The sequence below is a fragment of the Eptatretus burgeri genome, chromosome 6 (genome assembly GCF_056783735.1).
Source record: "Eptatretus burgeri isolate ZD-2024b chromosome 6, Ebu_testis_v1, whole genome shotgun sequence".
In the NCBI taxonomy this organism is placed as follows: domain Eukaryota; kingdom Metazoa; phylum Chordata; class Myxini; order Myxiniformes; family Myxinidae; genus Eptatretus; species Eptatretus burgeri.
In genome coordinates this window covers 55,402,438-55,474,526 of record NC_140966.1, presented here as the reverse complement: position 1 = coordinate 55,474,526, position 72,089 = coordinate 55,402,438, and the positions used below count along the sequence as shown (strand labels likewise).

Here is a 72,089-nt window from a genome sequence, read left to right as displayed (position 1 = left end):
TATATATATATAGCCTGGTGTGTTGGCGCAGTGGTTTGGGACCCAAGAGGTCCTGAGTTCAAGCCCCGTTGGGACACTGAATTAACATATATATATATATATATATATATATATATATATATATATATATATATATATATATATATATATATATATATATATATATATATATATATATATATATATATATTGTTGTGGTTGACCAAATTCGCAAACCACCATTCAGGTCCCTTAGGTGAGATATCTCGGTAAGTATATGTGTAGTTAGGCCCAAACCCGTTGTCTAGAGGGAATAAATGTCATTCAGTCGGGCTGCGACTCTTCAGGATAGCCGTTTTTCTTTTACTATCTTTATTTTGGACCAGCCGCCATTATTACCACCACCAACCACGTCTAAACAGCCATCACAACAACAACCACCAACCACAACGCCGCTTCACAACAACAACCACCAACCACAACGCCGCTTCACCACAACTGCCACGACCTTTACCGCCACCATCGCATCACCGACATCTCGCGCCACTCGTGGGCACCGATGCTGGACTCGTGCGGGGCACGCACCGAGCAGCGTGTTCAAAAACATCACGGAATTTCCGCAGAAAAACGGATCAAAAACGACTCACGCCCACTTTTGTTCCGTCCAATCGGTGAGCGAGGGGCGATTTGGCCCAATGCGAGGGCGTTGAAGGGCGGTCGCTATATGCAAATTCATGGATCAAAAAGCATTCACGCCCACTTTTCCTCGGGCCAATGGGGAGCCAGCAAGAGAGGTGAAGGGTCGGAGGCAGAGGGTCAAGGATGAAAGAGCGAAGCCACGGGGCTTATAAAAACGACTGCGTTCGTCAGACGAGGGGAGTAAGAGGGGAGAAAGAGTTCAGTTGGAAGTGGAGGAAGAGTTCAGTTGGAAGTTGAGGGGAGTGTGCGGAATTCAAGAGAGTCGTCGGTGGAGCTGGAAAGAAGTGGTACTAGTCGGAGTGAAGAGGACGGAACTGTGGAGAGGTGACGGCGGCGAAGGCGGACGAGGGGGTGCTCGCGTCGGTGCCGGGAGCGGCACAGGGAGAGGCCAGCAACGCGACCGAGGTGGAGGAGGAGACGCTCGCCGCGGGACCCGAGACAGGGTTATATCCTCCTTTCCCCGAGCATCAGCAACCCCCTCCTGTTTCCCCCCCGCGCTGAGATAGTGCGACAAAGGGGGCCCCCTTCCCACCCCCTACCAGACACTGTCCACGAGGCCCGCGGAGTTGAGGCACCACCGCCGCTCCGCGTCTCATCATCAGACGGGTAGGCCCGACATGGTCTCGGCCCCAGGCCCGCCTACCCCCCTCATCCTGGAGGGTGGTTCTCTTTTCTTTTGCTTTGGGAATATGTGTTGTCGGCGCCGTCTGTGAAGTAAAATTGTATAAGTGTTGCCGTGTGCCCGGTAGTCGGATAGATCTGCATTGTTGCATTTGCTTTTTGTGTAATATTGCATTGTCTTCTTCTTTTACATGTGCTTTTGGTGGAATTGTATATGTGTGCTTTCCGTTCATCGCGAAATAAATGTGCTTATTGTTGAACTGTTTTCCCGCTTCGCTTCGTCATTTCTTTCATTGAATCCCCATCTTGCTTCACGTAAAGGGTTGGTCGTGGGCTAAAACGCCCGATAATTAATCGAACCGTCGAGGCCGACGAATAACACCGCTCGGTTATCCCGATAGTACGGAACGGGTCGCTTAAGTGGCCCGTGTCCGAAGTCGACCTGCGGCGAGGTGCGATCGCCCGGTCTACCCTCCGTGTGGGTACTTAGGTAGGTCGAATTTGGCGAGCAACCCCTATCCCACGCGGGGGCCGATTGGCACGATCGCGGTGAGACCGAAAGGTCCACCCGTGACTGGTTCCCGGCGTTAGTCCGAGAGGGTCACGACTGGATTGTCCGTCCGGTGGGCGACGTGCCAGGATTCGAGTTACGTGGCCGTCAGCACGCCGGCGGGCGCGAATCCGCAACAATATATATATATAAAAACCAAGTCGAAAACACCAGGGGGTTGACTCAGCCTGCCATCCTTCCGAGGTCGGCGAAACGAGCACCAGTTGTACTGAGCCCGGTGTATGCCCCGCTTAGTATAGGTGTACCATTTCCCTGTGTGTCGTAAGAGGCGACCAGGGTTGTGTCAGGAAGGGCATCCGGCGTAAAAAAAAAAAAACCTATGCCAAATCATTATGTGGACAACAAAACGAATTTCCATACCGGATCGGTCGAGGCCCGGGTTACCAACGACCGCCACCGGTACCGGTGGTCAGCAGGGTACCAGTGGAAATTGTGCTACTGCTGGGCGAAGGAGGAGAAGGAGACGGGGAAGGCGAGTCCGGAGGCAGTGGGAGAGGGGGAAGGGTAGAAGTGTGGAGGTGAGAGTTGGAACTCTGAATGTTGGGACGATGACTGGCAAAGGGCGAGAGTTGGCTGATATGATGGAGAGAAGAAAGGTGGACATACTGTTTGTACAAGAGACCAAGTGGATGGGGAGTAAGGCGAGGAGCATTGGAGGTGGTTTCAAACTGTTCTACCATGGTGTGGATGGGAGGAGAAATGGTGTCGGGATAATCCTGAAGGAAGATTATGTCAAGAGGGTATTGGAGGTGAGGAGAGTGTCTGACCGAGTGATGAGTGTGAAGTTGGAAATTGAAGGGGTGATGATGAATGTCATCAGTGCATATGCCCCACATATGGGGTGTGAGATGGAATATAAAGAAGATTTCTGGAGTGAGTTAGATGAAGTGGTGGAGAGTGTATCCAAGGATGAAAGAGTGGTGATTGGAGCAGATTTCAATGGACATGTTGGGGAAGGGAATAAAGAGGATGTGGAGGTGATGGGGAGGTACGGTCTCAACAAGAGAAATGTGGAAGGGCAAATGGTGGTAGAGTTTGCAAAAAGAATGGAAATGGCAGTGGTAAATACGTATTTCAAGAAGAAGGAGGAACACAGGGTGACATACAAGAGTGGAGGAAAGTGCACACAGGTGGATTACATCTTAAGTAGGAGATGCAACCTGAAAGAGATTAGTGACTGTAAGGTTGTGGCAGGGGAGAGTGTAGCTCGACAGCATCGATTGGTGGTCTGTAGGATGACTTTAGAGGTGAGGTTGAGGAAGAGAGTGAGGGCTGAACCAAGGACCAGATGGTGGAAGCTGAAGGAGGAAGACTATTGCGTGAAATTTAGGGAGGAGGTGAGACAGACGTTGGATGGTGGTAAAGATGGGTGGGATGATTGGGCAATGACAGCAGAAGTTGTGAGGGAGATAGCTAGGAAGGTACTTGGTGTGACATCTGGACAGAAGAAGGAAGATAAGGAGATTGGTGGTGGAATGAGGAAGTACAGGAAAGTATAAGGAAGAAGGGGTTGGCGAAAAAGAAGTGGGATAGTCAGAGAGATGAAGAAAGTCGGCAGGAGTACAAGGAGTGGCGTCGAAAAGCAAAAAGAGAGGTGGCAAAGGCCAAGGAAAAGGCATATGACGAGCTGTATGAGAAGTTGGATACAAAAGAAGGAGAAAAGGATTTATACCGATTGTCAAGACAGAGGGACCGAGCTGGGAAGGATGTGCTGCAGGTTCGGGTGATAAAGGACGCAAATCGGAATGTGCTGACGAGCGAGGAGAGTGTGTTGAGAAGGTGGATGGAGTACTTTGAGGAGCTGATGAATGAAGAAAATGAGAGAGAGAGAAGGTTGGAAGAGGTGGAGATCGTGAATCTGGAAGTGGGGTGGATCAGTAAGGATGAAGAAGATGAAAAGTGGAAAGGCGGTTGGCCCAGATGACATACCAGTGGAGGCATGGAAGTGCTTAGGAGAGATGGCAGTGGGGTTGTTAACCAGATTGTTTAATAAAGTCTTGGAAAGTGAGAGGATGCCGGAGGAGTGGAGATTAAGTGTACTGGTTCCGATTTTCAAGAATAAGGGTGATGTGCAGAGCTGTGGAAATTACAGAGGGATAAAGTTGTTAAGCCACACCATGAAGTTGTGGGAAAGAGTAGTGGAAGCTCGGTTGAGAGGAGAGGTGACGATCTGTGAGCAGCAATATGGGTTTATGCCAGGAAAGAGCACCACTGATGCAATGTTTGCTTTGAGAATGTTGATGGAGAAGTACAGGGAAGGCCAGAAGGAGTTACATTGTGTGTTTGTGGATTTAGAGAAAGCTTATGATAGGGTGCCAAGAGAGGAGTTGTGGCATTGTATGAGGAAGTCGGGAGTGGTGGAGAAGTATGTGAGGATCGTGCAGGATATGTATGAGGACAGTGTGACAGCGGTGAGGTGTGCGGTAGGAATGACGGACCGGTTTAAGGTTAAAGTGGGATTGAACAAAGAATCGACTCTGAGCCCTTTCCTGTTTGCAATGGTGATGGACAGGTTGACGGACGAGATCAGACTGGAGTCTCCATGGACTATGATGTTCGCGGATGACATCATGATCTGTAGGGAGAGTAGGGAGCAGGCTGAATCGAGCCTTGAGAGGTGGAGGTACGCACTGGAGAGAAGGGGAATGTTAGTCAGTCGGAGTAAGACGGAGTACATGTGCGTAAATGAGAGGGAGGGTGGTGGTATGGTGCAGTTGCAAGGAGTTGAGGTGGGGAAGGTGGATTGGTTTAAATACTTGGGATCAACTGTCCAAAGTAACGGAGAGTGTGGGAGAGAAGTGAAAAAGAGAGTGCAGGCAGGATGGAGTGGGTGGAGAAGAGTTGCAGGAGTGATTTGTGACAGAAGGGTAGCTGCAAGAGTGAAGGGGAAAGTATACAAGACGGTAGTGAGACCAGCTATGTTGTATGGTTTGGAGGCGGTGGCTCTAACAAAAAGACAGGAAGCGGAGCTGGAGGTGGCAGAGTTAAAGATGCTGCGATTCTCGTTGGGAGTGACGAGGATGGATAGGATAAGAAATGAGTATATTAGAGGGACAGCGCAGGTAGGACGGTTTGGAGACAAAGTGAGAGAGGCGAGATTGAGATGGTTTGGACATGTGCACAGGAGGGAAACGGAGTATATCGGGAGAAGGATGTTGAAGATGGAGCCGCCAGGCAGGAGGAGAAGAGGAAGGCCAAAGAAGAGGTTCATGGATGTGGTGAGGGCGGACATGCGGGTGGTTGGAGTGTCAATGGAAGATGTGGAGGATAGAGCGAAATGGAGACGGTTGGTCCGCTGTGGCGACCCCTAACGGGAGCAAGCCGAAAGAGGAAGAAGAAGATGTGTGTATATATATATATATATATATATATATATATATATATATATATATATATATATATATATATATATATATATATATATATATATATATATATATATATATATATATATATATATATATATATATATATATATATATATATATATATATATATATATATGTTGGCTCCTGTGGCGAGAACGACCACGAGTTGGGGGAAGTTACGTCGTCTCCCACCAGACTCCCGGAATTGTAGGCCGTCGCTCACGGATAATTCCGTGAGGTGGTGGGTCGCTTTCCCGACCGTGGACGCCAATACCTCCACCGCGTAGCGTCGGGTCTTTTTGTCTTCAACCAATTTACCGAATTAACCATGCGGTGTCATCTTCCGGGCAACCACACCCTCGGTACGCCTTGCCCGATCCGGATCGCCCTGCCAACTACCAACGACCAACCACCTTTCCGGATCAGATGCAGCCGAGCAGAACTACCATGGACGTACTGACTCGAATGAACAGAATATCGGGAATAAAGACCCGGCTAAAACTCAGATCCAAACCATGCTGGACCAATGATGGAAAAGACAAAAACAAACTGGGAACATTTCTACAATAATTTATTTACAATAAACGAGGAAATTTATGTGGCACAGGAACAGGTTCATTGGGGGTGTTATGCAGGGGAAGATGAGAGAAAGATGTAGAGCGACAATTTTACAGCAACTTACGAAGGAGACACAGAGCAGACTTGTCGCGAGAATAAAACAGGCAAGATTTATAATGACCAAATAAAAACACTTCTGCAATTCTGCTCAAAGACGGCGCCACACACTCAGACGAAAATAAACCCAGATATATGGCAAAGGACCTTTTGCAGCCAGAGAGGGAGGTGAGCTGAGATCACAGTTCTTTCGGGGACCTGAACGTTGGAGGAATGGGATGCTCCATGGTGCGGCACCTGTAATTGGTCGTGCGGCTCGGGTTCACGGCCGCTCACATGGAGGCCGTGTCTGCGAAGGAGCCCGGGTCGAGTAGAGCGGAGTCCGAAGCGGGGATCAGGGCTGCAGACAGGACCCTATGAGTGACCCGGTCAAGGTCAGGTCCTTTCTTGGCAGGGTTTCGGCCATACCGGGAAGCCCGCCCACTCCGCGCATGTTCGGACTCGCCAAGAAGGTACGACACAAACATTCTACCTCGGAAGTGAGTCGCCGTTCAGGCGAGTAGGCGAACACGCGCTTGTTCAGTCCATGCGAGAGTAGCAAGCGAGATGAAAGTGCGAGCAGGTAGAGGGTACCGTGACTCATCGTGGATGGGATATTATGATTTATTGGTCTAACTAAAAAAACATCACAACGCACCCCAGTGTCTTCCCACGACACACAAGGAGGGGTTCTATCTGCAAATATACTTCATGGAATAACTGACTTCGGGACAACTGTATGTTAGGATGCATACGGTTCCTATAACATATATACACGTATATATATATATATATATATATATATATATATATATATATATATATATATATATATATATATATATATAATTCCAGCAATCTCTGTGTGTCTGTCTGTATGTGTGTCTGTATATGTGTCTACGTGTGTCTGCGACCACCGTTTCTCGAGAACCACTGGTCCAATCTAATTGAAACTTGCCACGTATATTGCCGGGGACCTGAGGATGTGCCTTTTCAAGGTTTGATATTAATCGGACAAGCGGTTCCCAAGTTACGGCAATTTATCTGTCAACCAATGACAGGACACGGTTCTATAACATCACGAATGACGTCACAATGCTTCCTCTTTTTTATTTTTTTATATGATGTCACAATTGACGCTGGGACCTGAGTATGTGCCTTTTCAAAGTTTGATATCGTTCTTCTTCATCCGTTTCAGCTGCTTCCCGAGTGTTTCCCAAGTTATGGCCATTTATGATACGCTTGGTCCGATATAATTTAAACAATGCCCCAATCCAGTTTTTTGTTTATTTGCACGTATGGCCACGCACGTACGGCCACGCACCTACGAGCACGCACTGTCGGGTCCGTAGGCGCGTGCCCGTAAATACCTTAAATAGCTCCAAATAAGCGATTTTACTGTGTGGTATTATACCTTCACTGTCTCCAAATAAGCGATTTTACTGTGTGGTATTATACCTTAACTAACACCAAATATGCGATTTTACTGTGTGGTATTATACCTTAACTATCTTCAAATAAGCGATTTTACTGTGTGGTATTATACCTCAACTATCTCCAAATAAGCGATTTCACTGTGTGGTATTATACCTTAACTATCTCTAAATAAGCTATTTTACTGTGTGGAACTCTGAATGTTGGGACGATGACTGGCAAAGGGCGAGAGTTGGCTGATATGATGGAGAGAAGAAACATCTGGACCTTAACTCTCCCCAAATAAGCGTCTCCAAATAAGCGATTTTATTGTGTGGTATTATACCTTAACTATCTCCAAATAAGAGATTTTACTGTGTGGTATTATACCTGAACTATCTCCAAATAAGCGATTTTACTGTGTGGTATTATACCTGAACTATCTCCAAATAAGCGATTTTACTGTGTGGTATTGTACCTGAACTGTCTCTAAATAAGCGATTTTACAGTGTGGTATTACACCTTAACTATCTCCAAATATGCGATTTCACTGTGTGGTATTTTACCTTAACTATCTCCAAATAAGCGATTTCACTGTGTGGTATTATACCTTAACTATCTCCAAATAAGCGATTTTACTCTGTGGTATTATACCTTAACTATCTCCAAATAAGCGATTTTACTCTGTGGTATTATACCTTAACTATCTCCAAATTAGCGATTTTACTGTGTGGTATTACACCTTAACTATCTCCAAATATGCGATTTCACTGTGTGGTATTATACCTTAACTATCTCCAAATAAGCAATTTCACTGTGTGGTATTATACCTTAACTATCTCCAAATAAGCGCTTTACTGTATGGTATTATACCTTAACTGTCTCTAAATAAGCGATTTTACTGTGTGGTATTATACGTTAACTATCTCCAAATAAGCGATTTCACTGTGTGGTATGATCCCTTAACTCGCCTGGTGTTGGCGCAGTGGTTAGGGCAGCGGCTTGGGATCCAAAAGGTCCCGAGTTCAAGCCCCGTTGGGCCACTGAATTAATACACCAGGGGGTTGACTCAGCCTGTCATCCTTCCGAGGTCTGCGAAATGAGAACCAGTGTACTGGGCCGGTGTATACCCCGGTTAAAATAGGTGTACCATATCCCTGTGTCGTAATAAGCGACCAGGGTTGCGTCAGGAAGGGCATCCGGCGTAAAACATGTGCCAATCACTTTGCGGATCATACGGATTATCCACTGTGGCGAACCCGAACGGGAGCAGCCGAAAGAAGAAGAAGTATTATCCCTTAACTATCACCAAATCAGCGATTTCACTTTGTGGTATTATACCTTAACTATCTCCAAATCAGCGATTTTACTGTATGGTATTATACCTTAACCATCTCCAAGTATGCGATTTTACTGTGTGGTATTACACCTTAACTATCTCCAAATAAGCGATTTTACTGTGTGGTATTACACCTTAACTATCTCCAAATATGCGATTTTACTGTGTGGTATAACACCTTAACTACCTCTAAATAAGCGATTTTACTGTGTGGTATTATACCTTAACTATCTCCAAATCAGCGATTTTACTGTGTGGTATTATACCTTAACTATCTCCAAATAAGCTATTTCACTGTATGGTATTATACCTTAACTATCTCCAAATAAGCGATTTTACTGTGTGGTATTACACCTTAACTTTCTCCAAATATGCGATTTTACTGTGTGGTATTACACCTTAACTATCTCTAAATAAGCGATTTTACTGTGTGGTATTATACCTTAACCAACACCAAATATGCGATTTTACTGTGTGGTATTATACCTTAACTATCTCTAAATAAGCGATTTTACAGTGTGGTATTATACCTCAACTATGTCCAAATAAGCGATTTTACTGTATGGTATTATACCTTAACTATCTCCAAATAAGCTATTTCACTGTGTGGTATTATACCTTAACTATCTTCAAATAAGCGATTTTACTGTGTGGTATTACACCTCAACTATCTCCAAATAAGCGATTTCACTGTGTGGTATTATACCTTAACTATCTCTAAATAAGCTATTTTACTGTGTGGAACTCTGAATGTTGGGACGATGACTGGCTATTTCACTGTGTGGTATTATAAGCTATTTCACTGTGTGGTATTATACCTTAACTATCTTCAAATAAGCGATTTTACTGTGTGTTATTACACCTTAATTCTCTCCAAATATGCGATTTTACTGTGTGGTATTATACCTTAACTATCTCCAAATAAGACATTTTACTGTGTGGTATTACACCTTAACTATCTCCAAATAAGCGATTTCACTGTGTGGTATTACACCTTAACTATCTCCAAATAAGCGATTTTACAGTGTGGTATTATACCTCAACTATGTCCAAATAAGCGATTTTACTGTGTGGTATTATACCTTCACTGTCTCCAAATAAGCGATTTTACTGTGTGGTATTATACCTTAACCATCTCCAAATAAGCCATTTTACTGTGTGGTATTACACCTTAACTATCTCCAAATAAGCGATTTCACTGTGTGGTATTACACCTTAACTATCTCCAAATAAGCGATTTTACAGTGTGGTATTATACCTCAACTATGTCCAAATAAGCGATTTTACTGTGTGGTATTATACCTTAACTATCTCCAAATAAGCTATTTCACTGTGTGGTATTATACCTTAACTATCTTCAAATAAGCGATTTTACTGTGTGGTATTACACCTCAACTATCTCCAAATAAGCGATTTCACTGTGTGGTATTATACCTTAACTATCTCTAAATAAGCTATTTTACTGTGTGGAACTCTGAATGTTGGGACGATGACTGGCTATTTCACTGTGTGGTATTATAAGCTATTTCACTGTGTGGTATTATACCTTAACTATCTTCAAATAAGCGATTTTACTGTGTGGTATTACACCTTAACTCTCTCCAAATAATCGATTTTACTGTGTGGTATTATACCTTAACTATCTCCAAATATGCGATTTTACTGTGTGGTATTATACCTTAACTATCTCCAAAGAAGCCATTTTACTGTGTGGTATTACACCTTAACTATCTCCAAATAAGCGATTTCACTGTGTGGTATTACACCTTAACTAACTCCAAATATGCGATTTTACTGTGTGGTATTATACCTTAACTATCTCCAAATAATCGATTTCACTGTGTGGTATTATACCTAAACTATCTCTAAATATGCGATTTTACTGTGTGGTATTATACCTTAACTATCTCCAAATATGCGATTTTACTGTGTGGTATTATACCTTAACTATCTCCAAATAATCGATTTCACTGTGTGGTATTATACCTAAACTATCTCTAAATGAGCGATTTTACTGTGTGGTATTATACCTTAACTATCTCCAAATATGCGATTTTACTGTGTGGTATTATACCTTAACTATCTCCAAATAAGCGATTTTACTGTGTGGTATTACACCTTAACTATCTCCAAATAAGCGATTTCACTGTGTGGTATTACACCTTAACTATCTCCAAATAAGCGATTTCACTGTGTGGTATTACAGCTTAACTATCTCCAAATAATCGATTTTACTGTGTGGTGTTATACCTTAACTATCTCCAAATATGCGATTTTACTGTGTGGTATTACATCTAAACTATCTCTAAATATGCGATTTTACTGTGTGGTATTACATCTAAACTATCTCTAAATAAGCGATTTTACTGTGTGGTATTATACCTTAACTATCTCCAAATAAGCGATTTCACTGTGTGGTATTACACCTTAACGATCTCCAAATATGCGATTTTACTGTGTGGTATTATACCTTAACTATCTCCAAATATGCGATTTTACTGTGTGGTATTACACCTTAACTATCAGTAGGGTAAGAATACTGGTTCTGGCTCACTTTTCCCCATGTAAATGAATGGGGGATTTTCAGCCATGAATTTTTTCTTTTTTTCCCCTAAAAAATAAATCCCCTTTTTATCCCAAGGTATATTTATTTGTCTCCCCTTTTAACCTGGGGACACTTTTTTTCAAATAACCCGTACAACAAGATAAAGATTTGTTAAAGGTGATTCGAAAGAAATATCTGAAACGTCTAAGCCCCGGGACACTCTTTATCAAATAACCGATGCATATTGTTTAGCTCTCATTGAACCTATAAACATTTGTTCATTCTCAAATTCCTTCAATAGTTTAATTTTCTTTGCACAATAATCCCCATCTAAAATATTGAAAAACAAAACATTTGAATCTTTATATTTTTTAAGATACCCCTTTTGTGCCATTACGAAATGATAAACTTCTCTTAATGATCTCATCTGGCCATCGCCCGAGTTGCAAATCATTTTTGTGTATAAACCACACCATAAAAAAGTTTTTTTTTTTTTTTTGTTTTTTTGAAAAGGAAGTGTTTTTGGACAGTCATGCTGTGAAAAAAAACAGGAACTATTCTGTGAGACAAGGTCTCGTGTTTATATTTTATCTCAGAACACGAACTGAAAACATTTGAATCAAAACCATTTTAGGGTATTTTAAGTATGTTTTAAAAATGATTCATACAATTTGAGAATATATCTCCCAGTTATTTTCCAAGCTGTCTCTCCCGAAGCGTCATTTCCTGTGGCCACACCCAATGATTAAGCAATCTCCTCATCGTTGCTTTATAAGTGATTCGCCAGACAAAGTTTCTGCCAGACGGGATTTTCATTTTTACAACTGAGACATGAGCGATCTTTCTTCCGCGAACAAAACAGCTCAACACAAAGTTGGTAAGCCTGTGTATTGGTTCCTCTTTGAACGATGAAGCAATTGATTATAAATTAAATCGTGATAATTCTGATATATTTTTTTTTCTTGGCAGGTCCTTGGAAGAAGAGCAGTTTACATATCACGACGAGGTGCATGAAATTAATGCTCTTATTGAAGAGGCCAATCATCTTAGAATAGAATTGAAAAACATTTTTAAAGACTGACACGACGTCTTATCACGGCCTCTGATCTTTTTGCCATCTTGTACCAATGGTAAAAAAAAACTGAGACATGGACTCACTCTCTTCCGATGAAGATAACAGCTCACTACAAAGTTGGTAAGTTTGTGTATGGTTTCCTCTTTGAACAATGAAGCAATTGATTATAAATTAAATCGTGATAATGCGAAAATATATATTTTTTCCTGGCAGGTCCTTGGAAGAAGTGGAGTTTACATATCACGATGAGGTGCATCAAATGAATGCTCTTATTGAAGAGGTCAATGATTTTAGAAGAGAATTGAAAAACATTTATAATGACTGGTACGAAGTCTTATCACGGCCTCTGATCTCGAATAAATTAAACCAATGGTGAGACGTGTGTGTGTGTGTGTGTGTGTGTGTGTGTGTGTGTGTGTGTGTGTGTGTGTGTGTGTGTGTGTGTGTGTGTGTGTGTGTGTGTGTATATATATATACGTGTGTCTGTGTGTGTGTGTGTGTGTGTGTGTGTGTGTGTGTGTGTGTGTGTGTGTGTGTGTGTGTGTGTGTGTGTGTGTGTGTGTGTGTGTCTCTTTCCCTGTCTGTTTGTCTCTCTCTATCTCTCCCTGTCTGTTTATATCTCTCTCTGTCTGTCTTTCTACCTACCTCTCTCTGTCTGTCTCTCCATCTATACCCTTGACTCATTATTTTTTTTTTCAGCGCTATCACACAACATCAGCTGTTGAAGCAATCTGGTACAACACATGATTTTCTGAAGGTAAATGTTTCTGAATTATTATTTGGTTATTCTTTTATTAATATCACCCTCTCTTTGGAATGTCGTCTTATGTTGGTTGCATCATTAGTTTGGACGCGGTTTTGCCAGTACACTGGAATTCATTTTATTGGCCTTGAAAGGATGACAGGCTGAGTCGGCCTCCTGGTGTGTTAATTCAGTGGTCAACGAGGTTTGAACTTAGAATCAACACCAGGCTTACTCATATTACCATGTAATTATCTTTATAAAACCTAATTATTATCCACTTTTTGTTTCAAAACAGAATATGGTGTCTGAGTTTCGAAATCACAAGACATCTGAAGAAGATTGCTGGGAAAGATTATACATTCTCACAAATGAATATTTAATGTTTACAATTTTGATTAATTATATTTGTTTTGTTTACAATTACTTGATTTTAAATTTCAAAAAAAGGATTAAGACATGAAGGGGGGGTAGGTGCGCTCCCCCAATGACCCATCACCCCCTCATCCCACCCCTCCCCTCCCCATGTGTGTGTGTGTGGGGAAGGGTGGGGGTGGGATGAGGGAGGTGGTGGGTCAAAGGTGGGGGGCGCACAGGGGGAAGAGGGGGTGGGGCTTGTGTGGGAGGGGCTTGTGTGGGCGGGGCTTCGGTGTGGGCGGGGCTTGTGTGGGTGGGGCTTGTGTGGGTGGGGCTTATGTGGGCGGGGCTTCGGTGGGAGGGGTTTATGTGGGTGGAGCTTGTGTGGGAGGGGTTTATGTGGACAGGGTTTATGTGTGTGGAGCTTGTGGGGGTTTGTGTGGGGTTTGTGTGGGCAGGGTTTATGTGGGTGGAGCTTGTGTGGGAGGGGATTATGTGGGCAGGGTTTATGTGGGCGGGGCTTCGGTGGGGCTTATGTGGGAGGGGTGAATGTGGATGAGGTTTGTGTGGATAAATGGATGGGTGGAGAGATGGGTGGATGGGTGGATGGGTGGATAATTTTTTAATTAAATACACATGTTGTGTGTGGGGAACTAATTAACTAATCACTAATTATGTGAATATGATGAATATGGGTGGAGCTTGTGAGGGGTTTGTGTGTGTGGAGTTTTTGTGTGGAGCTTGTGAGGGGTTTGTGTGTGGTGGGGTTTGTGTGGGTTGGGGTTTGTGTGGAGCTTGTGTGGGGTGGGGTTTATGTGGGTGGGTTTTGTGTGGGCGGAGTTAAAAAGGGGCGGAGTCAAAAATTTCAATTTATCTTTGTCTTTTGTAATTCCTGTGAATAAAATGAACCTAAAATCTCTTCCCCTTCCAAATCATATATCTTATAAGTCCAAGGAACCGTATCTATTACATCAACAATTTTAAAAAGTTCTTTCGTCCATCGTTTAGTATAACCCTTTTCAAAATGAGATTTCCATCTATATATTCTTACGATATCACCAACTTTGAACTTAGGTTTTCTGACATTAATCTCTTTTTCATATTTTAATTTTATAAATGTTTCTGATGGTTTCATATTTGTTGACGTGTGAATCGTGTCATTATACTTATCCACAATATCCTGAATAAAAGATGACCATTGTTGTGAACCGAGTTGTGTGAATTTTTTTATATAGTCTCTCTTTTAAGGTACGATTAAAACGTTCAACAACAACTGCCTTCCCTTCATTAAAGGTTCTGTATAATGTAATAGTTATTTTTTAGAAAATTCATAAATGTCTTGTTATAAAACTCTACCCTCATCAGTCCACAATTTTTTAGGTTTTCTCTTACTTTTATTAAATATCTGTTGAAAGGCTAACATAAGAGTATTACCTGTTTTGTTTTTTAATGGTACAACCCATACGTATCTACTCCTCAAATCAATAACGGTTAAAGCATACTTGTACCCCTTATCATTATTGAGTTCAATCAAATCAGCAGACCAGATATAATCAACTTCCTTGGAATAAACTTTCCTTCTCTGAAACTTTGTGAATATTGGTTTATGTAATTCATCAGCTAATTGCTCTTCAGTCTTAATGACATCATTAGAGCCCATAAGTTTTTTGAATTTCCAAGTCCAAGTTTCAATTTAGCACTGATCATCTTCTTCACAATGAACCGATCAACTTTTTCTCTCAAGGTTGGATTTTGTATCAGAGACAAATTATACAACATTTCTCTATCGGCTTCATGCTTTTCTTCCAACGTTGTGGTATTCCCATAATCAATATCGTGTCTCATGCACACTTCATCAACTCTATTGATTGGTTTACTCCAGGATTTAGGATTGTCTGCCTCATCTAATCTTTTATCCAAGTTTGTGCCTGGACCACAGAAAGAATACCCTGGAAGATTTAATTCCCCTGGTATTCCAGTAGTTGTAAATTTACTTCCTGATAAAAACTTTTGTATATCTACTCCTAGTTTGTGTTTGGAGATAAATAGATTTTTTTTTGAACCACACACCGAACATATACCTTTTTGTACAACCCTGTTATTTTTACTTTTAATATATGAAATATTTTTAGTATTAGTTTTCTTTTTACATTTGAGACAATAACTCATTTATTTATGAGAAAAATTCCTGCAGAGTGCAAAAACCTTTTTAGTTTCCAACATGCACATTTGAATCTTAATTTTTAAAACATAAAGAATCCTTAGAAATGCCTTCACTCTCTCCTCCATTTATTTAAGAAAAAAAAAATGAAAAACTTGAATTAAAATCCATATCTTGTCGATGTCAATAGTCTTGTCGAAAGTATTGCAAATAGACTTGTCAATTCTTTGTTTTCCTCCTCGGTGGGTTGAGTTATTTTCTGTAATACCCCTAATCTTTTTTTAATCTCACTGGTTTCCATATTTTGATATTTATTCATTCTCTCTCTTTCCTCCCTCTCCTCCCTCTCTCTCTCTCTCTCTTCTCTCTTTCCTCCCTCTCTCTCTTCTCTCTCTCCTCCCTCTCCTCCTTCTCTCTCTTCTCTTTTTCTTCCTTCTCTTTCTTCTCCCTCTTCTCCTTTTCCTCCTCTTCCCTCTCTTCTTCAACTCCTTCCTCATCCCTTATTATCCTTGAATCGCTTACACCCCATAGAATATCATACATATATTCATCAGGATTTCTTGTTATTCCTGTATCCAAAATAATTTTTTTTACAACAGGAAACCAATAAAATTTCTTTTGAATTTCTAAAAGAGCCTTACCTTTTCTTAACTTTATAATTTTTTCATTATTTAACATTCTAATTAAATCTAAAGTTGTCGGTTTATCAACATCAGCATAATGCCAATCTTTTATTGAAAATACCTCATTCTTATGTTGTAGAACATATTTATTAAAATACCGAATACCCTTTTCTTGAAGGTATGCTTGGACACAGAAATGATAATTTTCTTGAAGTCTTCTTGCTGTCATTTATGTATTAGAAATATATGTTAGAATAATATTATGGCACGAAACACCTCCCCATCTTCCCATATTTAAATCATTTTGTATTTCCTTACTTATTATATATAATCCTGTTTTTTTCTGTTTTCATGAGATAAACAAGGGCAAAACCATTATTATATTTACCCTTATTAAATTCTTTTATTTGTTGTTTACTAATCGTGGCCCCACAAAACTCATTCTCGATACCAAGTGGATAATATTCTTCCTTACGAGACTGATTTAATTGTTCCAGGTCTTCGAGGTTAATTTTAAATGACCAATTATACCCTAAATCATTCATATCATACCCCCATTGTTCTATTCTCATACAAACGATACGCCCTTCTTTATAAAAAATTTATTTTAATTCGAACTGTGAATTCTGTATGACCTGGAGATAATATCAACACTTCTGTATCTTTGGAATACACGGCCGTTTTATTTAAGGATATATATTGTGATAAATCGCTTAATCTCACCAAGTCATTCGCGTCAGTCGGGCTTGGATAATTTTTTGATTTATAAGCATTTTTCATGTTAATATTTTTGGTTATATTATATTTATGTCGTTCAGCCTGTGCCTTTGTGTAATAATTTGATAAATCAATATCCAGTTCTTGGGATACACCAAAGATAGAACCATCTTTACCAACATAAGTCATTTATATTAGATTAAATATAATATCATAAATTTTTTTGTTTTTGTTGAGTTGAAATAACACATATAGACATAATTGACCACAACACTTGGAATTTAATTCTTGGACTTGAAATGTTTGATAAACACCATTCTGTAAGAATTTTATGACTTCAACAGGTGGTGGAAGACCAAAACTATCAAAATAATATTTGTCTTGACTATTAAAAATACAAACCCAATGAGAACCGTTCCCATTATTATCTTCTAAGTTCATAATAATATTCTTTGTGTGTTTCGGCACATTTGTTAATTCATCTCTCATACAAATAACCACATTATGAATTTTTAATTTCTTACAATATTTGACAAGTTGTAAATTTGATGTTGTATTCTTTCCAAATTCTTTAAACCACTCATCAATGCTCATTTATTTATTAGAAAGATATAATCCATTACCTCTTTTCGTTAATTTTACACCTGCTTGTGCTATAGAAGAAAGCATATCTCCAACTAACAATCTCGCTTTATCAGGCAGACCTTCAAGTTTTTCAGCAAAATCTACAATTACACCACTTCCACTAATTTGTTTCTCCAACTCTTTGTTATGTCTTTCCAATTATTTTTGAGCCTGGAGTTGAGCCATCCTTTCGTTGGCAGTTTTCACCGCTGTTGAAATACCACCAGTCAATGCTCCAACCGCACTTAAACCAGCAAATAAAGGAATTAGAAATGGCAGAAATCCTCCACTCGTCTCTCTTATTGAATATTTTTTCAACATTGGTTTTGTCATTTTAATTTAAAGTGAGCCAGTGTCATTCAAGATTTTAACCTGTTCTCTTGTGAGCAAAACATCAATTCTTACTGCTCCTTTTCTCTGAATTGTATTAACGTTAATCGTACAAGGCTTTTGATTTTGAACACAAGATGATATTTTATGAAGATTGATTTGATTAACATATACCCCAGTTGGTACTTTGCCACTCATTTATTTAACAAAAAATTATGTGAGACTAATCATCACACCATTATCTGTATTAATCTGTAATTCTGTTTCTTCCAAAAGCAAACAATATGTATCAACTTCTTCACTCTCTCCTCTTTCAATGTATAGGGAAGTATCCACTCGATTAGACTTTATAGTTACCTTTTGAGCGCTCAGGTCAAACGCATAGATTGTATACAAACTTTTAAATGCTGTCATATCCAAAATAGGTTCTTTATTTCCATTACTTTCACACACCTTTTGGTAAGACTTGTATGCTTCAGCAAAATCATTTTTTTCCCAATTAATTTCCAATCTATCTCGTGGATAAAATGTTCCATCTAGAGAAAGGCGAAGTTGTTTCACCTTAGCATTATCACTCAATGCATTATTCTTATCAGTCGCAGTATCACCATCTGGCTTTTTAAAAATGATCCACAGATATCGTGGCTTTCCTTCCAGAACACCCAAATTCCACGTGTAAGTGGTTTGGTTGAGTTTAACGTGTTGACATCTTCTTTTGAGGTATGATTCACTGAGTGGTTTCTTTGAGTTAAGTCTTCTATTCAACATCTCTTCTGTTTTAAGATTAGGAGTATATTCACTGATATACCAACTCATTTCCTCAATTACAAATTTATTCTGTTCACCAAAAGCACTACCAACACCAAAAAGCAATCTATTTTCATTATCATTCCTTTGTAGTTGAAATCTAATTTTAAGACCATACAGAACTTTATCATGATCACAAAATCCAAATATACCTTTAAGAGGAACTGCCACAGTAAAACTATTTTCTGCTTTTGTATCATTATACATTCCTTTCCTTTGAGTATATCCAGGGTCTGTGTTTGTTCCCGTTGACATATCAGGAATAAAACCTTCGACAGACCCCTTTCCCATTCTATCACTGAATGTATAGAGTGTAAATTTCATCATTTCAGATACAGCAGAGACATAATCAACCGCTTCAACTTCTTGTGTTCCAATATACAAACGCACACTATCAAACATTTTCCAGAAGAAATCATTTACAAGTGTAGCATTTGTGTTATTCCCAGCCTTAGTGAATTTAAATTTACACAAGAAACTTTCGGAGAGATTCAAATAGGTTTGTTGATTATTTATTTCAAAACTTTTTGTACCATTCGTATTCCAGTCTGTTCCAGTTATTGCATTTACCTTGAAGTAATCTTTTTTAGTGGAGTTTGAGATAATAATAGTATCATCCAAATCATAGATACTATCAATTGCTTCCATACTTGTATTTATTTAGGAAAAAAAGATGTTAAAACTTTTGAAACCCTGATCCAAGTATTTGAATTATTTTCTGTCGTTCTTGGGGGGACAACTGAGTTTTGCCTTTTTTAATTTCTTTTATTGCTTGTAATTTATGAGATTCCTTCTGGGCATCTTTTATACTCTTTACAGCACCTGCTACATTTCCCACAGCAGAAGCAGTTGAACCAATTAGATCTTTATGTTTAAGAATAGTTGAACCTATACCCATTAGAGTATCAATTATCCCATCTGCTTTTTTTTCTAAAATGATGTCCGACACCCCTTTGTCTCTTTGGTTTATAGTATCCTCTACCAAGATACATACCTTCACCCTTGTAGTATGGGGAAAGGAACATCCCATCCCCTGTAATTATTTTATATTTTCCCAACTCGTGTTTCCTCACAATAACCATCGTATTTATTTATTGGAAAACTTCACGTAGGTGAATTCTGATGGATATAACTTCTCCATTAAAAGAAATCATACGATTATCTTGGTCGGTTATCCTAAAATTTACTCTGTGTATGGTTTTTCCTGACACAGGGAGATAAACCAAATTTTTGGGTTCCATATTGAATTTATAACCAATTGGGGTTGAGTATGCGCTGAATGAAAATATTGTATTTGTTTTTTTTCCATCATTATAAGCACCATCAATCAAATCACAGTGAATTAGCACCGAATTTATTCCTGAGGATATTTGAATGACATTATCACTGTAAAACGTCCCATTAGTTTCAATCTTTTTTGAGGAGAAACCAATAACTCTCTAAATGAATTATCAATTGTGAAATCAACCTTGTAGTTATTTTTTTAACTTTAATCGTTGATTTTGAAGTATGTTTTTGAATGTTTATAACAATATTTTTTGGTTCATCACCCTGTTCTTTCATAAGACGAGCAATTTCGGAAGATATTTGAGAAATCTCATATGCTCCGGGTGAGACTGTTATCGTTTTGTATCCACTTCCCGGATTATAACTAAACTTGTCATTTTTCTCGGTTATATTAAATAAGGTATTATAAGTTTCCATGGACAATAAAGATGCCTCATATTCTTTTGTCGTGTCAAGTTGTAGTGGGTATGGGAATGAAGATGTGTGGTCGCTTGTTGTGAAATTGAAACTAAGGATTGTGCTTCTCATCTTATTTAATATGAGATAAAATGTCTTTATATTGATATTTATTAATTATTTTCATGTTCATCAACTGGTCTAAAATGGCTGATGCTTCATTAAAACAATTGTTATTTCCAGCCTTCTTACTGCCTAACAACAATAACAGTCTATTAACTAATTGCGATGGGTCATTTGGAAGAAAACTAACACCTGAACCAAGGATACTTAAAGCCTGAATAATGTGTTTCTCCTTCTCATTCTTCCTACTTTTACCAGAAAGAATAACCCTATAATTTAGAGTGTTCAGCAGATCAATATATACTCTATCATCATTATTTTCCATATCCAATGGTTTATCAATATACTTTGATTCATCCCTCACAGTTGAACCTTGTCTTCCATCTTTTGTGAGAAGAAACATTAATCTCGGAGTTAGTTTAACAGGAGGTTGAGCAGAACTCAAGAACCTTAATTCATCATTAAATATCAATACCTTTTCTTGAACAAGATGAAATAAAGCTGGTTGTTCTGTTGGAATGAGTCCTGCTTTGGTTTTTGAATCCGCTGAATATTCATTGTTTTGAAGAGCATTCACAATATAATCAGGGGGTCGATTCATCTCTTCCAGTTGTTGAAATAATTCTTCATCATGATATTCTAATTCTCCAATATGCTCTAATTCTTCCTCCGTCATTTGACTGAAATCTTTTAACATTTGGAGCTTTCTGGGAGTATATTTTATTGTGGGAACTGTGGAAACATCTATAATTTTTTCTTGGGAAGTTTTTAAAAGTGATTTAAAAAATTTCTCTTGTTTTCTTTCAAATGCTTCTTCACCCGTTAGTTTTTGTCTGCGTTTCTTCTTTATGTCTTCCTGTTGTTTTACAACTTTTGAAACCAACTCTTGATGTTCCCTAAATCTTCTTGCTCTTTCTTTCGCATCCATTTATTTATTGAAAAATATCATTTAATATCTCATCTTGTTTCACAACAATATATTTATATTTTTCAGTCGTGTGTTTCATGTAATCCCCAAATTCCTTTTTACTACATAATGTAGAGCAATTGTCTCTCCAAAAATTGTTTATATCTATTGAATTTAACTTGAATAAAATAAAAGTATTAGCATTGTTTCTGATGGAACGACGAGGAAGTTGAAAGTACGATTGACTAAGATAAATACAATTACAAGAAGAATGTCTCCCTCTTGTGTAGTAGCTGTCCATTACCGTTTGGTTTCTCTCATTAACACAATCATCAAAGATAACGAGGTTCTTTTTGGATTTATCCAAATCTTGGGGAGATGGTATATCATCCGTATTATCACTCAGAATACAAGTTATCGGTTTTGATTTCTTTTTACATCTCTGTGTATCACAAAATAGTTGTATTATATCTTCAATGTTAAAATCATTTAGGTTTTTTTGAAGTTTAAATAAACCGATTATATCTTCTTTTTGAAGACCAGCATTAAAACCTTGTGAGAGTAGTTGATACTCTGGTTGAAAACTCGACTTTGTGAAAATTATTAAATTATCATAATCGAAAAAGTTGGGAGTGAGGAGCATCTTTAAAAGTAAGCAGGTTTTTCCACATCCACTTGAACCAACTATGAGGCATCTTAATGTATTTGGGAGATTTTTATGGTTGTCAAATTTCATCTTATTTTCCCAAATGGGTAAAAAAATCATTCATTTATATATTTGGAAAACAGGTTATTTAATTTATTATTGGCTTTTTCTGAAACTCTATATTTTATCCTAAGTTCAGGTTTAATTTCAAGATAATCCATTATTTTATTTATGCAATATCTTGTGTTGATATTTCCCTGAAAATCACACCCATGAATAATATATAACAACAATCCTTTGAACATTTCTCTAATACGTTGTTTCTTCCCTTGTAAGGAAAGGTGTGTTATCACCCTCGTACTTTACATTCATTTCTCTAATCAATCTTGTAAAGTAATTCATTTTTGGTGTAAATCTAAAAGAATTATTTTCCTTTTTATATTTTTGATTATCATTAATTAGAAGATAATCACAGAATATACATTGTTTATAGCCTTTTGACTCTGTGTTTAATCCCTGTCTTTCACACGCAGGACAATTCTCAAATTTGTCATATGGAGAATCATGGAATTCAAGAGGCTCAAAATCGAGTAAACTATTCATATTTATAAAGTAAAACTTTACTGAAACTGAAATTCATCTTCGATATCATCTTCGATACTTTCAGAATCATCTATACTTTCATAACTATCATTTGAACACAAACTCTCGGTGCCATAACTATCGTTTGAATGCAAACTCTCGATATCATAATCACTTTCATAATCTTCAAAATCTTCAGTTGAATATTGACTCATTTAATTAGTAGAAAAAACATTACCATCGATATCGATATACATTTTTTCATTAACAGATTCAACTGCTACATTTTTTATATTAAAGGTAATTTTAAAATGATCCTTAACTACAATTGAACGAAATGTCATTTCACCTGATATATTAACATCCTTTATTTCATCAGGATTTATATCTTTAGGGTTGTTGAAAAAAATACAAATTTCTCCTTGCATATTACAGATGGTCTTATCTTTTCTTTCTAAAGCTTCATCCATAAGGTTTTTATTTTTTGATACCTTTTCTTGTTTCATTGCTTTTTCTAGTTTTGAATATATTGCCAGAAGGAGAGGAGAAACTTTTGTTAGAGATACCTTAATTGATGTTCTTCCAGGTATACTAAAAGCCCTTCCACTGAAGTAAATTGAAGAACTCATCATATCCACCATAATTGTTTTTATCCAATAGTTGTTATATTTATCTTTGTTCAATTTTACATCCTTGATATATTTCTCAGTATCTTTAACAAATGAAGAGATTGATTGAAACTTGTCTTTTGTGTCTTGAAACATTGTATTTATTAAGTGAAAAAGTTGGAGGATAAAATGGTTTTAAGCACAGATTCACCTGTAAAATAAACTAAATTTTCATCAAGAAAATTTTAGTTTAAGCACAGATTCACCTGTAAAATAAATGAAATTTTCATCAAGAAAATTTTAGTTTAAGCACAGATTCACCTGTAAAATAAATGAAATTTTCATCAAGAAAACTTTAGTTTAAGCACAGATTCACCTGTAAAATAAATGAAATTTTCATCAAGAAAACTTTAGTTTAAGCACAGATTCACCTGTAAAATAAACGAAATTTTCATCAAGAAAATTTTAGTTTAAGCAAAGTTTTATTATATAAATTTGGTGAATACAATGCACTGCGATGTTTGTAATCACGAATATAAACATTATAGAAAACACCTCCGAACCAACAAACACACATTTAATCTATTTCATAAAATATCTCCTCTTGAGTTGGAAAGAAAACATTGTGATATCTGCTCAAAGGATGGTTTGAAGAGTAGTTATAATAGACATCTTCAATCACAAAAACACAAGAAAAATGAGTTTAAAGTAAAGGGAGACTATTATATTGAAAACACTGATGGAGCATTTAAAGGGCATATAAAAATAAGGATTTTTCAATTTGGAGAACCCGGTCCATCATCAATAGTTGAATCAATTGAAATAGTGAAACCTGATGTTGAAAATTTTATTAAAAAGACATTAAAAGAAATGAAAACTTTAAAGTTTTATATGGGAGTGAAAATGAATATGAAAAGACAAGATGAAGAACAAACTCCTAATATGAGAACAGATCTTCATTTTATAACATAATTTCAAGATTTTTTGAATAGTGGGGTTTATGAAGAACTATCAAGAAAAAGGAGGATGTTGATAATACAGTGGTAGGAAGTGGATTCAATATTAAAAAAATCATCTTTTTAGAGATACACATTCTAAAATCAAACCCTCTTAAAGCTTCTTCTTATATTGAATTACCAAAAGAAATAAAACAAAAGAAGGCAGTTGTTAATATTAAGAATAATGATAATAAATGTTTTCTCTGGTCTGTTCTTGCTCACTTCCATCCACCAAAATGTAATTCAGAAAGAGTAAAACAATATATGAAATATGAGAATACCTTGGACATTAAAGATTTTAAATTCCCAATGCCACTAACAGATATTCCTAAATTTGAGAAAAAGAATAATCTTTCTATTAATGTATATGGATTAACGGATACAAACAAAGTTCAAATATTAAAAATTTCAAACAACTATAAAAATGAAGAAACACACATTGATCTTTTATATTTTAGTGTTGGAAAGAATTCACATTACACATACATCAATAATTTATCAAGATTAATCTCTTCTCAGGTATTCAGAACAGCAAACAAAATATATCCTTGTAAGCGATGTCTTAATTCATTTCATACAAAAGAACGATTAGAACAACATTCAAAATATTGTAGTAATCATAAATCAGCTGTAATTACAATGCCTAAACCTGGTGAAAAGATTTCTTTTGAAGATTATAATAAATCTATCATGCACCCATTTGTGATATACGCTGATTTTGGGTGTATCCTTAAAAAGATAAATACTGCTTCTCCTAATCCAAAAGAATCATATACAAATAAATATCAAAAACATATTCCTTGTGGTTTCTGTTATTATATCAAATCATCTGTTGGAGAAAAGTATAACAAACTTGAACATTATCGTGGAAAAAAAGCTTCACAAGAGTTTGTAAAACGATTAGAAAAGGATTGTATAAGACTAACTAAATTAATGAAAGAAACAAATGAACCGATGAAATTAACCAAAGAAGAAAAATTAGAATTTAGAAAGAACAATATCTGTCATATTTGTGAGGAGGAAATTGAGGAGTCTAAAGTTAGGGATCATTGTCATCTTACTGGTAAATATAGAGGTCCCGCTCATTCCTGTTGTAATCTTAATTATAAATTACCTTCTTTTATTCCAGTCTTTCTTCACAACAGCGCCAACTATGATACACATCTATTTATAAATGAACTTTCAAAAACACCAGGGAATATTTCTGCCATAACAAACACAAGTCAAAAGTATATTTCATTTACAAAAATGATATTCACAAAACCTATAACTCGTATTCGGTTTCTTGATTCTTACAAGTTTATGGGAACACCACTAGCCAACCTAGCATCAAATCTAAGCTCCACGGGCTCTTTTCCAAATCTTAATTCATTCTTTCCAAAAGAGGAAATTCTAACTAAAGAGGAAATTCAGATTAAAGAGAGAATTCAAAGTAAAGAGGAAATTCTAATTAATGAGGAAATTAATGAAGAAATTCTTACTGAAGATGAAATTCTAATTATACAGAAAATTCGAACAAAGAATGAAATTCTAACTAAAGAGGAAATTCTGATTATAGATGAAATTCTGATTAAAGAGGGAATTCTAACTCGAGAGGAAATTGAAACAAGGAATGAAATTCAAAGTAAAGAGAAAATTCTTACAAGTAAGGGAATTTATCCTTAGGGTTATATGGATTCATTTATGAGATTTAAAGTAACACAACTTCCTTCAAAAGAAAGTTTCTATAATAACCTTTATGAAGAAGAGATAAGTGATAAGGAATATAAACACGCTCAAGAAATTTGGAAAGTATTTAAGATAAAGAACCTTGGAGAATATCATGATTTGTATCTAAAAACAGATGTTTTATTGTTAGCTGATGTGTTTGAAGCTTTTAGATCACTCTGTCATAATAAAAATTGTTATGGATTAGATCCTGCCCACTATTTCACAGCTCCTGGTTTAGCTTGGAGTGCAATGTTGAAAATGACAAAACAAGATATAGATTTAGTCAGTGATGTAGATATGCTTTTGATGATTGAGAAGTCTAAGAGAGGTGGAATATCACAAGTATGTTCAAAAAGATATGCTAAAGCAAATAATAAATATCTTCCAAATTATGAGAGTGAAAAAGATCGTAATTATTTGATGTACTTTGATGCTAATAATTTGTATGGATGGGCAATGTCTCAATCTCTGCCTTATGGTAAATTAGAGTGGGTGGAAGAAAAGGATTATGAAAAGGCTTTGATGAATATTGTTATTTCTTCTCAAGAGGAATTGAATGAGGAAGAAGAAGGTTATTATTTTGAAGTTGATTTGAGGTACCCGAGTGATCTTCATAATAAGCATAAAGATCTTCCTTTTGCATGTGAGAAAGAAACCCCAAAGAAAAAATGGTTAAGTTGATTATCATAAAAGTTTTAATATTAAAGGTAAATCAACAGAAAAGTTATTAACAACATTCTATGATAAAGAGGGATATGTTTTGCATCAAAGGAACTTGAGACAATATTTATCTGCTGGGTTGAGAGTAGCTAAAATTCATAGAGTTTTAAAATTTAAACAAAGTCCTTGGATGAAAAAGTATATTCAATTCAATACAGATATGAGAACAAATACAAAAGTAAAATTTGAAGGGGAATTCTATAAATTGATGAATAATGCTGTCTTTGGAAAGACAATGGAGAATGTTAGAAACAGGCAAAACATTAGATTTGCAACATCTTGGAAAGAAGCTTCTAGATTGATAAATAAACCAAGTTTTGAGAGAGAAGAGGTTTTTTCAGAGAACTTTTCTGCTATTCATATGAAAAAGGAAAGTATTGTCATGGATAAACCAATTTATATTGGAACAGCAGTTCTTGATTTATCAAAGATATTGATGTATGATTATTTGTATAATGATTTAAAGAAAGAGTATGGTAAAAATGTTTCATTGTTGTATATGGACACTGATAGTTTTATTCTCGATATAAAAACTGATGATGTTTATAAAGATATGAAGAAAAACATTGGAGTATATGATACAAGTAATTTTAGTAAGAAGAGTGAGTTATTTTCAAAAAAGAATGAAAAGGTTATTGGTAAGTTTAAGGATGAGTTGGGTGGAAAAGTAATGAGTGAGTTTATTGGATTGAGAGCAAAGGCATATGCTTATAAGTATGGTGATCAGATTGATAAAGGGTTAAAGGGAATAAAGAAATATGTAATAAAGAAATCAATAACTTTTAGAAATTATTATAATTGTTTGATGAATAAGAAAGAAGAATATAGGAAAATGAATACAATAAGAAGTTATAAACATAAGATATATAGTGAAGAAGTAAATAAAAAGGCATTAGGAGCCTTTGATGATAAGAGATTTATTTTAGATAATGGAATAGATTGTGTTCCATGTGGATATTGTATGATAGAGTGTATAAAATAGATTGTGTTCCATATGGGTATTGTATGATAGAGTGAATAGAATAGATTGTGTTCCACATGGACACAAGTTTTAACGATGGGAAGATGGGTTAGGGTTTTTAAGGGCTACCGCCGCGTTTTTCACAATATATAAATGGCCGAACCAAGTATTAGTCAAACTAAAGAGTGGAGAAAATCTCAGTCTTGGTATATAAATGGAAAACATAATGAATGTGAAAAATATCAAATAAGACTTATTGAAAAAATATCTAAAACAAAGGTAAATAAAACAAATATGCGAATCAATTCAAAAACTAAGTTAGAGGATGTAAAGAAAATAATAAATATCTTTGAATGGACTGAAAAATTTGATTGTTATAAATTGAACAATGGAAAAATAATTTACTACAATCTCAAAATGATATGCAACTCAGGAGGTGGCCAGATGAGATCATTAAGAGAAGTTTATCATTTCGTAATGGCACAAAAGGGGTATCTTAAAAAATATAAAGATTCAAATGTTTTGTTTTTCAATATTTTAGATGGGGATTATTGTGCAAAGAAAATTAAACTATTGAAGGAATTTGAGAATGAACAAATGTTTATAGGTTCAATGAGTGAGCTAAACAATATGCATCGGTTATTTGATAAAGAGTGTCCCGGGGCTTAGACGTTTCAGATATTTCTTTCGAATCACCTTTAACAAATCTTTATCTTGTTGTGTGGGTTATTTGAAAAAAAGTGTCCCCAGGTTAAAAGGGGAGACAAATAAATATACCTTGGGATAAAAAGGGGATTTATTTTTTAGGGGAAAAAAAGAAAAAATTCATGGCTGAAAATCCCCCATTCATTTACATGGGGAAAAGTGAGCCAGAACCAGTATTCTTACCCTACTACTATCTCTAAATAAGCGATTTTACTGTGTGGTATTATACCTTAAATAGCTCCAAATAAGCGATTTTACTGTGTGGTATTTTACCTTAACTACCTCCAAATAAGCGATTTCACTGTGTGGTATTACACCTTAACGATCTCCAAATATGTGATTTTACTGTGTGGTATTATACCTTAACTATCTCCAAATAAGCGATTTTACTGTGTGGTATTACACCTTAACTATCTCTAAATAAGCAATTTTACTGTGTGGTATTATACCTTAAATAGCTCCAAATAAGCGATTTCACTGTGTGGTATTATACCTTAACTATCTCCAAATAAGCGATTTTACTCTGTGGTATTTTACCTTAACTACCTCCAAATAAGCGATTTCACTGTGTGGTATTACACCTTAACGATCTCCAAATATGCGATTTCACTGTGTGGTATTATACCTTAACTATCTCCAAATATGCGATTTCACTGTGTGGTATTATACCTTAACTATCTCCAAATAAGCGATTTTACTGTGTGGTATTACACCTTAACTATGTCTAAATAAGCGATTTTACTGTGTGGTATTATACCTTAACTATCTCCAAATAAGCGATTTCACTGTGTGGTATTTTACCTTAACTACCTCCAAATAAGCGATTTCACTGTGTGGTATTACACCTTAACGATCTCCAAATTTGCGATTTTACTGTGTGGTATTATACCTTAACTATCTCCAAATAAGCGATTTTACTGTGTGGTATTACACCTTAACTATCTCTAAATAAGCGATTTTACTGTGTGGTATTATACCTTAACTATCTCCAAATAAGCGATTTTACTGTGTGGTATTACACCTTAACTATCTCCAAATAAGCGATTTCACTGTGTGGTATTATACCTTAACTATCTCCAAATATGCGATTTTACTGTGTGGTATTACACCTTAACTATCTCCAAATAAGCGATTTCACTGTGTGGTATTATACCTTAACTATCTCCAAATAAGCGATTTTACTGTATGGTATTATACCTTAACTATCTCCAAATAAGCGATTTTACTGTGTGGTATTATACCTTAACTATCTCCAAATAAGCGATTTTACTGTGTGGTATTATACCTTAACTATCTCCAAATAAGCGATTTTACTGTGTGGTATTATACCTTAACTATCTCCAAATAAGCGATTTTACTGTGTGGTATTATACCTTAAATCGCTTCAAATAAGCGATTTTACTGTGTGGTAGGTATTATCTATCTATAATTCCAGCAATGTGTGTGTGTGTGTGTGTGTGTGTGTGTGTGTGTGTGTGTGTGTGTGTGTGTGTGTGTGTGTGTGTGTGTGTGTGTGTGTGTGTGTGTGTGTCTGTGACCGCGGTTTCTCGACAACCGCTGGTCCAATCGAATTGAAACTTGCCAGATATATTGCTGGGGACCTGAGGATGTGCCTTTTCAAGGTTTGATATTTATCGGACAAGTGCTTCCCTTCCATTTATTTACCAAACCAATGACAAGACACGTTGTTGTGTGGGCGTGGCCGATGGGGAAGGGAAGCTCAGCCGCGTTCCCCATTACGGGTTACAACGTACGGGCTTCCGGAGAGTGATGACTTTGTGTATTCTCATAATTTCTCGATTTCTTATGCGCATTTATAGATAAACACAATGCCGCAAGTTATGATCGTTTTTATACCGCAAGTTATGATCGTTTTCATATTAGACAGTGCATAAATTTTGGTAACATCAGAGTGCTGTTATGCTCCGAACCAGGAAGTAATTTTTTTCTCTCTTCTCTTCTCTTTTTGTTTTTCCTTGCGATGACATTGCGAAAAGGTAAAATACGTTGGAGCTAATTGAATAATTGGCCATTAAAACCTAAATTGAGAATCATCGTAACTGTGATATGCGAACTTCCGCGCCACGCACGTACGGGCACGCGAGAGCGAAGAAACGGCCTGTGTGGTTGTTGTTTGTTGCTTGCGGTTGGAATTTTTTTATTATTATTTTTTTTTTACGGGCACGTACTAGTCTCTATCTATAATTCCAGCAATCTGTGTGTGTGTGTGTGTGTCTGTATGTGTCTCTGCGACCGCCGTTTCTCGACAACCACTGGTCCGATCTGATTTAAACTTGCCAGGAATATTGCTGGGGACCTGAGGATGTGCCTTTTCAAGGTTTGATATTAATTGGATGAGCGGTTCCCAATTTATGGCCATTTATTTACCAACCAATGACAGGACACGGTGCTATGACATCACGAATGATGTCGCAATCAAAATTCGTTTTCTTCTTCTTTTTTTTGCACAATTGACGTCACAATTCTTCTTCTTCTTCGTTTGATATGACGTCACAATTGACGCTGGGGACCTGAGTATGTGCCTTTTCAAGGTTTAATATTGTGACATCCACGGGACTTGAACAGTCCCGCCAACGTAGAATGAGCCGAAACGATGGAGGCGGTTTATTTATTTATAACCCAAACATGGCGGTTCTAATCGCTCTACCGCAAACGGGACGAGGAAGGTGGCACGAGTCACTTTTCACTGAGTTGATGATGTTTATTCGTTTTTTACTATTACCAGAAATAACAAGACTCGGCAAGAAGAGGGATCCGGGGCGATTCGACGGGATGGTGTGGGATCGGGCGTGGGGAAAAACACAGACAATTCCAATGAATATAGAGATCTCAAACCTTCTAAGGCGCCAAGCACACACACACACACACACACACACACACACACACACACACACACACACACACACACACACACACACACACACACACACACACACACACACACACACACACACACACACACACAAAACGTAGCTATTTCTGGTGGTCAGGCTGGACCGTGGTGTGGACGCAACTGTCCCTGGATCGGCGTCGGACGAGCTGGCCTTGTTCTCGTCAGGGGGGCAGGAGAAACCATGGTGCTGTCGACCTCCTGGTCTTGGCCCAAGTCCGCTCACAGCCGCCAGGGAACCAGTTCTGGCGCCAAGTTGCGAGCAGGAGAGGGAGGCAGGTCCGCCCGCCGTTCGACCCCGTACTCCGAGTCAGCAGAACCCCAGAGCCAACCAAGGTGAGGCACGAGGCTCGGCAAGGCTCCAAGACACGATCAAGAACACGATCGATTCAGCACAACCACAAGGACGCTCTCTGCCGCCACAGGGAACCACACCAAAAAAAAAAACGATCGTTATGGTTGTAATCTTCTTCCTCTTCCTTTTCGACCCCGAACAGAACCTTTTTATCCTTCGTCCTCGTCACTCCCAATCGAGCCGTTTATTGGCCCACCGCCATCGCCTTCCGCCAATCGTGATCACGGGGCGGAGCCATCCGCTGCACTGTCCTGTTACGTCACGGCCAGTCTCCAGAGAATACCAAAAGGGGTTTACGCAGACACACTTACCCTATCCCGTGTCCCTATCTAATTACATGACAATTATCATTTCCCCCTTGAAGAAATGAACATTTACTAGACAACTTATCACCACTGAATTGCCACTTATTACATCGAGATCCTGGTAAACCCGAACAGCATGGCATACCTAATTAAACATCCTAATTACCCTTTGAATGCATACCCCCCCCCAAACGTAACAATATTGTTCTTCTTCATCCGTTTCAGCTGTTTTCCCCAAGGTTTGAATTAATTGTTCAAAATATTAATCCCAAGGTTTGAATTTTCCCAAGGGAAACACCGTTTCCCAAGGTTTGAAAGCTGTTTTTCCCAAGATTTGAATTAATTGTTCAAATTATTAAATAATCCCAAGGTTTGAATTTTCTCAAGGAAAACAGCTGTTTCCCAAGGTTTGAAAGTTTTGTTTTTTTTGCACATACGGGCACGCACGTACAGGCACGCGAGAGTGAAGGAACGGCCTGTGTGGTTGTTGTTTCTGGCACGCAGTTTTAAAGTTTTTTTTTTTTTTTGCACGTACAGCCACGAACGTACGGTCACACACGTACAGGCACGCACATACAGGCATGCGAGAGAGAAGGAACAGCCTGTGTGGTTGTTGTTTCTGGCACACGGTTTGAAAGCTTTTTTTTTGCACGCACAGCCATGCACGTACGGCCACGCACTCGTATACATATATATATATATATATATATATATATATATATATATATATATATATATATATATATATATATATGGATATATATGCATATATGTATATATAGAAAAATGTATATATACACATATATACATACATATATACATACAAATGTGTATATAAATATATATATATATATATATATATATATATATATATATATATATCCATGTATATATATATATATATATATATATATATATATATATATATATATATATATATATATCCATACATATATACATATATATATATATATATATATATATCCATACATACATACATATATATATCCATACATATATATATATATATATATATATATATATATATATATATATATATCCATACATACATATACATATATATATACAAGCCAGTAGGCGGACATGGGTAGTCGGCCGTTGCTAGACAACAGAGGGGTCCATAGCATCGGTTCTTTCTCACACATAACTAGGACATACCATGAACCTATGATACCAGTTTCATGTATATCTGACTCATAGTCTCTGAGATATAACGAACTTCGTTTTTATTGTTTTCAACCAGGGTTCATTCAGTCTATCTTCTCCGACAGTTTTCATAGGATCCGGCTGGAAATTTTTGACAACATGTCTGAATGTACTGCCCACAGTCGCTCCTGGCCCGATTTTTGATTTTCGAAAAAATAATTTTTTTAATGATTTTTCAAAAATTTCAAAGTCCCGTTAGTCGGCAACGGTGGTGTCCTTTGCAACGGTTCTCATTTGCACACAACTAGGTCATGGTATGAACCTTCCAACCAAGTTTCATCGAAATCGCCATTGTATTAACGGAGCCCTGGACCGAACAGAGGGACAGACAGACAGACAAACATATTGACGGAAAAAGTGATAATAAGGGTAGAACAAATTTCAAAAAAAATTTTTTTTTGCATAAATTAATTTTTTTCGACGAGATCGACTACCCAATATATAATATACATATATATATATATATATATATATATATATATATATATATATATATATATATATATATATATTATATTATATACAAAACAGCTCGAAAATGTAAGCACACACACACACACACGAACATATCTCTTCTTACTTTTTCTCACGTGTATTTGACCATTTTCATACCAAACCAGATGGAAGCAGCACAGTATCTCGTGTCTGGCAGCCCTGAACATAGACTGCAGAGGCAATGTGGTACACTAGATGTCGCTGAAGGCCAGAACTATCTGGAGAATATCAACCTGCGCAATTAATGGCATTCAAGCGTTCTTGATGTATTGTGTTTTTACGATGCTCTTGTTATGGAGGTAGACCTTTAAGAAGGCTGCAGTGTGTGTGTGTGTGTGTGTGTGTGTGTGTGTGTGTGTGTGTGTGTGTGTGTGTGTGTGTGTGTGTGTGTGTGTGTGTGTGTGTGTGTGTGTGTGTGTGTGTGTGTGTGTGTGTGTGTGTGTGTGTGTGTGTGTGTGTGTGTGTGTGTGTGTGTGTGTGTGTGTGTTGTATTATTGTATCTCGTAGATTATTTTGTTGCATTGAGATTTTTGTAATTCATACATATTGAACGGAGTGAAAATTTCATGTGCCAGATTAATATATGGCGATTTTAATAACTGGCAGGTCCTCTTATCTCCATTCCTCCCTCGCTTCGAGTGTTGAGATTAAAAAGTCCGGTCCTGGCGCGTCGCTCCGTCTCATCGGCTGCGATTTTCCTCCCATCCCTCGCTAATTGATGCAATATATTAAACGGTCTGACTCTGATCGAGTTATTCTTCCTAGCTTGACGCCCAAACACGCCTCAAAGTCTGCATTGTGGACTCCTGTGGTGTGCAGATGTTGGGAATGGACAGTCAGGCATGAGTAGGAGAACAACATGCAAACGTCACAGTGAGAATGCAGCAATTCCTCCATCATCAGGCATTGTGTGATTGATTGTGTGTGTGTGTGTGTGTGTGTGTGTGTGTGTGTGTGTGTGTGTGTGTGTGTGTGTGTGTGTGTGTGTGTGTGTGTGTGTGTGTGTGAGAGAGAGAGAGAGAGAGAGAGAGAGAGAGAGAGAGAGAGAGAGAGAGAGAGAGAGAGAGAGAGAGAGAGAGAGAGAGAGAGAGAGAGAGAGAGAGAGAGAGAGAGAGAGAGAGAGAGAGAGAGAGAGAGAGAGAGAGAGAGAGAGAGAGAGAGAGAGAGAGAGAGAGAGAGAGAGAGGGGAAGGGGAGAAAAAGGTCTAATTGCTCTTCACTTTGCAGTTAAGGAAAGATGAGGCAACATAATTTATACTCTTTCAGATGAGGTTGAAGTGGTAATGCTGGTGGAGACGTGATCCATTGTGACGTGGAAGATATTGTTTGGTGCTTTGCCTGTGCCCTGGGGACAGGTTCGGTATTGCCGATACAGTCTCACAACAAGGAGATTTGCAATTTGCTCAAGATCCGACGATAACTCGCCTACTCTTCGTGAAAGCACTGTGGAATCATTAAAGTCCATCAAATTTAATACTGGTCGAGCAAATAAGATATCATTCCATATGAGGGACATTGCATTTTGTGCTCCCTTAACTAGATTGATCCCAGGGCTTTAGCCGCTTCTCATAAGTTACTAACTTAATCTAAAGTAAGTTTTGAGGAGCAGGTGGCTAAAGGATACGGGATTTCATCTTATTCTTCTTTCAAAAAAAAAATAAATAATAACAATCATAACAATAATAATGATAAAAGCTAAAGTGTGTCGATGTCTTTATGTCCAGCAACAACCGGTACTCCGAGACCCTTGGGCTGATCGACAGCACATTTTCAGTGTATACCCAGGGGGTCCTACTTCGGTTACCCTACTTCCTATACCCTACTTCGGTTTTCTGTGAAATATTTTTGAAAATATTTTCAAAAAAACATTTGAAAATTTTTATTTTTGAATTTTTGCATTTTTTAAGGATTTCTAAAATGCCGTTATTATTTGGGTTATTTCTCCATTGTGGTGGACGAATCCCATCACTTTGTCCAGTAACTACTCTAAGACTGAGGACCATCCATAAATAGGACGGGAAACTCATATTGTGCATGTATGAGCCAAATTAGAATTATCTCCTTTTCATGAGAGGTCCCACAAGCAACCCGACGACATGATATTTGAATACCTATATCATAGAAGAGGAAAAAAAAAAGTCCAACAAATAGCATTTCAGATCCCTTTAGACCCCTTTAGAACATTGAAAAAAAAAATTATTCTCTTGGCTCGTGGAAGAACTACGACATAGAACAAATCAGGGCACACCACAACAATGGGAATAGCAGGAGAAAGGGTAAACACCAATAGCAGGGTGGAGGGAGAAAGTAGATGGAGACTGACAAACAAAGAATGAAGGTAATGACAAGGGGTAAGGGAGAATGCAAATGGAGGACAAGGTGGATACATAAGCAGAACCTTTTGGAGGGGTGGGGTGAGGGTGGTTTAACGGATGTGGAAAGGATCATGATTTTGGATGGGAGATGACTTGAGATAGTGGTGTGCAGCTGTCTTGAAGACCTGGAGGGAAGAATGAGATTGGAGAGAGCATGGAAGGTGGTTTCACAGGCAGAAACGAAAGAGGAATAAATGAGTGGAGGTGAGCAGTGGTTCTGGATTTAGGCAGTTTCACTAGGAGGGGGTTTCTGGTGGACTGCATGCTTCCTGCAGATACCTGGGGGGAACAAAGCATAGAGAGAGAGGGAAGAGGGTGCAAGTCCAGAAATTAGGCAGAAGACAGAGAGACTACCGACTTGTCGGCGATGGCGAAGTGATAGGCCCATCGACTCATCTTCATTGCGACAGATTCCAATGACATTGGAGGCATCAAGCTGAGCGAGTTGTGAGGCAGGGGAGCAAGCCCAGAGGGGAGAGCAGTGAGGTGCAAAAATAAATCCTCTTAACCAAAGGCCAATTAGCTTAATTCCAACTATCAGCAAGATCATGGAATCCATCATCGCAGTTAATATAAAATCAGTCCTTTTCTGCAATAGCCTCATCTCAGATCGTTTCGGTTGCAGACCTGGTCACTCGACCTTGGACATGCTACTTCTACTCTCCCAACAATGGTGGAGGTCCTCAATATCAGACATGAAATCAGAGCTGTTCCCTGGACATATCTCCCTTCGTGTACAGCCTTTTTGGCTACTGGTTACATCATTGGTTCGGGGCACAGAGATGCCATTGATGCAATGCCCCTATTACCAGTGCATTAGTGCTCATTTCACCAACCTCAGAAGAATGACAAGCTGAGTCAACCCCCTGGTGTTAATTCAGATACCAACAGGGCTCGAACTCAGGACCCTAGGATCCCAAGCCACCACCATAACTGCTAAGCCAACAGCAGGCTTCTGGACATATCTCGAACTTTTGATACAGTCTGGCATCCTGCCCAGCTCTCCAAACTCTCCGCTGATGGAATCCAAGGCCAACTCTACTCCTAGATTACTGACTTCCTCCACTCTCATAGCCAATATGTGGCTCTCAATGGAACCATTTCTTCTCCTCTCCCTGTCAAGGCTGGAGTACCCCCAAGGTAGTGTTCTAAGCCCCAATTTATTCTGAATCTTCATGAATTATCTCACTGACTCTCTGGAAAATCCTCTCTATCTCTTTGTTGATGACTCCACTCTCTGCCATGACATCTCTCATCCTTCTACAGACAGGCAGCAGGTCTTCCCTCTCCTCAGACCGAGACAAAAATCACAAACTGGTTAAACACTTGGATATGTCTTTCAAACCTGAGACATCTTTCTCTCTCTCTCTCTCTCTCTCTCTCTCTCTCTCTCTCTCTCTCTCTCTCTCTCTCTCTCTCTCTCTCTCTCTCTCTCTCTCTCTCTCTCTCTCTCTCGCTCTCTCTTTCTGAAAGGACCGTACAGCAAAACCTTCCACCTACTCTCTCAACAACCCTCTCAAAGAGGTTCAGTCACTCAAACTCTTGAGTCTCACTCTCATTTATGATCTCTCATGGCCAAGCCACATTTCAAAATTGTCCTCCAAAGCCAGACACCGACTGGGCATCCTCCGTTGTGCAAAGTCCTTCCTTGACACATCTGAGTTCCTATCCACTTGCAAGACCTTCATCCGTAGCTCGATGAAGTACTCCTCTTCCCTCTGGGGTGGCTCCCCTGCCTCACCCCTTGCTCAGCTAAACACCGTGGAAACAACAGCATTCAATATCATTGTTATCACTCACGACAACACTGAGTCTATGGGCCGATGACATCGACATCGCTGACAGGTCGGTGGTCTCTCTGTGTTCTTCCGCCTCATTTCTGGACTTTCACCCTCTCCATTCTTTGTGCCGTGTCCTGCCCCCCCCCGTCCCCCCTGCCAGGTATCTGCATGATGCATGTAGTCCACCAGCAACCCCCTCATTGTAAAAGTGCCTAAATCCAGAATCACTGCTCACCTCCAGTCATTTATTCCTTATTTTCCTGCCTGTAGAACCACCTTCCATACTCTCTTCAATCTCATTCTTTCCCCAGGTCTTCAATACGGCTGTTCACCACCAACTCAAGTCATCCCCCATCAGTGCCGGATTTATGGTGGTGGAGACCTGGGGCACACATGAGTGTGTGGTGGAGGCCTTTTATGCCACCAACAATGAAGTAAATCAGTGGTTTTGAACCTTCTTCACTGATGGCACCCATATTCAATTTTCTATGAGTAAAGTTGCCTTAAGAACATTTCAGGCTCCACGAGTTAAATTATTGGATAAAATACATAATTTCAGGAGTGTTTTTGCAGGCTTTCATTACCACCAATGGATTCCAGATAAATGAAGATTGGCAAAGTGTGCAATTAGCCTGTCAAAAAGATTTTTGTATTACTGTTACAACTTCCAAGCTACATTTGATTTAATTAGAGTTACGGAATTATAAGTTACAGAACGCGAAGCGATGCAATGTTCCTGGCATCAGATTCTGCCAACACAGAAAGTGTAAATCCCTCGAACAAGTGAATGCTGACTATATTACCTTCACATCAACAACTACACCTCCAAGAACAGGATCGTATCTGGAAGAATAAATATTTCATCGTCATCATCATCATCATCATCATCATCATCATCATCATCATCATCATCATCTGTTCGAGGCATGAGGCCCATATGTGCTACGATCTCCGAAAGGCCCGTGACCACTATCAGCTGCAACATTTCGATATATATTTGATAATCCTTGTTTTACCCTGAAGGGAAAATTGAAATGGAAGGCATAATGATTGTGAATACTGCACAACGCTTCCGCAGATGGCTTGGGCCGACGTGGCTTAATCTTGGATGGTGGTGGCCCCTGGGCATGTGTTGGGTGGTGGAAGCCCCAGGGCATGTGCCCCAGGTTGCCTTTGGGTAAATCCACAGGAGGGCAGCACTGCCTATCATTTAAGGATATGCATTAGTAGATCTATTTATTTGTGCATCAACTAAGTCATCTACAATTGCACTGACTCAGGACCCTGCGCTCGCGAAGCGAAAAGGAGGGTGAAGCTATCAGAAGCGTACATATGTACGTCGCACGTCGTATGTGTCTGCATTTTATAAAGAGCGTACATAGAAAACCATTCAGTTGAGGAAATTTAAACTTCACCACATGCTACATGACCATGTGTTCTCACGGTCACTCTTTTGAGGTCAACAGAGGCCAACATTCCAAAATTGTCATTTTTCATCCGATTGACTTGAAATGTGAAAATAATTTGCATATCGGGTCACCGAATTCAAACACCGACCATTTTTGAAGTCAACATTGGCCCGCATTTCTGAAATTGTCAATTTTCTTCTGATTGACATGAAATTTGAACAGGATTTTCAAATTAGCTCACTGAATTCAACCACCAATATTTTTGAGGTCAACTTCGGCTAAAAGGTCAACGTAGGCCAGATTTCAAAAAAAATTGTCAATTTTCATCCGATTGACTTGAAATTTGAAGAGGATATGCATATCAGGTCACTGAATTCAACCACCAATTAGTTTTTGAGGTCAACTTCGGCTAAAAGGTCAACATAGGCCAGATTTATAAAATTGTCAAAATTCATCCGATTGACTTGAAATTTGAACAGCATTTTCATATCACCTCACTGAATTTAACCACCAATTATTTTAAGTCAACATGAGCTATAAAGTCAACATAGGCCAAATTTCTAAAATGATCAATTTTTATCTGACTTACTTGATATTTGAAGAGGATTTGCCTATCGAGTCACTGAATTCAGCCATCAATTATTTTTGAGGTCAAAATGTGAACACAGGCCTACTTTTTAAAATTGAGAGATAGAGTTAAAAACTACACATATACATTATATATATATATATATATATATATATATATATATATATATATATATATATATATATATATATATATATATATATATATATATATATATATATATATACATATATATACCATGCGATCTCTAAAAGTTGTGGATGAGTTGCTACAAATCAAGGTGGAATGAATTTGGTTTGGTAACAAAAGAGGTGGCTCACAAGTCCTTCTCAAGACTGTGTGGGGTATGTATTCCATGAATACCACCAAGTTACCTCCGCCACCGAAGGTGAAGGAGGTTGTGTTTTCACCTCTTTCTGTCTGTTTGTTTGTCTGTTTATTTGTGTACATGATATCTCAAAAAGTTGGGACGGATGTGGATGAAAATTTGTGGACAGGTTCTGTGTGTGACCCGTCCGAACTGATTAGATTTTGGTGAAGATCCGGATTCGAATCCGACTACAAGAATTTTTTAAGTGATTCTTCACTGTTGAGAGATTGGGTGAAACCGATATGGAGCACGATATCTCAAAAGGTTGTGGACGGATTCGGACGAAACTTGGTGGACACGTTGGGTGTGTTACAAGGAAGAATTGATTCCGTTTTGGTGAAGATCCAGATTCGGATCCGGATCTGATAATTTTTTAAAGTGATTCTTCACCATTGAGGGATTGGGCCAAAAACCGATATTGGGCCTGATATGTTCACATGGATCAGGCATTACCTGGCGGAGGTATGCGCTCCACCGAGTGCCCTTCCAGTTTAAATGTTTTTTTCTGTCTTGCACATTTACAGTACATTGCACTGATCCCAACATCGACACCACCAGGATCCCACCCACAGTGACCTAAATTATACAACTTCCTTGAGACGTTGGGAATTTTTTTGCTAAAAGTGACTGTTTAGGATTTTTGCTGTCATTCCTGGTATAAATTCTCATTTTCTTTCTCCTACATAAAATAAGGTCATATGTCTGCATGTGTGTTCCTCATATAATTAAAAACGGTGCAGCCGACTTCCACCAAATTTTGCATTTGTTCTTAGGTATCCAAGGCCAGGCCATGGCGTTAAATAATTCAGGCCATGGCGTTAACTTTCGAGGAAGTTAGCTATGAAATTGCTCCTGATGGATTATTCCAGGTCAGTCAGTTTGTTGGTTTTTCACATGACAAACTAGTGATGCTGCGATAAGGAAAATATCCTCAAAATTTGTGAATAACCCCATAAGAACCCCAAGACCCTTAAGACCCCCAAAAGACCCGTATTACCCTTAAAGATCCTTAAGACCCCCCAAAATCCTTGAGACCCTCAAGACTCCAGACCCTTAAGAATTTAGACCCTTTATAACCATAAGACCATTTAAGACTCCAAAGACCCTTAAAGACCCCTAATAACCTTTCGACACTAAATAAACCAAAAACCCTTTAATACCTCAAAGACACTTAATACATATTATAACCTTCAGATCCCTAAGACCCTTTTGACCCTGAAGACCCTTGAATACCCTTATGACCCTTTGTAACCCAAAAACCCTTGAAGATCCCTAAGATCATGAAGACCCCAAAGACCCTTTAAAACCCATGAGACCCTTGAGACCCTGTATAACCCATAAAACCCCTGAAGACCCCTAAGACCCTTAAGTCAGCTCAGACACTTTCAACCCCTTAGACCCATAAAAACCTTTAGAACCCGAAGACACTTTAAGACCCCAAAGACCCTTTAGACCAATTGGACCGTTTATGACCCATAGACACCTGAAGAACCTTGAAGACAATAATACACTTGAAGACCCATAAGACCCCTGAAACCCTTCATAACCCTAAACCCTTTCTGACTGCGAAGACTTTTAAGACTGCAAAGACCCTTTAGACCCCTAAGACACTTGAAGACCCCTAAAACCTTGTACTACCCCTACGACCTCAAATACCCTTTAGAACTCTGAAAACCACAAAGATCCTTTAGATCAATGAAGATGCTTAAGACCCTTTAGACCCAGAAGAACCCTAAGATGGCTCAAGATACTTAAGACCCCAAAGGCCCTTAACACAACAAAGAACTTTTAGATGCCTAAGACTCTTTAAGACCAATAAGACCCCTCAGACCCAATACACTTTGAGACCCCAAAGACCCATATGACACACAAGGCCCTTTAAAACCCTAAAGACCCAAAGACTATGATCCTTAAGACCCCCAAGAGCCTTTACAAACCTCAATAACTCCGATACCTGTAAGATGCTGTAAGACCCGTAAGACTCTTTAGAGTTTCGACCCTTTAAGACACTGAAGACCCTTAATACCCCTAACACCCTTGAAGATGCTTTAGGACCCAACGACCCTGTAGATCCTACAGACCCTTTTATAACCCTGAGAACCACAAAGACCGTGTGTCTGAGGACCTTCTGCAGTAACACTTGAGGATCACCAGCCATAATCAAAAAGACTCCCATTGGAAAGCTGCTTCAGTACCAAGGTAAGCGGGTGCAAAATAAAATTAAGTTACTAACTATCTGTCATTTTTTTTAGGTTCTCCTCATCTTGGTTGGTAGCTTAGTGAAAAAGTCCAAGATGGTGCAGACAAAGTTGCATGTAAGAAAGAGAAAAATCCTATGGGGTATATATAAAATCCCACGTGGTGAAGAGAAAAGTCCCACGTGGCAAAGTGAAAAGTCCCAAGTGGAATAGAAAAAGTTCCACATGACAAAGAGAAAAGTTCTACGTGACAAGGAGAAAGTCCCATGTGCAAAGAGAAAAGTTCCACGTGATAAAGAGAAATCATCCACGTGACAAACACAAATATTTCACGTGCAAAGGGAAAAGTTCTACATGAAAAAGAGAAATGTTCCACATGCAAAGAGAAATGTTCCACATGCAAAGAGAAAAGTTCCACCTGACAAACAGAAACATTCCACGTGCAAAGAGAAAAGTTCCACGTGACAAAGAGAAAAGTCCCATGTGACAAACAAAAACGTTGCACATGACAATGATAAAAGTCCCGTTTGACAAAGAGAAAAGTCCCATGTGGCAAAGAGAAAGGTTCCACGTGACAAAGAGAAAAAGTTCCATGTGCAAAGAGAAAAGATCCACGTGCAAAGAGGAAAGTCCCATGTGTAAAGGGAAAAGTTCCACGTGACAAAGAGAAAAGTTCCATGTGTAAAGGGAAAAGTTCCACGTGACAAAGAGAAAAGTTCCATGTGTAAAGGGAAAAGTTCCACGTGACAAAGAGGAAAGTCCCATGTGTAAAGGGAAAAGTTCCACGTGACAAAGAGAAAAGTTCCATGTGTAAAGGGAAAAGTTCCACGTGACAAAGAGGAAAGTCCCATGTGTAAAGGGAAAAGTTCCACGTGACAAAGAGGAAAGTCCCATGTGTAAAGGGAAAAGTTATACGTGACAAAGAGAAAAGTTCCATGTGTAAAGAGAAAAGATCCACGTGTATAGAAAACGTCCCATGTTACAAAGAGAAACGTTCCATGTGCAAAGAGGAAAGTTCCACGTGACAAAGAGAAACTACCCACATGACAAACAGAAAAGTTCCACGTGCAAAGAGAAAATTTCCACATGAAAAAGAGAAATGTTCCATGTGCAAAGAGAAAAGTTCCACGTGAAAAAGGGAAAAGTTCCAGGTGATAAAGAGAAAAGTTCCATGTGCAAAGAGAAAAGATCCACGTGCAAAGAGGAAAGTCCCATGTTACAAAGAGAAATGTTCCATGTGCAAAGAGAAAAGATCCACGTGCAAAGAGGAAAGTCCCATGTGTAAAGAGAAAAGTCCCACGTGTATAGAAAACGTCCCATGTTACAAAGAGAAACGTTCCATGTGCAAAGAGGAAAGTTCCACGTGACAAATAGAAAAGTTCCACATGAAAAAGAGAAATGTTCCATGTGCAAAGAGAAAAGACCCACATGACAAAGAGAAAAGTCCCACGTGCAAGGAGGACAGTTCCACATGCAAATATAAAAGTTCCACGTGACAAAGAGAAAAGTAATGTAAAACACCTATTAGCCAGCAATTAGAAAACGTCTCAACCAAATTTGCTATGCACAACATTCAATTATTACCTCTGCCACCGAAGATGAAGGAGGTTATGTTTTCACTACTTTCTGTCTGTCCGTCAGTCCGTCAGTCCGTCAGTCCGTCAGTCCGTCAGTCCGTCTGTTTGTGTACAGGATATCTCAAAAAGTTGGAGACGGATCCGGATTATCTCAAAAAGTTGGAGACGGATCCGGATTAAATTTTGTAGAGAGGTTCGGTTTGTGACAAGGACGAACTTTTTAGATTTTGGTGAAGATCTGGATCCGGAACCAACTACTAGAATTGTTAAAGTGATTTTTCTCCATGGAGAGATAGGGCCAAAGAGGTACAATAGCACAATATCTCCAAAAGTTGTGGACGGATTCGGATGAAACTTGATGGACATGTTGGGTGTGTGAAAAAGAAAGAAATGATTCAATTTCGGTGAAGATCCGAATGCGGATCTGATAATTTTTTTAAGTGATTTTTCACCATTGAGAGACGGGGCTCAAAAACAATATATCGCATGATATTTCAAAAATGTATTGGGCCAGATATGTTCTCGTGGATCAGGCATTACAGGGCGGAGGTATGCGCTCTACCGAGTGCCTTTCTAGTTTAAAACATGTTATAGGTCAAATTTTCCAAATCAATGATTCCATGGCAACTATTACTTTTTTTGGAGTTTGCAAGTATTGTGCGATGCACGACATATGATATATCCATTATTTTGAATCACTAACGATCGTTCTTGGATCGTTTTACACTAACGTGTTCCATGTGTCACGGTTTACATCATCAGTTTTCGTTGAATTCCTGTTTCTACCAATACACACAAAAAAATTGCTCATTTGAGGAGAGACCGATGAACCTACCGGAGACGGGAACCCTCCGAGTATCCTTGAATCGAACAGAGCAAATATGGCTCTGTAACAAACTGTGTTAAATCAAATGGAACACAAAATGTAAAATACGTCTGTGTTGATTGCAGAAAATGTAATATTTAGGAAAAATAAACGGATGTCATACCCAGCAATCTCTTGTTGGTATTGGTGTCGCAGTCCTGACCTGAGCCTTGAGGATAGCAGGCAGACTTCAAGGGTCAAACGATGAGCTCCAGGTTCACCTGAAGAGGAGTGAGTGTGCCATGAAATCTGGTTATTTCACCAAAATGTGAGAAGTCAGAGACCGCCAGGGGTCGCCAAAGTTTAAAAGAATTTACACTGATTTTACAAATGGAGGCAAGCAAGAGAAAAATAAAGAAAATACAAAAATAGGTATTTGGACGGTATCATGATCACTTTTACACTATCAGTGTGAATCGTTTTAACGTTGACGGCTATGTGACTCATACTGACATCATTGTTCAGTTATGGCAGAAACAACGTTTAGTAACTCACCTCGTAACCTCTCCCTACCTCGTGAATTTAAGTAGATGAACTGATACATTCGATTAATGTGGTGTTGATGTACCAATTGGCCTACTCTTGTGTTCAAGTTACAAGTACAGTATTATATTTTATTTCATTGCTTTAATATTGCTCCACATCATGTCGGCTATGACCAGTTATAACTGGAACGGCATACGGTAGAGCACCTACCTCCACCAGGCTGAATAGTTTACGTTTTGTATCCCACTGATTGGCCGGATCTGGATCCATACTTTCACAAAAATCTAATCAGTTTGTTCTTCTCACCTACCCAACTCATCCACCAAGTTTTGTCATAATCCATCCACAACTTTTTGAAATATCATGCTATACAGTATACTGTATCGTTTTCGGCCCCATCTCTTTATAGTGAAGGATCACTTATAAATTAAAATAAAAATTTGCCTGGCGTGGTGGCGTGCGCCTGTAATCTGGCTACTCGGAGGCTTGGGTTGGAGGATCGCTTGAGGACGGGAGCTCTGCACTGGGCCGCGCTATGAGAGGGTGTAGGGCAGCCCGGAATCATGGTGAAACCCAATCCTTATCCCTGTGTCGTAAGAAGCGACCAGGGTTGCGTCAGGAAGGGCATCCGGCGTAAAACCTATGCCAAAATCAGTAGGCGGATCATAACGGATGATCCGCTGTGGCGACCCCTAACGGGAGTAGCCGAAAGAAGAAGAAGAAGGTCATTTATAAAATTTAAAAATGCTCGTATCCGGATCCGTATCCGGATCTTCCCCGAAATTGAATCAATTCTTCTTTGTTACACATCCAAACTGTCCACTAAATTTCTGTCGAATCCATTCATAACTTTTGAGATATCTTGTTCACAGATAAACAGACAAATGAAAAATCACTCAAAAAGTGACAACTTGGCAAAACAGCACAAAGTAGAATGGCACTCGGAAGAGCACATACCTCTGCCAGGTGGAATAGTTCACGTTTTGTATCCCACTGATGGGATAGATCCAAAACAAAATCCAATCTGGTTGTTATTGTCACCTATTCAACTCATCCACCTTGTTTTGTCATAACTCGTCCACAACCTTTTGAGATATAGTGATATATTTAGTTTTGCACTATCTATCAATTTTTGAAATTAGGGCTGTGTTGACCTTTTGACCTCAAAGTTAATTGGTCGTTGGATTCAGCACCGAGACATGAAAATGCTCTTCAGATTTCAAGTCATCAGATAAAAATTAAGGATTTTAGAAAATTTTGCCCAAATTGTCCTTTTGACCTATTTTGACCTTTTGGCCTATGTTTACCTCAAAATTAATAGGTCGTTGAATTCAGTGACCTGATATGCAAATGTTCAAGTTAATTGGATTAAAATTGAGGATTTTATATCTTTGGTCTATGTTGACCTTTTTGAAGATGGTGACCCAAAAAATATTAGGTGGTTGAATTCAGTGACCTGATATGTGAACCCTTTTCGAATTTCAACTCAATCGGATTGAAATTGAGGATTTCAGAACTTTGGTCTATGTTGACCTTTTTGCCGATGGTGACCCAAAAAATATTAGGTGGTTGAATTCAGTGATCTGATATGTAAATCCTTGTCAAATTTCAACTCAATCAGATGAAAATTGAGGATTTAGAAAATTTGGCACAAATTGGCCTTTTAGCCTATTTTTTGGCCTTTTGGCCTATGTTTACCTCAAAAATAATAGGTGGTTGAGTTCCGCGGTCTAATATGCAAATGTTCTTCAAATTTCAAGTCAATTGGATGAAAATTAAGGATTTTAGAAAATTTGGCCCAAATTGGCCTTTTGGGCAAAATTGATCTCAAAATTATTTAGTGGTTGAATTCAACAACCTGATATGCAAATGGTCTTCAAATTTCAAGTCAATTAGATAAAAATTGACAATTTTAGAAAGAATTTTTTAATTTGGCCTATTTTGGGTTGACCTTATGGCCCATGATAACCTCAAAATGAATAGGTGGTTCAGATCTGCGACCTCAAGTGCAAATGGTCTTCAAATTTCAAGTCAACGGATGAAAATTGAGGATTTTAGAAAATTTGGCACAAATTGGCCTTTGGGCCTATTTTGACCTTTTGGCCTATGTTTACCTCAAAATTAATAGGTGGTTGAGTTCAGCAGCCTCATATGCAAATGTTATTCAAATTTCAAGTCAACCGGATGAAAATTGAGGATTTTAGAAAATTTGGCACAAATTGACCTTTTGGCCTATGTTTACCAAAAAATTAATAGGTGGTTGAGTTCAGCAGCCTCATATGCAAATGTTCTTCAAATTTCAAGTCAATCGGATGTAAATTGAGGATTTTAGAAAATTTGGCCCAAATTGGACTTTTGGGCAAAATTGATCTCAAAATTATTTAGTGGTTGAATTCAACAACCTGATATGCAAATTGTCTTAAAATTTCAAGTCAATTAGATAAAAAATGACAATTTTAGAAACAATTTTTTAATTTGGCCTATTTTGAGTTCACCTTATGGCCTATGATAACCTCAAAAATAATAGGTGGTTCAGATCTGCTACCTCAAGTGCAAATGGTCTTCAAATTTCAAGTCAATCAAATGAAAATTGAGGATTTTAGAGAATTTGGCACAAATTGGCCTTTTGGCCTATTTTGACCTTTTGGCCTATGTTTACCTCAAAATTAATAGGTGGTTGAGTTCAGTGGCCTCATATGCAAATGTTCTTCAAATTTCAAGTCAACAGGATGAAAATTGAGGATTTTAGAAAATTTGGCACAAATTGGCCTTTTGGCCTATTTTGACCTTATGGCCCATGATAACCTCAAAATTAATAGGTGGTTCAGATCTGCGACCTCAAGTGCAAATGGTCTTCAAATTTCAAGTCAACCGGATGAAAATTGAGGATTTTAGAAAATTTGGCACAAATTGGCCTTTTGGCCTATGTTTACCTCAAAATTAATAGGTGGTTGAGTTCAGCGGCCTCATATGCAAATGTTCTTCAAATTTCAAGTCAACAGGATGAAAATTGAGGATTTTAGAAAATTTGGCACAAATTGGCCTTTTGGCCTATTTTGACCTTATGGCCCATGATAACCTCAAAATTAATAGGTGGTTCAGATCTGCGACCTCAAGTGCAAATGGTCTTCAAATTTCAAGTCAACCGGATGAAAATTGAGGATTTTAGAAAATTTGGCACAAATTGACCTTTTATCCTATGCTTACCTCAAAATTAATAGTTGGTTGAGTTCAGCAGCCTCATATGCAATTGTTCTTCAAATTTCAAGTCAATTGGATGTAAATTGAGGATTTTAGAAAATTTGGCCCAAATTGGACTTTTGGGCAAAATTGATCTCAAAATTATTTAGTGGTTGAATTCAACAACCTGATATGCAAATGGTCTTCAAATTTCAAGTCAATTAGATAAAAAATGACAATTTTAGAAACAATTTTTAAATTTGGCCTATTTTGGGTTGACCTTATGGCCTATGATAACCTCAAAAATAATAGGTGGTTCAGATCTGCTACCTCAAGTGCAAATGGTCTTCAAATTTCAAGTCAACCGGATGAAAATTGAAGATTTTAGAAAATTCGTCACAAATTGGCCTTTTGGCCTATTTTGACCTTTTGGCCTATGTTTACCTCAAAATTAATAGGTGGTTGAGTTCAGTGGCCTCATATGCAAATGTTCTTCAAATTTCAAGTCAACAGGATGAAAATTGAGGATTTTAGAAAATTTGGCACAAATTGGCCTTTTGGCCTATTTTGACCTTATGGCCCATGATAACCTCAAAATTAATAGGTGGTTCAGATCTGCGACCTCAAGTGCAAATGGTCTTCAAATTTCAAGTCAACCGGATGAAAATTGAGGATTTTAGAAAATTTGGCACAAATTGGCCTAGTTTGACCTTTTGGCCTATGTTTACCTCAAAATTAATAGGTGGTTGAGTTCAGCGGCCTCATATGCAAATGTTCTTCAAATTTCAAGTCAACAGGATGAAAATTGAGGATTTTAGAAAATTTGGCACAAATTGGCCTTTTGGCCTATTTTGACCTTATGGCCCATGATAACCTCAAAATTAATAGGTTGTTCAGATCTGCGACCTCAAGTGCAAATGGTCTTCAAATTTCAAGTCAACCGGATGAAAATTGAGGATTTTAGAAAATTTGGCACAAATTGGCCTTTTGGCCTATTTTGACCTTATGGCCCATGATAACCTCAAAATTAATAGGTTGTTCAGATCTGCGACCTCAAGTGCAAATGTTATTCAAATTTCAAGTCAACCGGATGAAAATTGAGGATTTTAGAAAATTTGGCACAAATTGACCTTTTGGCCTATGTTTACCTCAAAATTAATAGGTGGTTGAGTTCAGCAGCCTCATATGCAAATGTTATTCAAATTTCAAGTCAACCGGATGAAAATTGAGGATTTTAGAAAATTTGGCACAAATTGACCTTTTGGCCTATGTTTACCTCAAAATTAATAGGTGGTTGAGTTCAGCAGCCTCATATGCAATTGTTCTTCAAATTTCAAGTCAATCGGATGTAAATTGAGGATTTTAGAAAATTTGGCCCAAATTGGACTTTTGGGCAAAATTGATCTCAAAATTATTTAGTGGTTGAATTCAACAACCTGATATGCAAATGGTCTTCAAATTTCAAGTCAATTAGATAAAAAATGACAATTTTAGAAACAATTTTTAAATTTGGCCTATTTTGGGTTGACCTTATGGCCTATGATAACCTCAAAAATAATAGGTGGTTCAGATCTGCGACCTCAAGTGCAAATGGTCTTCAAATTTCAAGTCAATCAAATGAAAATTGAGGATTTTAGAGAATTTGGCACAAATTGGCCTATTTTGACCTTTTGGCCTATGTTTACCTCAAAATTAATAGGTGGTTGAGTTCAGCGGCCTCATATTCAAATGTTCTTCAAATTTCAAGTCAACCGGATGTAAATTGAGGATTTTAGAAAATTTGGCCCAAATTGGACTTATGGGCAAAATTCATCTCAAAATTTTTTAGTGCTTGAATTCAACAACCTGAAATGCAATTGGTCTTCAAATTTCAAGTAAATTAGATAAAAATTGACAATTTTAGAAACAATTTTAAAATTTGGCCTATTTTGGGTTGACCTTATGGCCGATGAAAACCTCAAAATTAATAGGTGGTTCAGATCTGTGACCTCAAGTGCAAATGGTCTTCAAATTTCAAGTAAACCGAATGAAAATTGAGGATTTTAGAAAATTTGGCCAAATTTGGCCTTTTGACCGATGTTGATCTCAAAATGAATAGGTGGTTGAATTTGGAGATCCGATATGCAAATAGTCTTCGAATTTCAACTCAATTGGATGAAAACTTTACAATTTTAGGAACAACTTAAAAATTTAGCCAATTTTGGGTTGACCTTATGGCCCATGATAACCTCAAAATTAATAGGTGGTTCAGATCTGCGACCTCAAGTGCAAATGGTCTTCAAATTTCAAGTCAACCGGATGAAAATTGAGGATTTTAGAAAATTTGGCACGAATTGGCCTTTTGGCCTATTTTGACCTTTTGGCCTATGTTTACCTCAAGATTAATAGGTGGTTGAGTTCAGCGGCCTCATATGCAAATGTTCTTCAAATTCCAAGTCAACCGGATGAAAATTGAGGATTTTTGAAAATTTGGCACAAATTGGACTTTTGGGCAAAATTGATCTCAAAATTTTTTAGTGGTTGAATTCAACAACCTGATATGCAAATGGTCTTCAAATTTCAAGTCAATTAGATAAAAATTGACAATTTTAGAAACAATTTTTTAATTTGGCCTATTTTGGGTTGACCTTATGGCCAATGATAATGTCAAAATGAATAGGTGGTTCAGATCTGCGACCTCAAGTGCAAATGGTCTTCAAATTTCAAGTCAACGGATGAAAATTGAGGATTTTAGAAAATTTGGCATGAATCGGCCTTTTGGCCTATTTTGACCTTTTGGCCTATGTTTACCTCAAGATTAATAGGTGGTTGAGTTCAGCGGCCTCATATGCAAATGTTCTTCAAATTCCAAGTCAACCGGATGAAAATTGAGGATTTTAGAAAATTTGGCACAAATTGGACTTTTGGGCAAAATTGATCTCAAAATTTTTTAGTGGTTGAATTCAACAACCTGATATGCAAATGGTCTTCGAATTTCAAGTCAATTTGATAAAAATTGACAATTTTAGAAACAATTTTAAAATTTGGCCTATTTTGAGTTCACCTTATGGCCTATGATAACCTCAAAATTAATAGGTGGTTCAGATCTGTGACCTCAAGTGCAAATGGTCTTCAAATTTCAAGTTAACCGAATGAAAATGGAGGATTTTAGAAAATTTGGCCCAATTTGGCCTTTTGGCCTATGTTGATCTCAAAATGAATAGGTGGTTGAATTCAGCGATCCGATATGAAAATGGTCTTCGAATTTCAACTCAATTGGATGAAAACTTTACAATTTTAGAAACAACTTAAAAATTTAGCCAATTTTGGCTTGACCTTATGGCTTATGTTGACCTTTTGACCTATGATGACCTCAAAAGTAATAGGTGGTTGGATTCACTGACCTGATATTCAAATCCTGTTCAAATTTCAAGTTAATCGGATGAAATTTGAGGATTTTAGAAAATTTGGCTCAAATTGGCCTATGTAGACCGATGCAATTTTGTGTCTGTCAGTCTGACCGCGTTTCTTTGGTCGTTATTTATGCAATCTCAACCAAACTTAACAGAAGCACGAAGGGTCACATATTGAGGTTAGAGTGACTTCATCTTTCCCACACCCCCAAGGGGGTTCTCCACCTTGGGTAAAATCCTCGATAAGGTGTATGTATATTCATGTTGAGAGAGCTAATTCTGGCGTTTTTCCAAGGCCGCTTGTAAAACAAAAGTAATAACAACACTCATGATAATAACATACCATTAATGTCATTGCAAAACAATATTAATACTAACAAGAAAAAGAGCAATCAGGGATTGCAGACCCTCGCCAGGACTTCTTTTGTGTGGTGTTTGTGTAGTTTTTGTGTGGCATTTGTGTACTGATGTGTTACGTAATTAATAAGACACATAATTAGAACTGACACTTTATAACTGCTGGCAGTGATGACCGGGTACCAAGACGTCCCGCTGTGATGCAACACCACTTTGATTGGACACCTGACCCTGACCCATGATGTTTAAAAAAATCATTATTCATTATTCAATTTAATTTAGAATGTGATTAAAATAATTAAATTCAAATCAAATGGTAGACCAAATCGGTACAGTCCTGCATTGGAGTAATCAGAAGGAACCAAAACAAGCAAAAACCAAAGATGAAGTCATCAGGTGGAACCTGGATAGGATTCACATTTCAGCTGCTTCTCCTTTACACTCAAACTCATCCAGGCACAGCCAAGTGGGCCTTTTTCAAAAAAAAAAAAAAACGCAAATAATACTAAGAATAATAAAAAATTTAAATAACCCAATTAAAAATATAACATTCTGGCCGCTAGATCATGCATTCATTCGTGTTGACATTTAAGACATGTATTCCCCATCTCTACGAGATCATAAATGTGAGGTTTCACGTCAAATGATTAAGCGGTTCCAGAGAAAACATTAATATTTTTCTTCAATCAAATATAGTTGCCAAACCATGTGAGCAATCAATTATTCTGAAACAAACTTGTGCAATTAATTATCACTTGGGGAACATTTATGTGAAGTTTCCCTTCGATCTGTCCAGCCGTTCTGGAGAAGAAGATTTTTTTATATTGTTAAAGATTCGCGCCCGCCGGCGTGCTGACGGCCATGGAACTCGAATCGCGGCACGTCGCCCACCGGACGGACAATCCAGTCGTGACCCTCTCGGACTAACGCCGGGAACCAGTCACGGGTGGACCTTTCGGTCTCACCGCGATCGAGCCAATCGGCCCCCGCGTGGGATAGGGTTGCTCGCCAAATTCGACCTACCTAAGTACCCACACGGAGGGTAGACCGGGCGATCGCACCTCGCCGCAGGTCGACTTCGGACACGGGCCACTTAAGTGACCCGTTCCGTACTATCGGGATAACCGAGCGGTGTTATCGTCGGCCTCGACGGTTCGATTAATTATCGGGCGTATTCAGCCCACTACCAACCCTTTACGTGAAGCAAGATGAGGATTCAATGAGAGAAATGACGAAGCGAAGCGGGAAAGCAGTTCAACATAAAGCACATTTATTCGCGATGAACGGAAAGCACACATATACAATTCCACCAAAAGCACATAGAAGGAAAAGAAACACAATGCAATTTTACACAAAAAGCAAATGTAAAAGCGAAGACACAATGCAGAGCTATCCGACTACCGAGCACACGGCAACACTTATACAATTCTACTTCACAGACGGCGCCGACAACACATACCCAAAACCAAGAAAAAGAACACCCTCAAGGATGAGGCGGGCCTGAGGCCGAGACCGGGTCGGGCCTACCCGTCTGGTGATGAGACGCGGAGCGGCGATGGTGCCTCAACTCCGCGGGCCTCGCGGACAGTGTCTGGTAGGGGGTGGGAAAAGGGGCCCCCTTGGTCGCCCTATCTCAGCGTGGGGGGGAAACAGGAGGGGGTTGCTGATGCTCGGGGAAAGGAGGATTTTTACTCTGTCTCGAGTCCCGCGACGAGCGTCTCCACCTCGACCAGGTCGCGCCGTCGGCCTCCCTGGTGTGCAGCTCCCGGCACCGACGCGAGCACCCCCTCGTCTGCCTTCGCCGCCGCCGCCTCTCCACAGCTCCGTCCTCTTCGCTCCGACTCCAACTCCGAACTCTTCCTCCTGCGAACTTCCCAACTGCACTCAACTCCAACGCACACGACGACTACACTTTTCTGACGAACGCAGCCGCTTATATAAGCCCCGTGGCTTCGCCTTTGACCCCCTGCCTTCGACCTTTCACCTCGCTCCCCATTGGCCCGAGAAAAAGTGGGCGTGAATGCATTTTGATCCATGAATTTGCATATAGCGACCGCCCTCCAACGCCCTGGAGGCGGGGCCAAATCGCCCCTCGCTCACCGATTGGACGGAACAAAAGTGGGCGTGAGTCGTTTTTGATCCGTTTTTGGAGCGGAAAGTCTGTGCTTTTGTACACGCTGTTCGGCGCGCGCCCTGCACGAGTCCAATACCGGTACCCACAAGCGGCGCAAGAACGGTGGCGATGCGACGGTTGCGAGGTGTGACGGTAAAGGTCGTGGCTGTTGTGGTGAAGCGGCGTTGTGGTGGGTGGTTGATGTTGTGACGACTGTTGAGACGTGGTTGGTGGTGGTAATAATGGCGGTTGGTCCAAAATAAAGATAGTAAAAGAAAAACGGCTATCCTGAAGAGTCGCAGCACGCATAAATGACATGTATTCCCACTAGACAACGGGTTTGGGCCTAACTACACATATACTTACCGAGATATCTCACCTAAGGGACCTGAATGGTGGTTTGCGAATTTGGTAACCACAACACTACCCCCTCCCCTTTTTACAGACTCGTCCCGAGTCGTCAAATTTTCGTGTGCCATCATGTGTAGTTTTCCCCTAGTACATTTTACCTACGGATCCCTGAGTGCGACATTCATAGTATTCGTGTCCCCAAAATAAATAACCTGAGGGCTGCGTAACTACCTAAACAAACTCACTCACACGGACAACTTAAATAAAATTGCCGGCGCTAAGACAGACATGCTGGGGGCGCACTCATATTTACAGTACATCTTACCTTAACTTACAAATTTTACACTAAACCATGGCCCAGGATCACTGAACTCTGCAAAAGAAAAGCAGTTAGCAGGGAGCCAGGCTGCTCGCATGCAGTCTCTGGCTCAAAACAATGCAGGTGACAGGGAACGTGGCTGGCTGCTCATACGCAGTCCAAGGCCTTCCCTTTTGAACTGAACGCAGTGAACCACAACGGTGCATGGGCTGCACAACGCAGTCTCCGTGCCAGCTCAAGTGGCACACGCAATGAGCACAACGAATGGATGGACACAAACACGGTGCACGGGCCGCCACTGCAGGCCCGTGTTGTAGCTGCCAACAGGGCAGTTCTCGCAGCTTGCAAACTGTTGCCTTGATCCTGGCGCACATGGCAATGAACAGGGGGGCAAAGCAAAAATTGAACGGGGCTGGTGAACATGGGCAGTGGGCATGGCATGGCAAAAGTGAGCAGGCAAACACAGCCCGCAGAAGAAGGCCGCTGCAGGCAAACACAGCCGGCAGATGAACTGGCCGGCACAGGCCTTGAAGTACCACAGCTGCAGACAATCCGACCGGCACAGGCCTTGCAGCACAGCAGCTGCAGACGAAGTTGGCCGGCCTCCGCCTTGAAGCAAAACACGGCCAGCCGATGAAGTTGGCCAGCCTTTGCCGTTCAGTGGAAGTTGGTGGAGGGAGTGCGGTGGTGCTGGCCACTCAGAAGGCGGGCTCGGACCTACCTACCTGTCTCGCCTTTGCCTGTCACTGTACATACCCACTCCCTTAATTTGTCAAACCCCAATTTAGCCCCAACTTCTTTTTTTTTTTTTTTTTTTTTACTTCCCCCTATAAATCGTCCCCTAACCCCCTTTATCGTCCTTGTTCGGCTAACCTATCCTGTCACCTAGCCTACTCCCAACCCCTACGTTCCCTTCCCGGAGGGGAATAAGGGAGAGCTAACGTCCTGTGTCGAGGCCCAACGAAGCCTCAGAATGGCCTCCCCAGAGTTCGGCGATCTTAACACCAAGTGGGTCCAGCGGCCCACAACGACAGCGAGGGGATCGATGGTGCGGAGGGGTACATCTCCTAATCTACCCTAACCATTTAACTGTTAAACTACCCCGGGGATTTCAACAAGCGCCTCTCGCTTAAACCATTGGTTCTAACAACCCAGATTCCCGTCGCCTGTGTTGGTGTCCTCACAATTTCGGGCCTCACCCCCCAATTTTCTCTCCGTGCCCTCACACGGTCTCATGGCTGGGACACATGGCTCCCTTTGGCAGGCACGACCCTCTGCCGAATCTCCCGCTATGGCATCCCCGGGCACTACACTGCCTCCGAGCCTACCAGCTCCCTAACACCGGGGAGTGCCCCCCATGGCACCTCCCCTGAAACGCACACGTGGCAGGCTGGCTTCCCGGGCCCCTTTCCGAGGGTCACCCATGCCCACAACACTGCCCACGCGGCTAATGGCGCCCCGGGCCCCCGAACCAAGCAGGCGCACCCGTGCGGACTACTCTATCCCGGCCCCCCATGGGCCCATGGCCTACCGCGGCCGACTAGCCTGATGCCCGGGGTACCCACTCAGCGATACTCACCTTTCGCAGCCACGCTCCCAAGCCTGTCAACAGGGCTCCTGCACCCCTCCAAATGGGTCTCGAGCCTACTTTCCCACCAACAACAAAACGACCTCCATTTTTCAATTTGACTAACCCAGCTAACTCACTTTACTCTGACCCCGGGGTCCCTTGGGCGGGAGTCACTCCTCCCCCAATCACTCATCGCACCATGCAGTTCCCATTCGCTCCACTCACACAGACCCGCTGGCCTCACTCACTCACCAAGCACATGCTTCCACTTCACTCACCAACTCTTCAACACACTCACCGCTGAACTCTGCCATCCTCCTAACTACATCCCCTAACTAACTCGTGCTCCCACGTCGTCCCTTAAACTATAGCACGTTCCTTTTAACACTACGTAGCTAAACTACGTCCCCTCTACACACTCACAAGTCTGTCACTGTCTCCAAAAAAAAATCATTTTATTTCCCATCCTAAATCTGGCTACAATCCCTCTAACTAATCCATTCCACGGACCCCATGAGGACTTACCCCTGCCCCATGAAGTCGGTCGAGCTAAGCTAACCCTTCCCCCTAACTAGTTTCCATCCTGTGCCCCGGGCAAGGGGGTCTTCCACCCCTTGCCCAGGAATCCTGTGCACCCGAAAGTGAGGCTTGCTTTTTCTTTTTTTTTTTCTTTGCATGCGCAGCACCAGCGCGGCAACTCGCGCACTTTGCACCTGCCTGTGACGTCATGCAGCTGCACGTGTACCTCGTCCCTCCCTGGACGGCACTATCCGGCAGGGATACCCCTCCTGCCGGATTCCAACCACACGTGCAGCCATGGCGTCACCGTGCGCATAAAAAAAACACAAGCCCCACGTCTCGAGGGGTTCCCCACGCGAACACATGTGCTTTGCCCGTTGGAGCTTAACACACACGATCGCGTGGAGAACCCGTCCGGTCCAAATCCGTTTACCTGCCTAAACTTGTCCGTCCGCGGGATTGGCAAATCCACCGCTGGCGTTTCCGGACCGGGACTTCACTCTCGCAAGCGAGCACGTGGCGGCCTCGTGCGTTGCACAGCACGGACCGCGTGCTCACTGCTGGGTGAACCCGGCACGGTCCCCGAAACAGCTACAGCCGCTACTCGGCTTTCTTTCTTTACATGTCGCCGTCGTCGCCTTTCCACACACGCACTCCCGCGTGTTACGACGCTCACACTCCACACCATTAAACTCACACCGGGAGACGCGGCTGCGTGCTCCCGCATGCCCACCAACATCTCCCTTACATACCGCTGTCTCACACACACGGTCTCCCTTGCACACAGCGACCTTGCACACGGCCGTTCACTCACGCGTGCCTCACTACTCACACAAACCATACTACTCACACACGCGGGGGCACTCATCCGCGGTGCCTCATCCACACACCGTCCCTCACTCATACACGCGGGGGCACTCAACCGCGGTGCCTCATCCACACTGGCCGTTCCATCCACACACACGGCCTCTTCCACACACGGTGCCTCATCCACACACGGCGTGCTGGGAAGCACGTACTCTGGCACCATCGCCACCACACCACTCACACACGGGGTCGCTTCCACACACGGGGACGCACTCACACCTTGCACCACACACACAGGGACAACCACACTGGGGATTTGTGTCCCCACAAGGGTCTCCGGGGCCTCTATACCCCCCCCCCCAGCTCTCCGTGCACCTGTTCACAGCACCCGTCCCCTCAACCTCGCAAAGCACGACCGAACTCACCTGGTCGTGACTCGCCTCAAGGGGGCAGACTCCCTCCCCTCGTTCCTGGAGGAGGCTATCCCGCTGCTCGCACCGGGCCTCCACCCAGTCCGCCAGCTCACCCCCATTATCCTCTACTACCTCCGTGTGTGTGTGCGCGTCACTTACCCCGTCTTCATCGTGCAGTCTCTCCTCTATTTTTTCTGTCTCCCGTGTCTCTGCCAACTCGGTCACCTCTTCACCCTTTACCTCCCTTGTCTCAACTATTATTATTTCCTTTGTCACGGCCTTCATGCCCGCCTGCAGGCATCGGCCCATGTTCTGCGTCTCACCCCGCAGCTTTTTCGTTTCTTCCTTCATTTGCTTGTTCATGCCTTTCATTTCGTTTATAAATTCAGTTGTGTTTGCATCCATCTTTTCGATTATTTGTTGTGTATTTGCATCCATCCTCGCTGTCATTGCCGCCAGCATGGCGAATAGCTGGGCCATGTCGGGTGCGCTTGGGTGAGCCGATTCGGCAAGAATCGGGAGGTTTTGGTGGAGAGGGGGAGGGGAGGTGTCATACACCGCGGCCGCTGCCGCACCCATTTCGGCCTCTGGGTTCAGTTGGGCGAGTTCGTTTTCCTGTACAATTAACATTTCCTGCACGGGTATTTCATCCTGAGCCATGGATTCTACACATTCTACATCCATTTCTAATACCCCCGGCTCCCGCTCGCCTTGAGACGCCATCTTGCTTCTCTTAAAGGGTTAATTTGAATCGCTCGTAATTTGGAGGGAATCGGGGGTCGCTTCTCTCACCCCTGGACCGATTCCCGTGAATTTAGCTGGAGACAGGAGAGCCCGTTTTCCTGTTCTCCGATACCAGTGCCGCGAGGAGGGCGATGGATTTGTATCGCACGACCTGACACCAGTGTTACAGATTCGCGCCCGCCGGCGTGCTGACGGCCACGTAACTCGAGTCGCGGCACGTCGCCCACCGGACGGACAATCCAGTCGTAACCCTCTCGGACTAACGCCGGGAACCAGTCACGGGTGGACCTTTCGGTCTCACCGCGATCGAGCCAATCGGCCCCCGCGTGGGATAGGGTTGCTCGCCAAATTCGACCTACCTAAGTACCCACACGGAGGGTAGACCGGGCGATCGCACCTCGCCACAGGTCGACTTCGGACACGGGCCACTTAAGCGACCCGTTCCGTACTATCGGGATAACCGAGCGGTGTTATCGTCGGCCTCGACGGTTCGATTAATTATCGGGCGTATTCAGCCCACTACCAACCCTTTACGTGAAGCAAGATGAGGATTTAATGAGAGAAATGACGAAGCGAAGCGGGAAAGCAGTTCAACATAAAGCACATTTATTCGCGATGAACGGAAAGCACACATATACAATTCCACCAAAAGCACATAGAAGGAAAAGAAACACAATGCAATTTTACACAAAAAGCAAATGTAAAAGCGAAGACACAATGCAGAGCTATCCGACTACCGAGCACACGGCAACACTTATACAATTCTACTTCACAGACGGCGCCGACAACACATACCCAAAACCAAGAAAAAGAACACCCTCAAGGATGAGGCGGGCCTGAGGCCGAGACCGGGTCGGGCCTACCCGTCTGGTGATGAGACGCGGAGCGGCGATGGTGCCTCAACTCCGCGGGCCTCGCGGACAGTGTCTGGTAGGGGGTGGGAAAAGGGGCCCCCTTGGTCGCACTATCTCAGCGCGGGGGGGAAACAGGAGGGGGTTGCTGATGCTCGGGGAAAGGAGGATTTTTACTCTGTCTCGAGTCCCGCGACGAGCGTCTCCACCTCGACCAGGTCGCGCCGTCGGCCTCCCTGGTGTGCAGCTCCCGGCACCGACGCGAGCACCCCCTCGTCTGCCTTCGCCGCCGCCGCCTCTCCACAGCTCCGTCCTCTTCGCTCCGACTCCAACTCCGAACTCTTCCTCCTGCGAACTTCCCAACTGCACTCAACTCCAACGCACACGACGACTACACTTTTCTGACGAACGCAGCCGCTTATATAAGCCCCGTGGCTTCGCCTTTGACCCCCTGCCTTCGACCTTTCACCTCGCTCCCCATTGGCCCGAGAAAAAGTGGGCGTGAATGCATTTTGATCCATGAATTTGCATATAGCGACCGCCCTCCAACGCCCTGGAGGCGGGGCCAAATCGCCCCTCGCTCACCGATTGGACGGAACAAAAGTGGGCGTGAGTCGTTTTTGATCCGTTTTTGGAGCGGAAAGTCTGTGCTTTTGTACACGCTGTTCGGCGCGCGCCCTGCACGAGTCCAATACCGGTACCCACAAGCGGCGCAAGAACGGTGGCGATGCGACGGTTGCGAGGTGTGACGGTAAAGGTCGTGGCTGTTGTGGTGAAGCGGCGTTGTGGTGGGTGGTTGATGTTGTGACGACTGTTGAGACGTGGTTGGTGGTGGTAATAATGGCGGTTGGTCCAAAATAAAGATAGTAAAAGAAAAACGGCTATCCTGAAGAGTCGCAGCACGCATAAATGACATGTATTCCCACTAGACAACGGGTTTGGGCCTAACTACACATATACTTACCGAGATATCTCACCTAAGGGACCTGAATGGTGGTTTGCGAATTTGGTAACCACAACAATATGTTTTAGCAAGATCCAATATGACTGCCAAACCATGTGACCTATGATGTCGTATGCATGAACATTTTGTTCCTCGTTGATAGGCGGTCATATGTGTAAAGTTTCGCCTCAATCTGTTTAGCCATTTCAAAGAAAAAGGTTTTTGAAGGTTAAAAAAGGCTGCCAAATCACATAACCGATGACATCATCAAAAATAATTTTTGTGGATCATTTTATCCTTAAATGACCCTCAAAAATGTTCACACTGATCAGATGTGGCGTTCTATATATGCAATTATAACGTCATAACTAAGGCACCTATGACATCGTAAAAAAAAAATCACAATCATTCCTCATGAGGAGTACTTGCGACGTGCTAAGTTTCAATTTTTTCCTTTGTGCGGTTTCAGAGATACAGAGGTCCAAACTTTTTTTCCCCCGTTTTCCCAACGTGGCTGCCACACCACGTGACCTGTGACGTCATAATTATCATTAAAACATTCCACATGAGTAGTTGCACCAATGGTGAAAATTTTGTCTCAATACGCCAACCGGTTGTGGAGAAAAATACAAAATTTCTGTGCGGACAAACAAACAAACGGACAGACAAACGACCGGACTCAGATGCAATAAGCTGTCCTTCAGCGAGGGTAATAATATCCTCCCTCCCCAAAGGGGTTTTTTTTTCCTCCTGGGACAAACGCCATGTTATTGTGTGTAAATTGCTTATCTTGGCGTTTTGTGGGGCGAGAAAATGCGGTGGAAGAAGAGGACTACCAGAAGTAAAAAAAATTGATGAAGCAGCAGCACGTATGATTACATTTTTAAACAGTCACTACTACTGTTTAGCACCAACCTGAAAGGGAGGAAACCCGACGTTATTTCGGCATTATATGCTTATTAAGCTTATTGTGACTCCACAGACCAACGGATCCGAGCCTCGATCTAGTGTAATCTCTATAGTCGCCGGCCGTTCTCAGAACTCTGACCCTTCCTGCTGCTCCCATGGGGCGTGTGTGTACTAGTTGAGTAAATTTTAAAATGAGAAAAAAATATGAAGGGGAGTGTGTAATGAGTGGAGATAAAAAAAATTGGGGAATGGGGGAGGAGGAGGTTGGTTTGACATAGGACTAAATAGTAGAAAGGAATCGTCAGTGCATCCCATCTGACGGCATTAGTTAGCAAAGAGTAGGTAAGTTATCGCCAACACCCGAGCCAACCTACAAGCTACTGCCCAGACTTCATGCGTCGGAGTGGCGACCCATCCAGGCAGGGCCGGATTTAGCATGTGGGGGGCCGTGGGCACAATGATTGTGGGGGGGGGGCTAAATGTGGGGAGCCCCAGGACCATGGCCCTACCTGGCCACCCCTAAATCCGGTACTACATCCAGGATTGTAACCATAGCCATAGAAACAAGTTCGGCAGCACCCACGCTCTGTATCGAGCAGAATACGTGATCTGATCTGAATCATTGAGTGAGCATACAGTGGGAGGAGGTTGAAAATTTTCGCCATATTTGCATTTGTAATAAATAGATAGCTCTTGAATATTTGTTATTTTCCTCAAGTTTCTTTAAGATTCATCCCATCTCATCTTCAATTATACTACCCTTCTTCGCGTTCATGGCACACTGAATCGTGTGGTGAGGCAATTGCTCCGAAACAACTTCCTGGAAGGCAGTCTCAAATGCATTCCAAAAAGTTCGCAACAAGTGCGTGTCCACTCAGGAGAGCCAAAAATCAACATCTGTCCAACCTCAAGAATGAACTTTCAAACTTGTCTCCCTCCTCTAAAACCTGGTGGCATCTTGTCTAGTCTGTCTGAAGGATGCTCCTCTTCCCTCTCTTCAAATGGCACCACAGGCAACTCTGCTCGTGAAAAGGCTGAATGCCTCAATTCTGTGTTTGCTTCCAAATCTTGTGTCCCCAACCCGTCACTCCCAGTACCCATCCTTCCTTGTCATACCAAACTGCGCCTGGACTCTGTCTTTTGCAGCTGAGAAGGTGGAAAAAGTTATTTCAACCCTCGACACTCTGACTCCCCTCCTGGACTGGACGGCATTAGCTCACGTGTCCTAAAAACCTGCTCTTCCGTTCTTACACTTCCTCTCTCTGCCATTTTCACCCTGTCATTTGCAAAAGGTCAGTTTCCATCTGCTTAGAAATCAGCCAACATCACTGCATTACATTATAAAGGTGCAAAAACTGATCCCCGAAACTACAGACCTATCAGCTTACTTCCAATAATCAGCAAGGTCATGGAATCCATCATCACAGTTGATATGAAATCCTTCCTTTTCTCCAACAACCTTATGTCAGATCACCAATTTGGTTTCAGATAAGGTCACTCTACCTTAAACATGCTGCTTCTACTCACCCTACAATGGATGGAGGCCCCCAATGTCAGACATGAGATCAGAGACGTCGGTCTGGACATATCTGATGCTTTTGATGCAGTCTAGCATCCTGCCTTGCTCGGCAAACTCTCTGCCAATGGCATCCAAGGCTAATTCCAAACATGGCCTACTGTCTTCTTCCACTCTCATAGTCAACGTGGAGCACTCAAAGGAACCGTTTCATCTCTCCCTGTCAAGGCTGGAGTGCCCCCAAGGCAGTGTTCTGGGCCCAGTACTATTCCTAATCTTCATCATTGATCTCACTGACTCTGGAAAATCCTCTATCTTTTTGCTGATGACTCCACCCTCTGCCATGACATCTCTCATCCATGCCATGACATCCTGTCATTCAGACAAACAGGCTGCAGTCTCTTCCCTCTCTTCAGCCCTTGAAAAAAAATCACAAGCTGGTTAAACACTTGGAATATGTCTTTCAATCCCCAAAAAATCTCTTTCTCTTGATCTTTCTCTGAAAGGACCATCTGGCAAACCCTGCTATCTACTTACTTCACAACCCTCTTGAGCAGGTTCAATAATTCAAACTCCTGCGTCTCACTCTCAGTCATGATCCTTTCTTGGGCAAACCGCATTTCAAAGTTGGCCTCGAAAGCTCGCTGCCGACTGGGCGTCCTCCACCGTGCAAAGTCCTTCCTTCGCACACCTGAACTCATATCCACCTCCAAGGCCTTCATCCACAGCTTGAAGGAGCATCTGCCCTCCCTCCAGGGCTGGCTTTCCTGCCTCACATATTACTCAGCTTGGTGCTGTGGAAACCAAGGCCTTCAAGATCATTGGAATCTCCCCCGCTGAAGCTGAGTCTATGGGCTCACCACTTCACCATCGCAGACAGGTCGGTGGTTTATGTCTTTTACCACCTCCTTTCTGGTCTTGCACCCTCTGCTCTTTCTGTGCTTTATTGTACCCCCCGCCCCCCCTAGGTTTTTGAAGGGCTCACCTGGTCTGCCATCAACCCCATTCTGGTAAAACTACCTAAATCCAGGGTCAATGCTCACCTCTACTCATTCGTTCCTCTTTTTTCACACTTGTGAAATCAACTTCCACATCCTCTTCAATCTCATTCTTCCCTATAGGTCTTCAAGACAGCTGTTCGCCACCATCTCACATAGTCCCCAACCCAAAATCATGATCTTTTCTACCCTCGTTAACCCCACCCAAATCCCTCCCAATTTTCCAGTTTTTTCCTCCTTTGGAGTTTCCTTCTCCATGAATGTGTGTTTTGCATCCTGTTGTTGTCTGTTACATCCTCATCCGTTCATTATGCTATCTCTTCCAGGAGCTCGACTTTGCATCCCAAAAACTTTAATTTGAGTACAAAGTGGACGTGGATGAGCTTTGCATTTTGAGATGATTTTTTTAGTTCTCTTATTACCCGCGTCAACTACAGTGGACGGAGGTGATGTTTTCACTCCTGTCTGTCTGTCTGTCTGTCTGTGAGCAGGATATCTCAAAAGGTTGTGCACGGATTCGGACGAAACTTGGTGGACATGTTGGGTGTGTGATAAGGACGAATTGATTCGATTTTGGTGAAGATCTGGGAACCGGATACGAGAATTTTTAAAGTTATTATTCACCAGAGATGGGGCCAAAAACGATGTATAGCATGATATTTCAAAACGTATGGACGGATTATGACAAAACTAGGTGGATGAGTGGGGTAGGTGAGAAGAACAAGCCGATTCGATTTTGGTGTGAGACAAGGATAATAGTCCAGATGCAGATCCGGCCTATCAGTGGGCTCCAAAAGGTAAACTGTTCAGCAGGCAGGAGTATGCACGACACCGTGTTAACTGTTCAAGTTAACCGTGCTGTTCTAGTTAACTTCCGCCATCTTCGAAAATGGATGGAGGTTACTGTTTTCACCCCTTTCTGTTTGTTTGTTTGTTTGTTTGTGAACAGTATTATGGAAAAACTCCAACGGATTTCGACGAAACTTGGTGGGGGGTTAGGTATGGTCCAAGGATCATGCCATTAAATTTTTGACTTGCCCCCCCCCCCAAAAATTGTTTGAGAAAATATTTTTTTTTTGCATTTCCACATGTTTTAAGTGATTTCCAACCCCCCCCAAAAAAAAATTGTTACCCCCCCGCCAAAAAGATTTTTTTTTGCATTTCTACATGTTTTAAGTGATTTCCAACCCCCACAAAAAATTAGAGAGAAAAAAATAATATTTTTTGGCATTTCTACATATTTTAAGTGATTTCCAACCTCCCCCCCAAAAAAAAAAATTAGAGAAAAAAATAAAAAAATTTGCATTTCTACATAGTTTAATTGATTTCCAACCTCCCCCCCCCCCAAAAAAAAAATTTTTTAGAGAAAAAAAAATTTTTGCAACTTTTTTTTCAACAAAATTTCGATTTCTTTTTTTTGCATTTCTGCATGTTTTAAGTGATTTCCAACCCCCCCCCCCCAAAAAAAAAATGTTGGAGAAAAGAACTAACTCTCAGCACTGTTGACATATTTAATGAATAAGATATAAGGTTCACTTGAGTGACCCAGCAGTATTGGCGGCGGAGGTTTTGCACTCTCCCGAGTGCTCCCCCTCTAGTTTGTTCTGCATTTACACAATTAATCTGAAAGAAAGTGGCTCAATGACGTCACACTGCACATTGTTACATCTGTGCGGTCACCATTCCCTCATATTTTTCAAAGCCTCATGGACTCTCGGACATATGGTATAAGACAACACACTCATAGTTTGTCTTGTACACCTGTAAGTATGTATATATATATATATATATATATATATATATATATATATATATATATATATATATATATATATATATATTCAAGGAAGTTGACACTGAAGGAGGCCGTTTGGCCCATCATGCCGATATACAGTATATTCCGTGTTGCAAAATGCTGGAGAATGCAATAAGTTGCACGATTTTCTGATTGAAATGTCAAAGGTCTCGAGGAAGGATGGTGGAGTGAAGGGTTGAGGGGTGTGAAAGTGAAGTGGATTGCGGGGCTGGTGGTCAAGAAAATGGTGAGGTCATGCTTCAAATCCTTGCTAAGAAGACATGTGGTTGGTCGACATGCAATGACTTCTCTGAGGAGGCCAACCCCCTCATTTCCTGGATCCTACCACACCTGGTCGCATGCTGGCTTTTCCAAAAAAAATAATAATAATAATTGACATACCCCAGGAACTGATACAAGAAGAAAAGTTACGTGAGATTAAAAAAGGTATCGGTATGTGTGTGTTTGTAGTCATAGCAGTAGTTTTAGTCATAATAATAATAATAATCTCAAAGTAAATTGAATGCTTCGATCTGAAAACCTAGCCTTCGTGATTAAAAAATCTCTCAATTAAAGTGATAAAACATTTTGGTTGTTATGCCTGTATCAAGTTCTAATCCAGAACAAGAATAAATGTCCCAGGTGCAGACACCAGCGATGCAAATAACCAGAACAAGCTTCAAAAGCCTGCTGGCCAAAGTGGCCCAAAAGGGTCGTAAAGCCATTGGCAGCAGGGAATCGACAGAATAGCTGGACCAGATAAAGAGGTTGCAAAAAAATAAAAAACAACGACATTGCAAAACAAAGTTCGAATCACATTTTCGTTTCCAGATCGGTACAGGCAAATGTTGGGGATTCCGAGGAAGCACTTTGATTATAAAGGTGTGAAATAATGAAATGTGATCTCTTGCAGATATCCATCCATTAACAATAGTGTAGGTACTGGCAAAGCAATCTTGCCACAAGGATGTGCAGGTTTACGAATGCCATCCCAATGGGGCTGGGATTAAAACCTGCAACCACCAGATTAAAAAAAAAGAAAAACACACAACCTCGACCCACTGAACTAACCCAGAACCGTTTCAGGGATGCATCAGTTATACAAAACGAGGAATTTCTTTCCTCATTCGATTGGTGTATTAAAAAGTAGGAAATAGTCAGAGTGACAGAACAAAGTAGAAGACAAAACCAGCAATGCATGATGCAAATGAGTGAAGAGCATACTAATAGAGTGGTATCCCCAAGAGCCTGGGACTGCGGTCGCAATCTGGGAGAGTCTTGCCTCGCCCTCGGGTTGGGCTGAGGTGCCGAATGACCACGGCAGCTGCCCATGGGCCAACCACAGAAACACGCTTTTCTCATGCAAATCTAGGCAGAGCACGCCGCACGCCGGCCGGGACGCGTTAATTGCAGATGGGGCGGTACAAGCAATTTATTAAGCAGACGGCTTGTAATTTCCAGTTAACTTAACCCGATCCCCTTAATTAAAACATCTTCTCTCGTTTACGATGTGGATATAAGTAGTTCCCTCGGGGTTCGTTTCTCTGAGCTTCCAGATGGCGAGGGAGAAGAAGGCTAATTTGTCTCTCTCTCTCTCTCTCTCTCTCTCTCTCTCTCTCTCTCTCTCTCTCTCTCTCTCTCTCTCTCTCTCTCTCTCTCTCTCTCTCTCTCTCTCTCTCTCTCTCTCTCTCTCTCTCTCTCTCTCTCTCTCTCTCTCTCTCTCTCTCTCTCTCTCTCTCTCTCTCTCTCTCTCTCTGTCTCTCTGTCTCTCTGTCTCTCTGTCTCTCTGTCTCTCTGTCTCTCTGTCTCTCTGTCTCTCTGTCTCTCTGTCTCTCTGTCTCTCTGTCTCTCTGTCTCTCTGTCTCTCTGTCTCTCTGTCTCTCTGTCTCTCTGTCTCTCTGTCTCTCTGTCTCTCTGTCTCTCTGTCTCTCTGTCTCTCTGTCTCTCTGTCTCTCTGTCTCTCTGTCTCTCTGTCTCTCTGTCTCTCTGTCTCTCTGTCTCTCTGTCTCTCTGTCTCTCTGTCTCTCTGTCTCTCTGTCTCTCTGTCTCTCTGTCTCTCTGTCTCTCTGTCTCTCTGTCTCTCTGTCTCTCTGTCTCTCTGTCTCTCTGTCTCTCTGTCTCTCTGTCTCTCTGTCTCTCTGTCTCTCTGTCTCTCTGTCTCTCTGTCTCTCTGTCTCTCTGTCTCTCTGTCTCTCTGTCTCTCTGTCTCTCTGTCTCTCTGTCTCTCTGTCTCTCTGTCTCTCTGTCTCTCTGTGTCTCTCTGTCTCTCTGTCTCTCTGTGTCTCTGTGTCTGTGTCTGTGTACCACATGAGATTGTTTTTTATAAGGTACAAGTAGTGTGGTGTTTCTTAACTTTTTCAGGTTATAATCAAGCTCACTTTCTTCGGTCTTGGAATAAGCATCCATCTGACTTAATAGAGCCAGTACTTAAAAAATGTCCAACATCGCTCATCAGTGGTAGTTTTCAGCTCTTACCATTCTGTGTGATGGAAAATTTCAAAACTGTTGTTGCGCTCATCATACGATTAGAGTGATTCTAATGTGAGGTAGTTACCGTGTATCATGTTTGCTGATCCAAATGCTTTTAATATAGATTTTTGCATCAATTGCGAGCTGAACAACTGAGGGTTGAGAACATACCTAATGACAGTGGGCAGGATGAGGAAAGCAGATGATTGTCTGACATACATATGGAGTGATGGAGAGTATAAAAGTTGACCAGAGTGTGTAACAAAAGGTAATGGTGAGCTGACATATGAAATGACTGAAAAAAACGAAAGAAGCAGGATTGAGCAGAAGCCAAATGATGGCCACAGATGGGAAGCAAGGTGATGAAAGAGTGAAGGGAGCTGTCATTCTGCACTTTGGTAAGCAAACTAGGAGTGGGTCAGATGATGCCTATGATGAGTGTGCTCAACCAAGAAGGACTGAAGAGGGGTGGATGATGGAGAGGGATCGTCGAGTCGAGTACAAGATCACAACAGAGGTGATTTAACAATACGAGACACGAAAGTTTTTGTTTTTTTAATGCAGTTTTTACTTTCCTGCCGGCCAACCACATTTACAGCTGACTTTATTCCACAATTCAAATCATTTACTTCTGGGATAACAAGCTACAGTGCACCGACCAACTCCCTGAAATATATTTGTGACTTCTCAAATTAAATAATGACATATGATTTATAACAAAGTTAGTGGGGATGTTGAGGGCACATCGACAAAGAGTCTGCTGTTGTACATCCTCAACAAGTAGAAACGATATGCGGAAGCAAACTGATGCGTCAGCAGATATAGACAAAATGCATTTCCCGTAGTTCGTAGCATGCACATAAGGCTTCCTGTACCTATGGCATTGTGACAAACTGAAAGCAAAATCAAAAAAGACAAAAAGCAAACATCAAAACAGGGAGTATAAATTAGGAACATAAAGATGGAGAAACAGCAGGAAAAATGAAAAGATGAGAAATTGATTCGAATAAAACCAACAAAATAGCAAATAAGAGGGAAGTTCCAAACCAGGAGCATGGATTCAGGCAATAGGGTGAAGGTTCCTCAGAACGACATGCTGAAGCTGACATGGAGAAGAGGAACATGCAGAATCACCCAGACAAAAATGCTACAGTTAGAACTGCAGTATATGAGAGTAGCACTCTCATATACTAAAGTTGGTAACAGGCCCTACGACAGTAGTCTGCAGAGAATTACTACAGGAAAGGAATGCTATTTTTGCCTGGGCGAAGGAGCAAAACCTAAAAATGGACAGTGTTATGGTGGAAAACTTACATGCAGATATCTCTTAAACACCAGAAACACCAAACCAAACTCACATCCATGCTGAGTCTGTGAGGCCGGCGGTGCGAATCCCGGCCAAGTCATGCCAAAGACTTTTAAAATAGTACGTGCTTCGTCCTTGCTTGACACTCAGCATTTATAAGGACAAAAGCATGGACAGTGCCCCACCAAAGGAAATGCCCTACTGAGTGCAGTGAGAAAAGCTGCACCATTGTTGTGGTCGACTGTACCCAGAGTACTCCAGGAAGTGGTGGCACTTCCCCCAAAAAGCTCAGTGGCTGTGTTTGTCTAGTCTATTACTCCTGTGTTGTGTCTCATCTGTATGTCCATGTATGTGCGAAATGTGTGAGTGACAGCTCCATTACGAACCTTAGATCTTGTATAATGTTTTTTTTCTTTCTGTCAGCTGCATCATCCCTACCCATGAACATTGTTGAAATTTTGATCGATCGATAATACACTACTTGGACAAGAGCAGGAAATGACATCCTGCACAGAGGGCTCCACATTAGAGCATGCAACTCCACAACCCCTAGTATGCCAGCAGTAGCTGATTCCCAACTTTCCTTTCCTCAGATACTGTTCTAACAATTGGAACATGTGATTCAATCCTGGCAAATCTGTCATTCTCATCCTTTCTCTCTGAAATGATGGTCAAAGGCACCCATCTATCTATTTCCACAATAAACCTCAGGAAAAAAGTTGTCTCAAACCTTTTGGCTTCACCAGCATCTACATTACCTCTCAAGGGCTGAAAATAAACAATATCAAAGCTGGCCTCCAAAGCCATCTACAGACTGGGCAGGATCCTTTGTTCTAAAGTCTTTTCTTGCTAAAGCAAACCTCTTCTGTTTAGGTTGGTACCCACCCTTTGCACCTCTCCTAGATTCTGTGGAATATAAATCTCTCGATAATATTGGCTTCTCACAAAGAAGCAGAAGCACAAAGCCTGCTGACTTCTCCCCCCCACCCCCTCTCTCAACAGACAGGTTTGCATGACATATTTTATACACCCCACCCTTCATCTTGCTTCATCTGCTCTTTCATCCCTCCATCCCTTCCCAGTCACTCCATGTCACACCCATTGTTCCATAAATCCCCTCCTTATGAAAGTGCTTGTGGAACATTCTCCATCGGCCATTTTAATGCCACTCTCCCTTTCAAGGCTTCAAGTTGGCAGTGCAAACCATCTCAGGTCATCCCCCAACTGTATCGTTAATCTTTTCCATCCTTGTTAACATTTCCCAGCCTCATCGCATCTACTTTCAGGTTACTATGTTTTTTTTTTTTTTTTTTTTTTTTTTTTTTTTTCTCTCTCTCTCTCTCTCTCTCTCTCTCTCTCTCTCTCTCTCTCTCTCTCTCTCTCTCTCTCTCTCTCTCTCTCTCTCTCTCTCTCTCTCTCTCTCTCTCTCTCTCTCTCTCTCTCTCTCTCTCTCTCTCTCTCTCTCTCTCTCTCTCTCTCTCTCTCTCTCTCTCTCTCTCTCTCTCTCTCTCTCTCTCTGTCTCTCTCTCTCTCTCTCTCTCTCTCTCTCTCTCTCTCTCTCTCTCTCTCTCTCTCTCTCTCTCTCTCTTTTTTTCCTCTCTCTCTCTCTCTCTCTCTCTCTCTTTTTTTTCTCTCTCTCTCTCTCTCTCTCTTTTTTTCCTCTCTCTCTCTCTCTCTCTTTTTTTCCTCTCTCTCTCTCTCTCTTTTTTTCCTCTCTCTCTCTCTCTCTCTCTTTTTTTCCTCTCTCTCTCTCTCTCTTTTTTTCCTCTCTCTCTCTCTCTTTTTCAGTCAATCCCTTGATGTGTTCATTTGTCTCCCACTGCACAACTGTCGTTGCATACTCTTCGACCCTCTGTCACCTTGCTCTTCCCTGAGCTTTAAAGCAAACATTTCATCGGTAAAATCAATCCTGGACAGATTGCCTCTGCAACACAAATATATAATTTGCAAGTGCTTCCTAATTATTTATACATATCTTGGAAACGATCAACAAAGAAACCCATCCATCAATTTCCACAATCAGCCTCGAGAAAAACTTCAGTCTCTCAAACTTTTAGGGTTGAAAATATACAGTATCACTGTTTATATACAGTATATGTATATATATATATATATATATATATATATATATATACATATATATACATATATATATATATATACATATACATACATACAAAAATATATACATATATATGCAGGATATGCTTCCACATTGTCAGCAACAACAAGCCGTTCTTTCCCATTGTCTCGGGTCGCTCACCTGTATTTGATTTTTCATTTATTTCTTTTATTTTATTTCTTTATATTTTCATTTACAGATGCTT

The 72,089-nt window shown here is 40.7% G+C and overlaps 1 protein-coding gene across 1 annotated transcript; it reads left to right on the top strand.

Annotated features, from left to right (window-relative positions):
- Positions 1-11,711: 11,711 nt before the first annotated feature.
- LOC147024825 (uncharacterized) lies at positions 11,712-43,567 on the top strand. The gene is made up of 5 exons (XM_085887052.1): positions 11,712-12,384; positions 12,478-12,636; positions 12,964-13,021; positions 13,305-13,390; positions 43,399-43,567. Exons 1-5 carry the CDS (start codon positions 12,338-12,340, stop codon positions 43,565-43,567), a joined length of 519 nt encoding a protein of 172 aa, XP_085743178.1. The 5' UTR covers positions 11,712-12,337.
- The last annotated feature ends 28,522 nt before the right edge of the window (positions 43,568-72,089 follow it).

Excerpts from the sequence above, each read along its gene's own strand:
- LOC147024825 (XM_085887052.1), top strand. The coding sequence starts at position 12,338 with ATGGACTCACTCTCTTCCGATGAAGATAACAGCTCACTACAAAGTTG. Across the intron at positions 12,637-12,963 it reads TCGAATAAATTAAACCAATG|CGCTATCACACAACATCAGC; the intron begins GTGAGACGTGTG and ends TTTTTTTTTCAG. Across the intron at positions 13,391-43,398 it reads CTCACAAATGAATATTTAAT|AGAAAAGTTCCACGTGAAAA; the intron begins GTTTACAATTTT and ends CCATGTGCAAAG.